A 64,565-nucleotide genomic window follows, 5' to 3' on the forward strand; every position below is an offset into this window, starting at 1 on the left:
ATAAGAGTCCCTTTCTAATCAGTATTACAGAATAATAATAAGCGAATCGTCTGTTAACGTCATCAGACTCCGGAGGAAAACAATATTTTGATATGGTGTAGAATTGATTTTTCTAAGACAGAAACAACTGGAGAACGGTGAATGAGATACAAATGTTTGAATATTTAAAAACTGGGGAAAAGGGACTTTAAAGCGAGTGCCGTAGGTGGCGCTCGTAGAGACAGGGTTATAGGTTACTGAACCGAAAGGAAAGGGAAAATAATGTGCAGGAAGAAGAAAGCGAAAGAAGAGGACAAAGGCTGAATGTTCCGAAGAAGTAGAGACAAAGAAAAGCTAGGATAACATAATATATACCATCCGCATTCCTTTCAAGTAATCCTACATCTATGAAGTAATCAAGACACATATTTTGGTGAGTTTTTGTAATGTTATGTGTATTTTGGTGGGAATAATTTGTCATCTAAATCGGTGCCTCCTCCGTCTTCCACCAGCTGCTCAGTGTTTACTGTGTGTTGTTGTTTTGCGTTTTCTCCTCACGGAGAAGAGAACTGTTGCCGAGCCAGCAGCTCGTCTGTTGTTGTTGGCCTACTGTAGGCCTGTGCTAGAATAAACCGTTGTTACCAACATGCAGAGTCCTAGGTATAGGTTTGCCTACGTAATTACTGAATGGTAGCAGGGATAACAACTCCCTGATGGTAGTAATCCTGTTTTATGCTCCATTATTATTTGGCCTAGCTTGCCAACCAATAATAAAACCATTCCATCTGATCCAGATTAGGCTAGCCTAGGGCCTAGCCCTAGGCCCTATTCTTTCTAGGTAGGCCCTAGGCTTGGGTAGGCCTAGGTAGGCAATGTTTAGCCTCCTAGACTAGGGAGCTTAGGCCTTAGATTTGGCCCTATATTTATAGATTCTGCATTCTCAAGTCTAGGAGTATACACAGGGTATTGTCAATGGCCACCTACCGTAAATATTCAAATAAGTGCCACGGTGCTTATAAAATTTTTAGAGGCTTTGGGCAGCTCTTATTCGAGAGCGGTGCTTTAAAAAAAAATATTGGCGTGGCACTTTCCATGCCTGTTCCCATGTTAACTATAATTCGGTAGCCCTATTATACATCCTATGTCGTAAATAAACGTTTAAAGAAGCTTGTGTCTTAATTGTGTTATTTATTAATTTTAACACTGTATACATTGTATTTAAAACCCTTTTTACGCACATGGTAATTATAACTATCGATTAAGCACCGCGACGCTTATTCGAGAACGGCGCTTAACGAAAAAAAAATAATGCTTGATGCAATGCTTATTCAAATCGGCAGTTATTGGAGAGTGGCGCTTATTCAAGCATTTACGGTATAAGAACAATAAATAAGCCCCTAGCCTAGTTATACAACAAACAAGTTTAATAATTAATGTTTATATTTAATATTTATTTAGGCACACTGTTAACCAGGTATTGGCAATTATTATCGAGAGCCAGATTGTATAGTGAGTCCGCACATTTTGGAAAATAAGGGCCGATTTCCACATAGATTTTGCCAAAAATTAGGCTTTGACCAAATCTTAATATATAACCAATGCAATTATGCAACAATTACGATTCCGTGCATCTATTTTCCTACTAAATTTCCGCACAAATTTGAGCTGATCTCTCAGATATCCTCCGCACAAATTAAAAAGCTTTACAGTTTACGGATCGAGAGCATAATCCATTTCTGGATTAATGTTCGTAAAAGCGATAATATATTATTGTTGCAGGCACAGGTTGTTTTTACCCTGGGTTAGTTGTACCTGTATCACCCTCAAGTTTTGCGCTGGGCATAGAGTAGGCCTTTTTGCAGGCGTCGGTGATAATTGATCTATGGTAAAAATATTAATTTTTTAAATTATTGAAATTTTGAATTTTCATAGGAAAAAAAATTATTTACATGAAGTACATTTTGGTATATACTGTAACCTGTCATCACAGGCATAAATAAAGGCACTATCAATCTATTAAACATGCGGTATTTATATGTAAATTTGGATAATTTCTAAGTCGTTGTAGGCATGAAGGAAAGCAATTTATTTATAATCCGATGTATTGTACTTATGAAACATGATTTTCAAAGGAAACTTCCATTAAACTAAATTTAAATTTTCATCAGTTAAACATTTTTGTTTTTTGTATTTATTGAGAGGAAGTACATGGCATACTGTACATTTATGTAAACACACTTGAATTGAGCTTTTATTCATGTAGAAATATGATGGATTTCTAAAAGAGTAGAAATGAAAGAAGTATTCCTTGCCCACGCAACAATATGTTGTCTGAAATTACAGGATCCATATTAATGTAATTGATTTTTATCATGGTTGCATAAATCTTATTTAATTGCCTTTTCCTCTATAGTAGGGCTTGATACTATCAATAACAGTAAAAAAAAAAAGTCCCTTTAAAACCATTTTATTTTATGTTATGTTTATGATTTTTCTTTTTCATTCAAAGACCAATTAACATATGTAATGTTAAATTCTCTTGTTCATCCAACTAATTTCTGGCCTAATTAAAAATTTATTTATATTTGTCTATAATCTTGTTTTGCTTCTTTTTGTAATGTTTGTAATCCTTAGTCCATGTTAATATGCTTGAAGCCATGGTGCTACGAACACTATTGCTAATCCCAGCCAATTGTGTTGTATAAATTGTCTCCATAAAAAAATATTCTATCGTTTTGTATTGTGTTTTATTTTTATGAACTGTTGGATAATTAGATGAATGGATGGATGAATGATTGATGAAATGAGTGGTTGGGTGAATGAATGAATCAATCAATTGAAATAACAATATAATAACTCAAATAGCTCAGTCACCAAGCTCATAGAGGCTTTTTTGCATAATGCACTATACAAGTCCAACTATTATTATAAATGGATAGATAATAGATGAATGGATGGATGGATGGATGAATGAATGGATGGATGATTGAATGAATAGAAAGACACAAAAAACTGTCTTGACCAATGGCACGTGCAAACTGCACAGCAAGGGATTGAACCTCCAAAATCAATGTTGATAAGCAGAACAGTAGAGGCAATTTGGTGCAGCGGGAATGGTTTGGTTCCCCAACCTCGAGGTGTTGGTTTCAATCCCTTACTACATTTTGCTTGTGTCCTTGAGCAAGACACTTTAATATAATCTGCAATTGCTTCTCTCCATCCAGGGTATAAATGGGTACCTGGTGGGGTTGCCTGCTCCTGTGCTGTTTACCAGCAGCAACACTTACACATGAGGACCCAATGACCAGGGAAAAGAAAGTGCTTTCTTTGTATCTGCAAAGAAAATGCGGTATATACTGTAAATGTCAAATAATAATAATAACCATTAAACCACTACATCATTCTGTTTAACCATTGAATCAATCAAAATCTATTTTTCTTTTAAAATACTTTTTTTTTATGTTATTTTTTATTAAGTTTATTCATGCCATGCCTTATATTTTCATCCTCTTAATATAATTGGAATCCAATGTATTTAACTCCTGGGAAAGTTTCTGTAAACTTGGCATAATATACAGATTTGGATTAACATTGTCACTTTCGATTTTGTCCATCGAGAAAATATCTCTCAGAGCTTGTAAAGTTTTAAAGATTTTTTACAATCACTGCTTAGTTATGTACTATGTCGTACATTTTGGTTCATGCATTTTACAGCGGATGTAAAGCACTTTTTTTATTTTAACAATAAGTGCATGCCTGTTAGTGCAAGATGAAAGAAAATAATTATAGTATGTTTTAAAAATGAAGGAATTCTATATAAGTGAAAGGCCAACTGTTTACTGATACTTGAAACAAGGACACTACTATAGAAGCGAGCATTGAAACCATATTAAAGATTCTTTTATGTCCAGAACAAAGAAAATAACATTTTGATGAGGAACATAGAATCTTTATGACTGAAATTTACTTTGTTTATTGTCCAGGAAATATTCTTTTGTACGATGCAGCTGACTGTAATACAAATAATATAATATAATAAATGTTAAGACTGTATTTAGTACAGTATAATAATAATAATCATGTATGTCATTAACACAATTATTTTGATGATTAATTTGAGATGAGAATATACAAATAAAAAATAATGATTGTTAATGAATTTTATAATTTACTTTGGAATTTAATATTTGAAGTTAAATAATGTGCCACTTCAAAACCATACTTATAATTTCTTGCAAATAAATAAATAAATAAATAAGTAAATAAATTGCATTCAAATGTCTGAGAGTAAAATAGCCATAAACATTTGTACAATCTCCCTCAACTATGGTGGGGATAAGGTGGTATTGACTCCCAATCAGTAAAAGTCCTCCCTATATACTGTATACCCTCTATTTAAAATTCTGCCACTAAATTAACTTTAAATGAGTCATAAACAGTGACTGTTTTTACATAATTAAAGTGTTTTGCTTTTAATATTATATAAAATTAATTTTTGTTTCTAAATTGAATACAACAATTTTTGGATTCTAAATTTATTTTCTTATGTTGAATTCTATGATTATAATGTGTGATCGAACCACCAAGCATAAGAAGATTTTGATATTATAAAGCTCGTGCATCTGCAGGCACTCACATGGAGCTCTTCTATTCAAGATATTAATTCTTTCATTTAAGATAATGTACGATATTGTATTCATTCAATGGTACCTTAATTACCAAAGTATTACCAATGAATGAATGCATACATTTCCCAGATCATGCAAGTAATTATGTATTGTACAGTTGGGCTGTTTGTTAGAATTCAGGACTCACTGAGCATAGTATTCACATTAGGTTTTTACTATATTTTTTCCAATTGAAAAAAAATTCATTGTAGCATTGTTCACATCATTAATTAGAAGGTATATTAATTATGATTGATGATTTCCAAAATATGTTTAAAAATGATCACATTTATTCAATAATTGTTGTTGCGCTTGTTAATTTAAAATTCAATATCCTTATTATCTTTGTCTTCATTTCAGACTTTAAGAAAAAAAAATTATGTGAAATGCCAGATCTTATCTGTGATAGTGAAAAGAAATAATCTCTAAAATGGAGAATGAAAATGTGGGATTTTCACCTTTGAAGGAAGATGGAAACCAGGAAACAGGCTCTGAAGCACCTGTCATAAAACAAGAAGCTGAGGGACACAAGTATGATGAAAATAGTGATGCAATTTTGCCAACAGATTCTAACAAATGGACTCGTAGTGAACAAGAATTGGCTGGAACATCACTTGTTCAAAAGAAGCTAAGAAAGAAGGTATTAAATGACGTGAAGGCTAGCGTATCTTTAACAAGACCGAGTAACTTCACTCCAACGTTTCTAGATGAAAGTTTTACAATTGAACATGAAGGGAAGCGACACTGGCAATGTAATCAATGTCCTAAAATGTACCAATCAAAACACAGCTTACAGAGTCATCTGCTCTCGCACAGTGGTGTGCGACCATACTCTTGCGACATTTGTGGTAAATCATTCCGACAGCAAGGACATCTTGCCACGCATAAGTTGACTCACGAAAAGGTGAAACCACATTCTTGTAACGTATGTAGTCGCTCTTTCACGCAAACAAGTCATCTGAAACGCCATATGCTTACACATTCTGAAATAGCTCCATACGTATGTAGTGAGTGTGGACGCAAATTTGCATATGCTAGTGAGTTACAAGCACATCTGGCGAAACCACATCCCACCAAAGATAACTGCTGCGGGGTCTGTGGACGAACATTTTCGTCAATAGGCCATCTGCAGCGGCACATGGCATACCATGAAAGCCACGGACCACTGCAGTGTGAAGAATGCAACAAAACATTCCTTTTTCCTCATCAATTATCTGCACATATAAAACGGCACAAAGACATTCGTCCACACATTTGCGGAGAATGTGGTATGCAATTTTTACAACCTACGCATCTTAAACAACACCAAAAAACGCATTCAGGAGAGAAGGAGCATGAATGCCCTGAGTGCAAGAAATCTTTCAGTCTTGAAGGGAACCTTAAGCGTCACATGTTTATTCACACTGGCTTGCGGCCTTATAAATGTGAAATTTGTGGAAAATCCTTTGCACAGAAACAGACACTTAAAGCTCATCTGATTGTACATAGCCAAAATAAACCATTTGCTTGTAAACACTGCGGAAAAGGTTTTAGTCGTAAATTTAATTTGGAAAGTCATGAACGATTGCACAACGGGATCAAACCGTTCCGGTGTAACTTCTGTGGCACACGTTTTAATTTGAAGAGTAACTTAAAAACTCACATTAAACTAAAGCATAGCGAGAAGAAGGAGGGCGGTATTGATGACACCAAAGGCCTTGTTATTGAAGCAGATAATGTCAGTACTATACCCGGCACTGGTGGGATTTCACGAAAAGGACTTTACCGTACAATTCGGATGGGAGGAAAGAACTTATATGCTTGTCAGGTGTGTAACAAAACTTTTAAACAGAGTGGACACCTTAAAAAGCACATGATACGTCATAGTGATGATGCGCCATTTAAATGTGATCAGTGCGGGAGAAAATTTGTTTATCCAAGCGAATACCGTGCCCATATGGCTAAACCACACCCAGCTAAGAATAACATATGTGTCATGTGTGGGAAAGACTTTGCGACACCTGGACATCTTCAACGGCATCTTCTGCTACAAGGTGACCATGGTCGGTACGATTGCGATCAGTGTGAACGCAAATTTTCCTACCCTAGCCAGTTACAGTTGCACAAGATGAGACACAGTGGAGTACGCCCTCATATTTGTAAAGAGTGTGGAATGGAATTCATGCTTGTTGCTCATTTGAAAAAGCATATGTTTACTCATATGGGAGTGAAGCCTTATAAATGTCCTAAATGTGGGCGCGGATTTGGCCAGGATGCAAACCTTAAACGACACTTGCGCACACACAGCGAGCTCCGCCCTTTCAAATGTGAACTGTGCCCTAAAGCTTTTAAAGAAAAGCACACATTACAAGCACATATGATTGTGCATCGGGAAGACAAACCATACACGTGTAGCGTCTGCCAAAGATCGTTCAGCCGAGAACGAAACTTGACAAACCATATGATACTCCACAGCGGCTCAAAACCCTTCAAGTGCCGTGTTTGTTCGAGTCGGTTCAACCTGAAGGGGAACTGGAAACGGCACATGAAGGTTAAACATGGGATTGAAGACCCTAAGCCAAATGGAAATATCTCCCTTACATTAGCCGATACAAATATTGATGCAATTGATTTATCAGCACGAAAACCAACCAATGATGATGCAAGTTTACTTAAGAATACCAAGAGTATTCAGGAAGACAGTAGTCAATCCAAAGCAACACCAGTTATCGTATCATCCAAGGATTTAAATACAAAGAATGACGAACATTTTGATAATCAACTTGGGAACTTAGATCAGTCTCAACCTCAGTGGTTTGGTGACGGTAAGGATCAGAGTGACAGCACTAGAGATGAACAAAGCTCAAACTCTGATTCTACTCGTCGTATCGTACAAATGATCGCCCAGTTGAATAATAGCGCAAGGATGATAAAACGCAGACGCCATATTCGTTTGGAAGCACCAAAACGTACCCTGACCTTTAGCAACGAAGCAACAGAAAGTCAAGGATTTCCTCCAGTGCCATTGCCAGAACAAACAAATTTAAATGATCAGGATGAGAAAATGAAGAAAATTGAGGATATGGAAGTAAACACAGCAGGTGGTAGAAATCAAATGGAGGAGGCTATGATGGAGATAAACCAACAAGAGTTAGCTGAAGAAATGCTTCCACTGCTAAACCCATACAATATGGATGAATGCTAAATGCAATGGCATCCATCAATTTTTTCAGAGGAAGTTTATATATTTTTTAATCTTCCAGAGTTTTTAATAATTCCATGAAAATAATAATTGAAAATATTACAAAACCAAAGTACCAACAAATTGAAGGAGTTTTCACAATTCCAGATTTTTAAACTTTTACAACTGTTTTTCAAAAAATTTACATTCAAATAAAAATTTGCAATTCATATTTGTACAAGGCATGCCATAATTTCTTGCAATGTACATTTTTTTTAAAAATAAAAATAATCGCTCTTTTCATATTGACTATAATGAAAATGTCTATCTTGATAATTATGTAAGTTTGACTAAAATTTCTTTACTGCATGTTTTTATGATACATACAATTTTTCTATGTATTTAATATATTTATTGGACATTTTTGATATCATATTTTATCTGTAGTTATTAAGTAATTTAAGTACACATCATACAAATATCATAGGGCAGTATGTAAAGCTGTTCTCATTCCACTGGTTATTAATCCAATTTGTATGAGAATTGTAACCATGGTGATTCAACTCTGTGTTTATATTGATAATGTTATTTGTATGCCTTGGGATATTTAGTTTTCTACATACTGATTGATTTATCCCATGACCAATTATAGGGTTGATGAAATTCATTTAGGATTGGCATTTGTCCATTATTACCATGACAATTTGCCTGTCTACTACTGCTAAATGGCATTTTCACACGAATACATGATACAGTGTAAATGAGGTAAACTGTAATGTGCTGTATGACCGACTATAGAAATTCAGGATGTAGGATTTTAGAAGGATGAGGATGAATACAAGGTCAACATAGTTTTGACTACAATCTGTACTGTAACATTGTAAACTAAAATTTTATGATTTTGAAACAAAAAGTGAAATAAATTGTTTTCATTTCCCCTTTTTATCAATCCCATAAGCTCTTTAGACTTAAAAAAATCCGAGAGTAAGAGAAAATTAACTTTCACCCAGTTATACAGTATCACAATTTAATTGCAATAGATTCCACTTAACTAAAAGTGCAGTTGGTATATCATTATAAAATTAAATTTACGAAGTTGTAAGAATTTTCTTTAAAAAAAAAAAAAGTACTTCTTAACACTCTGAACATTTAGAAAATTAATACTAATCCATGTCTTTCATATGATGACCATAGGCAGTTCCATGGCATCACTCATCTCAGAAATGTCTTTTGATACAGTAAAAATATGTTACTACTGTATATGCATTTGTGTATAGTAGAATGGTATATTCAGCAATAGTTGATGAAGTTTAAGTATGAGAGTCACTGATCTGTTTCCATCTTGATTTTTGAAGGGGTTAATTTTTATATTTTTTAATTATACGTTAAGCGCATTGAAGCTCTGGCATTTTGTGCTATAGAAGTCTAAAGCATTATTATTGTTAAATTTGTTTCTCGTCTCATGTTTTTATAAAATACGGTACTTGGATGTGAAATTATTTTGTTAACTTTTCCAAGTATTTTAAATGCAAATCTGATACCATTGCTAAAATGTCATTTCTTGCACAATTATGTTTTAGAATTTGAATTGGTATTTATCAGTGTTTGCAAGTATACTAAAAGTTTGTTTTTATTACAACTTTAAAAGCTCCTAAACATTCTGTGGCGTATCAATCTTAAAATGGGGGTGGGGGCCTTGGTGATTAAATGAGGGGAACTAGCTCGCATAGTGATTTTTTTGCTTCATACATTTTTGTGCGCCCCTCCCACATACCCTAGATACGATACTGTAAACAGTACTGTATACTTTTGAAGCAATTAGTTGTGATGATAGTTTAAGATTATTCCCCTGTATTAGTTCTATGCTTAATATTCATAGGTTGTTTTAGACATTTAATTTTTCTGTTATTGTTTTTATAAATAATTTATATAGCATTCCTAATTGTCATGAAATAAAATAAGAACCTTATTCTTTCATATTAATAGGATTTTACAAAAAAGAGTTATAAATATGATTATGAATTATAATTACGACTTTGATGCACATTTACATGTGTTTATACTATAGATGCACTTTTGTGTTCGGTCCATGATCGTACTGGCTATGTATTAGGTCTTTGACCAATCATACTTAACTATGTGATAGGTCCACGATCGCATTAGCCATGTGTTAGACCAGTGAATGCTTTAGCCATTTGTTACATAATTTATTACATTAGTCAAGTGTTAGGTCAGTGATCGCAGTATAAAATGTTGATCACATGAATAATCTTGTGCAGTTTTCGACAAACTGTACATTTATTTCTTCATTTATTTCTTCATTTAATTCAAAAACATCCACAAATTACAGTAAAAACTGAATGCATGGGATTTACATAAAAGCATAATTACAAAAAGACAATCATAGAAAAAGACAAATTCACAGATACATGCATTGATGTGGTCTCATGCCAAAGCGGCTATATGAGACCAAAGTACTTAAATTGAATACAACTTTGACTGTGAATGTACAAAAGACAGTTTTTAAATTTAATTGTTTCAGTAATGTAATTGTAAGTAATGATAATGGATTGGCTTTTTTTCCCATTTTAACCTGTGTTTATTGTGTTATAATTTTATAGAATAACATTTCAGTTACATTAAAAAATATATAGTATACTTTTTAAGATTTGAAAGTTTTGTGGCAATGTGATAGGCATAGATTTTTATTAATATTTAATTTTTAGTAGGGCATACAGCGTAACACGGAAAAGGTACGTGTAACGCACAGAATGTCCGGGCATATCCACACTAGTAATTTGCATATTGTATACTTTCCCTTTTGATGTAATATAGTCTCCGATAGCCATTTGGAATGATAATTAGTTTCTCAATGTTTCCTTATGGTTTCATGTAACATTATATTCTAATTGGTGACCTTTTAAAAGGTTTCTTTTTTTATTGGAGAATATATATATATACTTGAACACATTTATAATTGATCAATTGCGAATCTTAACGATACCAAAAATAATGAAAAATTTATAAATATGTATAAGGCTGATATATTATACAATTTTATAGGAAGTATTTTCATTTTAATGTTTTGGATAATAACATTATTATTATGATCCATTTGTTTTAATAAAAATAGATTAATCAAATTAATAGAGAATTACATGAACTTAAATACATTATATTTAAATAATTTAGATTTATTAATAGATTCTAGTCTAGTGTAATTGAAGAACAATATGAAAATAATTTAGTTAATAAATTAAACTTGCTTGAAGCATCTCCCAACCCAAAACTATGCCAGGAAGAATTATGGTACAGTATAATGTATAAAATAAATTTTAAAATGATTGGCAACCTATAATTTCCAATAATTTAATTGGTTGATATAGACCTACAATATTTTGATACTTTATTACTTTATTTTAAAATGTAAATTGCAGAGTTATTTTCAGTATTTTCATGACTATGATTAATATGGTATGTCTACAGTATTGAATATTTAAATTTATATCCTAAGCATATAATATTTGTACAGTATATCCATATTTACGTTAATATTATTCGCATATCTGCATTAATCAGTATGTATTGTCCAGAAAGACAAATGTTTACATAATAACAAAATGGATAAATTTAGTGATGTAAATCCTACAGAAATCCCACCAAATTACTGGAAATTAGTTTTGACAATCTTTATCATCATATCCCAATCTGCTTTTCATTCCGTTGATGTAAAGCGCATAGACGCAGTCTATTCGATATGCGCTGTATAAATGGCAATGTATTATTATTATCTAACTCTTCAATTCAATTTTTCATTTTTATTTTGCTATCTTTTCCCAATTATGACTTTCTTCACAAACTCCAGTGTGGTTCATTCCAAGACACATTCCCCTTTCCCACAATTAATAATAAATAATTTTTTTAATGTATTGTACATTTTATTTCACCCAAGTTGCAGAAATGTAACAATGAAAACTGGTCTGAGATGATCAAAAATTGTTGTTTCATCAAGCCGGGCACACACTGCTGGCCGATGCAATTCTATGGAGAACGCCACGACACGCACGCAACTGATTGATTCGTTCGCACTACACTGACAATCAGCAGGCAGTATATTGCATCGTCTAGTGCTTTCAGGGAGCACAGTTGGATTGGTCGGCCAGCGGTCCTACAATGCAATGAGTGCCAGGCCTTATCTTTCTCATTAGTTGTTGGGATTAGTGATGAGGTGATTTTTGTTGCTGTTTTGATATTGTCTTTGATTATGCGCTATAAATAAATTAATATATTTTTAATCCAGTAAATGTTTACCATCTATTATGTATAAACCTAAACGTTTTAACACATAGGTATTGGTTGTTTTCTTTTGAAATCATACAAAAGACTGCCACTTTTTAAAACAATATAATTTTTGTTGAAGTTAAAAGCATTCCTATCCTATTTATATAAGCTTTTGTTCTTGGTCTGTAAAAATAATTGATTTGTGTTATTTTGTGCGGCTTGTCACTCTTGAGATTAGAAAATAAAATTATGCATATTATGAAATTTTGAAATGTTTGTTTTCTTTAGTACCATATAGTATACAATTTTGATTCGTAGAGCACAAGCCTGGCTATAGGAAGACTTCTATGAAGAGTACAATAATAAAATAAAAAAATTAAATCAGAAGATGTAGTGGATTACCAATTGAGATTGAGGGATGATTTTAGTTGTAATTTAAATAGAGTTCAGGAGATCATAAAAATTTGTTGAATTTTTAGATGTATATCCAGTCTGTATGATTGTTGAAAATGACATAGATATGAATTAGCAGGGAACAGTGAAATTACAGTGTAATTTCACTGTTCCCTGGAATTAGGAACTAGGTTGTGAGTGGTGCCGAAAAAAAAAAAAACACATTACACTCTAGTACTGTAGTTCCCCTTGACTTTTCCATTGTTCTCCATCAGCCAATCAATGTCAGTGCTCTCAAATTAAAACCAGAATAAAAACTTATTGTACAGTACAACAATCGCCACACTGTTTGGGAAGGGGTTTAACTTACAGGCGGTGTCATTAACTTGTAATAGATTCCTTAATTATCACTCCTTAATTAGTGATATACACTGCCACCAAATAAAACTTTTCATTGCTCATAATTATATAGGACCACAAAAGTCACAAAAATGTATCAGTTTGCAATGATTTACAGATCTTTTTATTACTGAAAAGTTCCACACATTATTGGTTAAAAAAAAATTTAAAACTTTCCCTACCGACCTACCAATTTTTTGGATTTTCCCAAAATGTGGCCAACACAAAAAGGTTTTTTTTTTGGACTTAAATTGCAGGCATGACTAGAAGTACTCCTCAGGGAGTGGAGAAGGTTTCACTTGTGAGTTGTGCTGGTTTGCTAAGTATGGATCCAATAACCAGGGATAATAATAATAACAGCATCGCCAGCGTGGTATAAATCCCTATATTATTATTATTATAATTATTACCATATATGGGCAAATCCCACACTTGGTAAAATATAGCTTGGTAGTATGAACACAGTTGAAGACAGGAATTAAAAATTGCAACAGATCCAGCTAATCCCACAAGGGAATGATCAACAATTGTATTTTATATTCTGCCTTTCAACAGTAATTCAGGATTTAAATAAACTAAAGTGTATTTATTTTCTTTGTGGAAAGAAGCAGTTGGAATTACAGTAAATGCACATTCTCTAATCTTGCACGCTATATATGTGATCAACTTGTGAGAGCCAATATACGTTGAATAACTTTAAATATCTTACCTAAAGAGATGCCGTAGCCTTTCTGGAGACCGTGGGGATTAGAGGGCGTCTTGCAGTCCATTGTGACCTCTTTCCTTAAAACTGTGTCAATGTCGACTGCACTGAAGAATGCTACGGACTATAAAAAAGATTAAAATTAATTGGTTTTCAATTATAAATACTTAGAAATATGACAATTACATACAGAAGAAGTCTGTTTCGATGGTGTTGATGATGAATAGGATAACGATGTTCACGGTGAATGATGTTTATGATGGTATGGTGACAATAATGACTATAATGATGAAAGCAACAATGAGAATGATATATTATGACTGGATTGAGTTGATGAGAAAAAAAATTATGAAGCAGTGAAATGCAGATATATTATCCATGGAAGCATATATTCACTAAAGGCTTGCAACATGTGAAACTTACCTGAGGTAAATCATGCATACCAACGTTATACGCAAACACAGACCGAGTGAGAATGTTGGTAATCTGAAGGGCCAGAGCAGCACGGAAACGATCCTCACTGTTCACAAGATATCGCACCTCATCGTGAATACTGATACAAAATCGGCCATCAATCTCATACTCCTCAAACAACCACCGCATGCTGACAAGCATCAGGTGGAGGTAGTCGACGGCTGAACTTTGAACTACCCAGTTCACTCTACTCGTCAGAAACTGATAATTAAAAGAATGTTGTTATGACTTTATAATTATATCCTTTTTTACTCATGTATGCATAAGATTTATACATCCTGTTTTTCCATCCCACTATATTGTGTAAACTTCCTTCCACTCTCCTTTAAAATTTATAATAATAACAACATATGGTAAGCCATACCAGTTTATTACAATAAACAGTAAAGTAAAGCAATAGTATAGCACTTAAAGACTAGTTTGCACAGTAGGTTTGATTGTTTATGTAGGCACATGATGGGCTAATGATTGTCAATAGGAAATATATCACATCTTATATAAAGCAGAAATCCCTTTTATTAGCACAAACATTTCACATACCACAGGAATGACAGCAAAGCAAGCAAGTTTGCCAGTACTCTAGGACACACACAATTCTACTGTTTTCCAAATACGTAAATGAGTTCTTGTTTAAGCAGAGATTCATTATGCATACACAGGAAAAACAGCTTATAGGTAAACTATTTACAGTATAGGATTTTACACCAAGGTAAATAGTGAAGATGGCAACTTTCAAACCAGGATACATGCGCTCCAAGGCCACATCTTATAACCACTATGCAAGACAATCTCCACTTAATCTATCAAACTACACATTTACATACAATATTTCTCTTACCTCATTATTCACACTATCTGGTTCTAAAGCTCGAGTGATGCGACACTGCAGGACGGGCGTCTTGGGTTGGGCAGAGTCAGCGATGCTCTCAAGCTTGTTGAACATGGCTGACTCACTACGGAACAAAAACATAGGACTTTCTGTATAGAAACGCCAATGCGTTTTAATAAAGTGGATAAAACACCATACCAGCTGTATGGAGCTGAAAGTTCCAGTCCTGGTTACAGTAAATCCAGGATAATTTTTATTACTTAAAACATTACAGCAATGTATACAATATCACAGTTCCTTCCTATCTATATAGTTAGTAACTAACTATTGAAGTAGGTGGAAAGTGCCCCACAGCTGTCTTGGCCACTAGAGAGATACAGATGTCATTCATTTTGGAGGGCTACTCCAATAATTTAGATTAGATATCTAAATACCTAAAAGCCTTTTTTCCAAAACCCTCACAAAAGCTCTGCCACTTTTGCCATTGGGACCACGGGAGATAAGAGGCACAGGGCCCAAGTCAACTCTTGGTGACCCTGCCTGTGAGACACGGGTTAATTGACTTAGAAAGAACTATAATGTCTTAAATTAAGGTTCTGATCTTTCAAACTATATTTGATAAAATGTTTACCTGCCACCTGTCCACTGCATTCCCTCTGTTAGATCCTCAGTCACAAGTTCTTGGCTATGAAAAAAAAAACTATTTGTAGCCTTTGTAGTGTAAATATTCCTATTTTTCAAACATCTTTTGTAATGACTTTGCATAAAGCTTTGAATTGACTTTATTAATTAATTTAAGATCTTGTAAAACAATTTTTTTCTTCATAAAACAAGTTTTCCCGCATATGAAAAAAAAAACTGAACACCATAAACCTACATGTCAAACAGCTAAGTACATTTTCTGATTTATTGAATGTAAACAAAATATTAATTAACATAAATGATTACTTGGTGTTGAGGCGCCTGGCCAAAGTTCTGAGTGTTTTGTAGCCAATGAGGTTGTCTCGGTCTGGTTGCAAGTCAACAGATTCCATGGCTTCAATTCCTGCCTCGGTCAGTTTAAACCTAAAAGGTGCAAGAAAAAAATCATTAATAGTCTGGAAAAGCATTACCAAGAACTAATTACCCAAAGTAATAAATTACCTTAAATGCCAAAATTTTGAGGAATATAAATGAAAATATTTTTTTTAAATAGTGGAGGCAACAATTTTCCCTTTTTTCTATATATGCAAGTAACAGCACTTAGTTCTTAACACTGTATGTACACTGTAACAAAGATTATACACCTTTATCTTAAACATTTTAAACAAAACATGATCTTTGAACATGATCTATTTACAATATTACAGTACAATTACATGAATTCATAATAATTATCAAAAGAGCATTTAGTACAATTTTTGATTATTTTCTTTCATATAGGATTCTAATCCATACCATAACATGCAGCCTTAATTCTAAGTCATTACTCTATTAACTCTACATCTATCCAATAGAAAAATCCAATATATAAAAAAAGAAAAGAATAATATTTGGTCATTAACATTGTGTCATGAAATAATATTGGAAAATATAAAACTACTGTTGTTTTAATTACATTTCTGCTAATTTCATATTATAAATGAATTGTATTTGCATTGCAAATAATTGCTATAAATTAGTTCAAATTTTACTGTAACTGATTTTTATGTCAACAAAAATAAAATTATAAAGAACGTATGTCATCCTTGTATGAAAACATGCCAAAAAACGCTATTAAGGGGAAAATTTCATGTTTTTGTTCAGTGTCCCCTCTATAAGGGAACCCTATTCAGGGGACACCCCTATTAAGGGGACACTTTTTTTAGTCCAAATAGGGGTTTTACTGTATACATACTAGAGATCTTGCTAATCACATTATTCCTTCTAAAAATTGTAATATCCAGTGCACTCCATTTTGAGTGGATTTAAGGCAGAAGCATAGAAGCTAAACTGATGGTTATGTGTGCACTGAATCACAAAGACTTACATCCTGGTTCCTTTCGTTGCCTCATACATTGTTTTTGCTTTTTCCTTTGCTTCCATCAAACCCAACCGATGATTAAACTGCATCAACAGACGCACCGCAAATGTCTGACCAGCTCCATAAATTCTCCCATAATTAAATACCTAATATAAATATAAAGCACTTGATTGTAAATTAAATGAATTCAGATTCAATTTGTTCTCAAATGAGCTGACATTCTAATATTTTTGAAGCTGGGATCATCTGTATATTCCAGATTGAAATGTGAGAAATCAAAATTCTCAACTGCTGCCTGGTATATGAATATCTAATATCGACTTCTTAGAAGTAGAAACAGTTGGTGTATTGGTTGTGGCCTGGACGCCCAACCCAACCTTGGGGTCAGGGTTCAAAACTCTCACTGTGCAAAGCACACTTTATCAATGTTTGTCACTCTCTACCCAGGAGTATGAATAGGTAGTTGGTAGGATGTTATGAAATTGAATGTAATAGTTTTATGCACTGAGTATACGCGCACGACTAAGTATCTCCTCAGTGGGTAGATAAGGTTGCACTTTGTGCTGGTTTGCCGTTGTATGTTACCCAATGACCTGGAGTAATAATAAGCAATGATTTGGAACTGCCACTTTGGAATTATTATTATTATTTCTTCATGTTCGTTCTAGATCAAGTATACAACTAGTAAAATATAACATATTGCTCAAGACTATAGGTGTATACACTTGTTTACACCTAGCCCGACATGGTCTCTGACTGAGAAAATTTGGCAAATCTCTCTACCATACATTATTTATTGGCTTTTGAAAGGCATGAAGAAGCCATTTGATAAATACACAATCAGGGGGTTTGTTTGGAATATACCTTAGCCTGATCTCTGCTGATGGATACAGTACTAGCTGTCTTACTATGGAGGTCTGTTTCATTGGATTTTTTCCCTTGCAAGTTCATCCAACCAAATGCTGTACAGCCTAGCATTTGAAATAAAAATAAAAGCAAATATGGTATTTAATTATACAATATAACTATCATAGGAATACCACAACAAGTTTTGTTGGAATTATCAAAATATATCTGTAAAATTTTAAGAAAAATGGCAAACATGTGTGCATATGATACCAAGTAATAAATGTAATAATTTACCATGGAAACCACAAAAGTTGGCATCGCCTAGCAGAGCAGCGATCCATAGTTCTTGCGAATCAACATCAGCACCCACAAAATGATACCCAGGGGGCGCCTGTACCATCGACTTCAGCTCACTACCAACTCTATCTTCCTACGTTAAACAAATAATGATCATGTGGTGAGAAGCGAAGAGCAAACACATGAAGACTGTCCAGACTATCAAATTTGATTTGACAAAAACATGTGACATGCCTAAATATGGTCATCATGACATCACATCATGACCATATATAGGCACATTATGACTATATATGGGCATACAAGTTTTTTTCAAAGAAAATTTTATAATCAGGACAAAGCTTTAGCGAATGACAGCTAAGAAGAAGACAGGATGATATACTTACCCGCGCATTACTCGCTGTTAACCAGGTCGGTTCGACAGCTCGTCTTGTAACTGTTCCACTTGTTATAACACGTGGTAGGATAGCGCCATAGAAATTATCTTCATCGTAAAGCTCGCTTTCAGTTGTGGCCTGAGAAAGATGATTTTTCTCAAGACCAACAACAAACTGAGAACTACAGATAAAAAACCCAGAAAATAAATAAGTACATAATTCAAGGACTTCTATGTGTATTTATAATTGATTATCGAAACAAACTAAAATAAATGAAGTACAAACAACTAACAAAGAATCTTCAACTGCTATACATCCCACTTTCACTTTCGAGCAGTCATCATCCTTATCAGGTCATCATATTTTTTTTTCTGGTTGGAATCTTTCCTCGTATTTGTATACAAACAGATGTTAATTGTCCGTTCCTATTTATCATTTATCAAATTCCATTTTTCTAATGGTTTCTGCAATTTTGCTTGAGCTCATCAGGAACCCTCCATGACTCTGGAAGGAATAGGGGCAGAAGCAGTGACCACGTAGGTTATTCTTTCAAATTGAAATGACCATTATGACAATAAATATTCAGTTTAAGTTCCACTGCTTATTTTGTTCTTAAACTCACTTTATTCTTTTCTGTGCATTGCGCCAGAATGAAATGAATTTGTTGATTTCTAGAATGCGGTCTGCTTGGGCCCCACCAGAAGCTTTTAATGTGCCGTCTTCCATCTTGCTCAAGAAATCTTTTGCTAAGGGATTGCCAACGTTAAACCGGAAACCATCCTACAAAAATCAATTGTTCATTAAAAGATACATACTTAACAATTCAATCTACTAGATCAATATAATATAATAGATTTAAGTTCTTTTATATACACCAGAGTTTTAATAAATCACAATAAATGCAGTCTATCAATAATCAATATCACAGTCAGTAGATTGTTCCCATAAGTAACCTATATGAGGCTCGCCATCCCAAAACCAGCATATTGTCGCTAGTTGTTAAACAGAGAAATTCGCATAAAAATGTAGCAGTATTGAATACTTTAGTACAGAGCTGTAATACTTTTACTCATAACTTTGGCAATAATTAGTCGATTCCAGTAAATGACCCATCATTTTTTTAAGCTTAAAATGTGGAGAATAAAAATATATTAAAAAGTAAATTTTCATTTTTTGGTCACTAATACTGGTTTTGGGATGGCAATAAGCCCCATACATGGAACTATACGTACGGTAATCAAAAGATACCAACCGACCTTGTGAGGAAGCTTGTAAAAATGGCAGCCATCAACAAGTACATCCTTGTAGAGTTTGGATTGATGTTGAGCGCCCTCACTCTCCGACTCATCCTCACTAGTCTTAATGCGGAAAAAACAGAACGATTTATATTATTATTATCATCATCCTTATTCTTGCTATCATAATGCTAAAAAAAATTGACTATGCCCGCTGGCATTTTAAAACCAGAGTTGGTCTACACTCTTTTAAAAATTATATAGGTGCCTAATTCTATCATGGTTAGGCGAGGCTTTTTTTAATATCTTGTTTAGCAAACCCGCTGAATGCAGATATTGATGATTTCGAATAAAATTTTATTTTTGGCCATTTAGCACACCCGCTGCCACGAAAAAATGGAAATTTCAGAAAAAAAATAATTTTTTTTTTACTTTTTATTACGCCCTATAAGCTATATGATGAATATTTAAATTAGTGCAATTACAGTAAAGGTGTACAGCATTTTTATATTTATTAACTTCACTTTTTCTGTAACTTATTGGGATTTGAGAGCTCTGTGGGCTAATCTGGTGGTAGCCACTGTGTGTGCGCTGAACCGTGGAGATCTCTATATCCCGGATCAATTCCAATCGCTGCCTCTCCTTGTGTTTCAGCTGGAGGGCTGAAATACACAGTACACTCTTTGGAAAAAAGAAGGTGATTCTTTCCCGGTGTACTGCCCAATCACCACTAGGAGGACCACACTTGAAATAAGTCTTCTTCTAGACATTCGTTTACACTGAATAAATCCAACCCAATATTTTAAATTCATCTTTACATATGTGATGCTAAAAACCAAATCCCCATATTTCTATTTTCAAAATATTTCCATTTCAACACCAATACATTGCATGTATTTTGTTTGTCAGCTATAAGAGTAAAACATGCCTGTAAGTTAAGCCAGAACATGTCAAAAATTGGCAGGTGTACATCTGATACAATAAAAGGCATTAGAAAAGTGAATGATTATATTTTGGTGTCGATTATGGACCATTTAAAGCAAAACATTGCATATCGGATATCTTGAAAATTTAAAAAATTTAATAGAAAGATATTGGCGATGGGCAGAGATATGCTCTCTACCGGGTGCTCTTATTATAATTATTATCATTTTATTTTTCGTACTTACCTGGTCATCTGTGTCTTGTGAATTTATTTTTGATTGATCTTTATGAATGCATTCTTTTTTTCTTAGAGTTGAGTTCTCAGAATTACTTAACATCCTCAGCAAAGCCCTAAAAAACACAAGCCAAATATGGTAAGCCAACATTATCTATATCAATTATTTAGAAAAAACGAAAGCATGCTCCCCTCTCCTGGTGACTGGCTACCATACAGACCGAAGAATGATGCCACTGACAACCCTTGAAGATGATAATTAGCATTATTTCAATTTTCTGAACTATGAAATGTTTTATTTAAAAGATTAATTATGATATTGCTCTTACTTTACTGGAAATTTTGGATTTGGTTTTTCCTTCTTTCCATTTGTATCTTTATTTTTTGGTTCTTCTTCTAATTCCATTTCAGATCTCTCTTCCTGGTCTCCTTGACTTTTTGGAACTAGAAATCCCCAGCCGTGCTTTAAATCATGGTACAAGGGGTAACCATCCCAAGTGAGCCTAAGCAGCTTGGGTGTGACTCGTACTTGTGAGCTGATCTGGACAGGGCCTGGCGCCCAATCAGGACTTCTAGCTTTTGGGCAGAGTTCACGATACCAGCTAAAATGTAAAAGCATCATAGTTATAAGAAATCATTGTAAGAAAGCTGAAAGTTTGACTGGTGGATTACTGGGATCAGTGAAGAATCCAGAAAGGGAGGGACTTTGACAGGTGAAGTGTCTACAATACCTTTAGTCCCACCATTGTTGGGGTTGAGATAAGAATATGTATGATTATTGTACCTCTAGATGGCCGGAAATGACCTAAGATGTTCCAAAAAAACACCTCAATTACACAAGAATACTCTGAGAATTGACAGTGTAAACACCACCCCACCCTCTCCTAAAACTAGTAGGGCCACATCTCCACAATTAATTTTCCAAGGTCTATCTAAATATTATAAGAAGCATTATTTAAATAATAAATTCATACTTTGGGTATCCTGTCATATGCTGTTTAACTTTTGGAAGACGTTTTGACGTTTCAAGGACCGATTGGATACGCTGACGCATTGCAACTTCGTCCCCATCATCTTCACTAGTAGACTGTATGTCTTTCTGTTCCACCGATTCATTTACTATGGTACACTTCTCTCCAAGTTCCTTCTCCGAGTTACACTCTTTTTTGTTTTTTTTCCCTTTCTCATTTGAATTTGTCTCCTTTTTTAATCTCATTTGTGTACATCCCCAATCTAAATCCCATAGCCAAGGATCTGATTTATAACTAACAATAAAAAAAATTATTATTATTAATAGAATTTAAACACAGATACCAATATAGTACAGTTTAACTGTATTTGTAATATTCATTTCATTATTAGGAATGTAATTATAATTATGAGGAAGATAATAATAATGAAAATAATGATGATGATGATGATGATATAAATAATTAGCAAACACAAACAAATATATCAATCAATTTTAAAACAAACACAACTTACATAAGCTTACATCACGCTAGCAAAATAAATTCATCAGGCTCTTTGGAAAAACAGGATGATGAACGCAGACAATGAAGCATACAAACCTTCTTACTGACTCCTAACAGCTGTAAGGCTGGGTACACCAAGGCCCAGCCCTGACAGGACCCAGAAATTCCAATGCCCCAACAAAATGTTCAAGTTCCCTTGACAGGGGTCCAAATTTACCTCAGCCTAACCATGTTCGGTGAAGATGTTTAAGATGCCCAGAAATGGCACTCTCAGACTGTAAAAATGCTTGAGGTAGGGGTTTAGGGTTCCAGACAAGATCAAGTCCTGTAACCCTGGCCCACCTTGTGGCATCGCTACTGCACTGTCAACAGCAGTCAACAAAGATAGTTGTATATGCAATGGTCATATCGATCAACACTATTATCATTTCATCATCACTATCTTATGGTTATTATACTTCATTATCAGAATCATATCACCCAAGAGTGGAGTGGGAAGATTTAAGGTGGAGATTGAGTGACATGAAGAAACCAGTTGCGGAAGAGTAGGGAGAAACAGGTTGGAAATTCTACTTCATTATCAGAATCATATCCCCTAATTACTTTTCATGGTTTAACAAGGAGCAGGCGTCATTTGCAAGGTGCATCAGCGACAGCTTCATCTCCTGTTGGAGGTTCTGGTAAGATTCTTGTGACTCTTGAAGGTACCGGTCCCAATTCTGATTGACTGGCAAGTACGCTTGTCCCATCTCAAGCATCCCAGCGAATGTAACAGGATGAGGAAACCTAGAAAAGGAAACTATATTTATTAAAATCTCCCTGTTTGAGGATAAAAATCTAATTTTTGTATTGCATAGAAGCACATTTCACTGATATGTACTTGTAAGAAGAAGACAACATTGGTCTTGAAGGGGATGATTTGAAAACGGCAATGATGGATCGAGGGAGTTGGAGAAAGAACTTTGTCCATGTCACTGATAAAGTCGGATGAGTTTAAGTAAAGTAAGTATTTATAAATACCAGTACTTTATGTACAGTAATGTTTAGGTTTGCCATTTTCTTTTTATATTTCGTACACTTAATCAATTTTCTTTTTCTTTATTCTTAACCTCTGTCTTTGCTGTTTGTAACTTTTTGGTCTAAAATAAATTCAAATCAATAAATTGAAATCAAATCATTGATATATAAAAATTATATATATATATATTTTTTTTATAGAAAAAAACATATCTCATCATGATTCTCAAGGCCATACTGGCAATACCATATTATTTATCCATTACAGTATTATTAAAATTGATTAACATTTTATATATATTAAACATACCTCACACAAAATTCTTCTAGAAGTTTCACAAATATTTCATGAGTTGCAGCAACATCTTTAGCACAGTATAACATAAGATCCTTAATATAAAGAAAACCACAATTCCAACACATGTTAAAAAACTATACTAAAACTAAATCAACAAAAGAAATCACTTATATTTTTCATGTTATCCCTTACTCTTTTCCAAAAAGTACCAATTTCTTTAATTTGCACGCAGAACAAATAGCTTAAAAGTCTTATCAGAAATATGGTGCACTACTAAAACTTGATATTTCAGTGCTGTGGGTAAAACACAAGGAGTGCAGTGGATGGAATTGATCCAAGGACAAAGGTAATGTAAATATCTCCATACAGTGTCTACTGAGCTAAGTTGCTCTCTCAATAATGCATGATGTCAGTCTAAATGTTGAATAATGGAATGAATCCTTAAAGATGAAAGTGATGATAGCTGCATTTCCTAGGGATTTCCTGAGCATCACTTGTATAAAATTACGTATTAACTTATCCCTCAGGTAGTTTCATCCCTCTTACCTTCCCTATGTCCAATAGAATAGATCCGTTTTACATGCCCCTACCTGAAATTGCACTCTGACATCTTGAATGGTACCAGTTACAAACACATCTCTCTTGCTCTTGTCCAGTTTCTTTCCTGCATCATTATAGAGGGCGTACACATCAGCTAAGCTGTTAGGACTGCCCTCATCTAACCAGGGATGATGGGTCTTTACAAAGATAATAATAATAATAATAATAATGTTTTAAGATGAAAAACATGATAAAACAGCAAAAGGCTTGTAACTAAGCCTTTTGTGGGAGGGGAGAATGTAATTTTTAACAAATTAGCAATATTGGCGCTTCCCTCTCTATTGGGTAAATTCTGGTTTCACCACTGTGGGTGGATAACTACAAACAAAATAAAATTGTCAAATGTATGCTACTGGGCCAGCAAAAGTTTCAAGATTTACCGCAAAGCCGGTTTTCCGTTTCACTTTCTCATTGTGTTCACGAACTTCTTTGCTGTTGCTACCTTTTGAAGATCTTGAGGCTTTCCAAAGAGATCGTTGGAATGTTGTCAGCCCAGAAACGCACATGTGTAAGCTTAGGGTATCAAGAAATCGCAACTTGGTTCCCTGATAAGAAAAAGAATCACACATAATTAATGCTTGCACATATGACTTAATTAAGAATATTGTTTCAGATTTTCAATCTAATGAAGGGACGGATTGGGGAAAAAAAACAGTTATTGTACAGTTAGCATTTCATTAGACGACTGTGGTCAAAAGGATGATTATGATAAGTGATGATTAACATGATTTAACCAATTACCTACTTATTTAATTTGTATATTTTGTAGTGAACAAGATACAAGATATCTTTATTGTTATCAGCAAAACAAGACATTGTCCTTGAACATGCAGCAGTAATAAAAAATAAATAATTAAAGTATATATAATTAATTGTATATAGGTACATAATAGTAATATTTTTGAAATGTACATATAATATATTCAATGTACTGCAATTTTGTATAAATCTTGTAGTGAACAAGATACAAGATATCTTTATTGTTATCAGCAAAACAAGACATTGTCCTTGAACATGCAGCAGTAATAAAAAAAATAATCGAAGTATATATAATTAATTGTATATAGGTATAATAGTAATATTTTGAAATGTACTGTACATATAATAATATATTCAATGTACTGCAATTTTGTATGAGTCTTCTAAAATTTATTACCTTTACATGAAATGTAATGAAACAGAGATGTGTATTTACTATGGCAATTAAAGTTGCAAAGTTGATGGTGAAGATTCCTTCTTGTTGTTTTAGGTTCACATTGGAATATACCCTAGCAGGACCACTATAAACAAGTTGACAACAATTTGCTTGATGACAATGATGACGATAACAATATCTAATGATGATCAAATCCATCGAGTTATTGATATATTTTTTACCTTAATGAAGTATTGCTCTTTGACATATGATCGATCATAACTGACATTGTGGCCGATAACTAGACGAGGCTGACCTCCTTTTGTCGGGTTCTCAAGAGATATCAAATCTTTCAACGATGCCTTTGGTGTTCCCGTACTTGATGAAATCACTAGATGGTCTTCTGTCAGGTTTGGACTACACCACGAGTACCTACATTAGTAAAAAATTACTACATAATCACTGTCAATTATGAGTTCATGATGCAACTAATGGGTTTTTTTTAACACAAAGAAGATGACTTTGTTTTTATTGATTATTTGGCTTTTAACTAATGCAGCTTCTATTATTGTTCTCATTCATCTTATAATATTTCATTATTTTTTTCTTGAACATTTACTGAAGAGAAAAATAGCAAGACATAATATTACCAAGCTTTTGGGGAAACTGCAACTGCCAATGTTGGCAAACTGCCTTCACTCATACAAACTTCCACATCAAACACAACAGCATCTTCCCGAGGATAATTTACTTTGTCAATTCCACCTTTTGCATCATAACGAGTCCATCCACTGCGCATAACCCATTCTTGCGGCATTGGAGGCAATGGATTTTTAGTAAGCGAGCCTGCCAATCGTACATATGGTTTTACTTGTCTCTTGGAAATTTCCCTAAAGTGTTCATCAATATTATCACCCAGTAATGTAGGAAGATTAAGTTGTACATCAGGAAGTATTGATCCTTTTTTGCCCCAAAGACCATGTGCTTTTAATTCCTCTATGCTTTTGTTAATTATTTCTTTTCTTGGTTCTTGTTCTGTATTTGTACTGTTTTTGAATATTTGCTTGTGAAGGGACTCTGATATCATCTGTATTTTGATAGGATTGAACCTTGATGGTCGATTAGAAGGGGATGTGCAGTAGTTGGAACAGCACTGGATACCAACTGATGGCTGTTGTATCAAGTGGTTGCAGATCCATTGGTGAGTGGCAATTTTTGACCATCTTGCTGACCTTTTCAACATAATGTATCTGTTTAAAAGAAAATAATATGACTTAATTACAGTAATGGCCTTGTCTATTGTCTAGGCCATAAGAAGATCCAGCAAGTTGTAGGCCCCCTGTCTAGGCCTACTACTATCGAATTAGCCCCGAAGCAGGCCGCGAGCCAAAGTGGCCACCAGCCAATACGGCTGCCAATATGTGTATGTGTATGGAACGCCGGTGATGCATGCACAATACAGTACAGTCGCTTGCAGTTCCTGGAAGTGAAAAGTCAAGTACAGTACATATATAGTTATAATTATTAATTTTTCTGAATTATTAATAATAAAAGGCATGCGTGAAAATTGATAATGGGGAAAATAACAGCATAGAATGATGTGTGGGATATAAAGGGTAGTTTCTTAGTGCAATAAAATGGATTTTTAAAAATTTGACATTCCAACATGTTTTGGCCATTTTCTCTGAAACACGATTTGCGACGAGTGACTGGTTTGGCTTGTCTTTGCCACATATGTCTACATGTTGCGTGCGTGTGTTTGGATTAGCGAGCATACTGTACTGTTTTATTACTTGAGCATGCAATACACCGGCATTACATACACTTTTTAGCTGGCGGCCGCTTCGGTCTTACTCCCTACTATCTAGCCTAGGCCCAGGGCCTAGCCTTTCTAGTACTAGCAGGTTCTGTCTATAATATAGGTTCAATTATTTCCTCATCAACACTATGCAAAATATATGAAGTACTGTATACGAGACAAAATGATAATAACGAACCAACAAACCATTGCAAAACAAACCCTCCTTCGCAGCTGTGCTGTGTGCAGAGTTCATTTATGTTTGTCTGGCTTGTGTGTGTCGCACGTGTGTCTATTTCTGTTTTGTAAACAGGAGTCAAAACGCGTCAACATACGATTTTGTCAACTCTTTGTATCGGGAACGGTAACAATTTCGTTTCGCAATTTTTGATACTACCGTAATTAAATTATTTTGCTACATAATATGCCTACTCTACTTAACTCTTCACCAAGTAGTGAAACCACAAAACATAACAACATCTAATAATATTTAATAAAGTTTTAGCAAATCAAAACATTGAAGTTATTACTAATTTTAAATGAATTTACCAAATTCAAAAATTGATTGCTTACGTTGAGTTTAAGTTTCTTTAGTAAACAAAGTCGTCACATTTTACAAAAACATACAATTGATTAAAAATGCATCCTAAGCAATTGCAACAGACCTTGATTACAAGGAATACCCAGAAAAGTTTTTTTTTCCACTTGTGAACAGTAAAACAATTAACTGCACAATTGCGCAAAAGAAAAACAACAAAAACAAAAATCTAGAAAGATACTAGAAAATCGTTAAAAGGGTAAATCATTAAAATCATTGTTACAATTGTTACAATATACATCAAAACAAATTTATAAATATTATCATTATTATTAATTCGGTTGTCAATACCTGGTGACAAGCACATTTCTCCTGGTGCCAGTACATGAGGAACGGCATATTTGTGTGTTGTTTAATTAACAATTAATTGTTCTAATATAAATATGACGCTTCAAATTAAACGTTACTAAATAATGTTAAAACATGTACGTCACTGGTTGTGTAAGATAATAAAGTATACAGTATTTTAATTTTTATCTGCTCTCTGGTGTTATATTATGATACCAACTTCATCAATCAACAAAATATCCCAAATAGCATATCATCACAAGTGATGTACAGTACCACAAGAACACTTTTTTTGAAATGTTAAATTTATTCAAATGAGCAATGAATTATCTTGAAAAACAAGTCCATCTTGGAACGAAGCCCATCTTCAAAATCCCCATAAGCTTCTAATCAAGATAGTGTGGGCTTCTTTTCGAGATACAGTATAGAACAGTCACCGGTGCTTGTATTGTAAAATAAATGTCAAAGAAACGAGAACTATTAAAATTATCAGTTAATTGATTTCATGATCATGAAAGCGTATTATTAAGGCCCTATTAACATTATGTTTTTATTGTACAGTATGAGTAAATGCTTTCATCGAAACGTTCCTCTAAATGAATGTGAACAAATCGAATGGAAGCAACATCATTCTCAACACCAGTACTGTTCACTCCAGTAGTACTGGTTTTGATATTTTTTTTCGAATACTTTTTCCAACACGGTGAGGATCAATACGTCTTTAAGATCACGCATTAATACATTTAGAGTATGATTTTGACGGATGTGTAGTTCAACGTTTACAGTGAATTTAAGAGACGTTTATTTCAGCTATATCCCTGGTTCATCCTTTAACCTCAAGATTTCCAAAAATCTCATATCACGTATCCATTTTACACACAACAAACGCCTCCCTCGAATAAACGCCCCTAAAAAGCACCCCTTGCCAAAAATAAACGCCCCATGGTGTTTATTCGAATAAATACGGTATTATAGTTTTCCAAACCAAACGTTGTCAAATCGACATACTTTGATGATCATTAACCACCTCTATAAAAGAAATAAGAGAAGTTTTTACACTAGAACGATTCGATAACGATTTATTAGTTATGCAATAACAACACATTTTCACAAATCAAATTAGATGACGTCATAATCATGGAAAACATTAAAATCGTAGTGTTAGCAAAGATTTTATCGTTTTTACATGATTATGAAGTCATCTGAATTGATTTGTTAAGATATTTTGTTATCGTATACACGATAAATAATTATCGAATCGTCCTAGTGTAAAAAATTCTCTTATTTCTTTTATTTTCTATATAAACAATCGCTTTTTAGTTTTTATCGTTATCGTTGTCGTTGAAGTATAAACAGGCCTTTAATGGTACATTTTTTCGGGCACTAAATATAACAGGGAATAGGGCCTATCCCTAACTATTAGGAGATACTTATTCTTCATTAGTGCTATACGACGGTATATCTCAACGACTTCTTGGTATTATATTAGCAATTCTAAATATTTTCATGATTCATTTTGAAAATAAACCCTTCTTTCGAAAAGTAATCTGGAAAAGAAGCCAATCTATAAGCCCCAAGAGTCCAAAAAATTGCCTAAATATTGCATAAAATACATCAAATATGATTTGGGATCTCTATGGAAAAAAAAGCCTCTGGCTTATAGAGCAATTCCCTGCTTTTTATTTTGAATTTTTTTTTTTTTTTTTTTTTTTTTTTTTGAGAGGGGGTGGGGTTGCGCTTTTGTATGCTGTTTAATTATTTTTAGAAACAATCTCATGTAAGCAAACAATTGCTGTCTCTTTGTGGCAGTGGAAGGAGATTGCGCTAGACCTCCTCAAGACAACTCATGAACCAAAACATTTTCCTGATATATTCCGTTATTATTGTAGGCCTAATACGGTAAATTTAAAAAAAATAGCCTAAATTTTTTGGGTAAGTTAGACCTTGTTCAATGACACATTGAGACTGCGGCTGACGCGTCATACACAAAGTTGACATTTTTTGCAGTAGCTCTGGTACGTATGCGATGTTTATTATCAATTTCAATTTTGTAAAAATACTGTGTGTGTAGAAAGTGAAGCGCGATGGGTCGATACCAGTATTCTTCTTTTGTGATGTCAGGCTTCATGCGTTTGTTTTAATAGCAATGGTGTTGCCGATTTAGCTAGACAACCATCAGGACTGGTAATTAACTTCACCAGGTTTGATAAGTGGGTGAAAATGAATCGTTTTCAATGCACCGTCCGTCGCTTGGAGGAGCAAGCTGAGCCTCTTGTTTGCAGTTTCGAGGTAAGGTCTCCATCAAAGGAAGAGCGCCGGAGTACTCAGTATTCTGTAAATACTTTAGGTTACCGGCGTATTCCTCTTTTTGATGTACTACCAGTGATGGCGCCAGGACCTGCCCGACGGAGTGGCTGAAGGCCCCGACGGTGGGGATGGGGGGGGCTAGTGGATCGAATTGAGTCTCACTTGGCTGGGGGCCAGTGTGGGGGGGGGGATAGGGACCTGGGGGATTCGCCCTCCCCTGGAACCGACGGATATTTGATATTTGAATTTTTATTACTTATTTGATAGGCACCGAGCTACTATAATATGACTTCATGTAGGCTATGTTTTCTAATGTCGAAATCAGCTTCCAAAACCAAAACAGTTTGAATAATAAAACAAGAAACAAAGAGTATGTAATATGTAACCATCTAATTTATTTTCAAATCCTCATTCTTTAAAAGTGCAATTCTAACATTTTAAAAATTTTACATGAAATCTGTCAACCACGCCGTCAGGTCGAGGTTGCTTCCCCTATCACGCATCATGAGGCTATCCAAACGAGCATTAATTGTCAGTAACAGAACGCAAATTATTTTTAATGAGTTTAATTGAACTGTTATTATTTATTATTATTATTATTATTATCATTATTGTTATTATTCTTATTATTATTATAGTTTAATGAAAGTAAATATTTTTTTTTAATTTGTTTATTCCCCGACAAAATTTACTCGTCTTCCCTGGCGCCACCACTGGATTCAATAATCTGCTGTATCCCTTGATGTGCCATTTTCGATAGGTAAATAGATACAAATTGTAACTTTAGATCACTCCTCTGAAAAAGCATTTTCGATCATGTACTTGCTCTACCACTTGCAGTATGAGACTTGAGACTGTCTAGGCCAAGGGCCTATGTCTTTCTAGGCCAAGTCTACCAACGGAAGGGGCCATTAAGCTTCCCCATCTGACAGGTCAAGCCCCCCCCTTACCGGCCAGAGCTCGTCGGGTAGTCGGACCAAAAAAAAATATATGCCTACACCAAGCAAACATGTACATGTCTGTCATATCACACTGACTTTCTTCTGGAAAGAACGAGAGAATATACCAGATTGCACCTTCACAGAACAGAAAGTGAATTGTGGACAAGACCAAGGTTTTTGATATACAATCCAACAACGGAGCCCCCTTTCTTTGAACCTTAATCTTGTGTCCTACACAAAATCAAATTACATTAAGAAAACAGTTAAAAACAATGAAGTATGTTAAGACTTTTGCAAATTTTACAAGTGGTTGCTCAAAACTATGTTGAGCATTCCCGTAAATATCATTCTGTGTTAATATTTAATAAATTAAAACAATGAATTGCTCATGATTTATCAACTTATCGACTTTGAATTCAACATCCCAACTTGTCAATAAAAAATGTCAGTAAATCAGTGGTTCAAAAGTTTTGTGCTGCGATGACATATTTGTAACATTTTGTTCCCTCCAGCATGGCGTCAGTGGCTTCTCTATAAAACTGACTATATGAGCAGTTTTTATTTGAATACATCCACCTAATGTACCTTTACCTTTTGAGAAATTGCCATTTCAATACCAGTTTACTGTCACTGCATGTAAAAATGAGTAATTAGAAAAATAATGTGGCAGTATTGTTGATTCCTATAAAATGACCCATCATTTTCAAGCTTTGTGACGAGTATGAATACCGTATGTATTAAAATGTCAATATTTTAGTTTTGGCCATTGATACTGGTTTGGGATGGCATGCCCCATTTTTTCAGTCTGATTACCTTTTTTTACCTTTATGAGTATCAATATAACTACTGATGCTATTACGCAATATGTTCTGGGTTTACATTACCTGTATACATTAAAGCATCACAAGGTATACTGTAGATAAAAGCACTATAAACAAAAACATACAGATTTACTAACAAACAAGAAATATGCAGCTGCTGTTTTGTTATGTACTGTAGTAATATGGACATAACAGTGAGTTAATTTAAGGATTTACGTAGTAGAAAGTCTCAACCAGCAAAACCTGTTAAATACGATGTTGAATACCATTATTTCATCCCTTAAATAATTAATTATTTTGTTAATTGATATTCCATGTACTCTTATTAATAATTTTAGTTTGCTGTCATTTATTGTTTTAATATAATTGTTAGTATTGTAAATTATAATGTATTTTATAAATTTATATTACTTCAATATCTCTGATTTAATTTACAATATATTTTGATTTCAAATTTTGCTATTGTTTAAAATATTTACTTTGAATTCTTTAATAGGTTTTGTTTCGTCCTTCTTTATATGCATTGAGTCTCCCAAAAAACCAGCTTCAGTTGGATGAACCATCCTCACAAACCATTGTTGAAATATATTTAATTGTACAGTAGCCATAAAAGACGACCATTAACCATTCCCAGAATAAAAAGCAACAAATGTGTTGATGGAGAATCCATGTCTTACCTCCAGGGAGAAACATATCAGCTTGTTTATAAAAATTCACTTAAAAAAAAATCAATGTCTTTTTTTCAAAGAAGATGAAGTCACTCAAAATTTTCTGCCTGTTTCTGATAAATTAAAAAGCGATTATTGATGATAATTTTCAACGAATTATGTGAATTTCACTTTTTATTTTTCAGAAAGATGTAAGGGGTCAGGTGTTGCTAGATTATGTCATCGAAAAGCTGAACATTGTGGAGAGAGATTATTTCAGCCTTAGATTCATGGATGGAGAAAAACAAAGGGTATATTTTAATTTTTTTTTTTAATTGTTGAATTCACCATAGAATGTACACCAAAATACCTACAGACACAACATGTGATTCCCCTTTCCTCCACATACACCTGATCACATAGTGTATATATATTTGTTATAATATGTGTCATGTTTGTCTGTTTTTCTGTCTTTGTTACTAATAATAATATTGCTTATTTTCTATATTACTTAGAGTGGCCATCTCATAGATCTTTGCACTTGTCATTTCCTATCATTTTCGTTTATTCATAATAAAAAATGTACTGTATCTTGATGCTTTTATTTTAAACGGAAAATACAATTGAACGTGAACTTGAACATGCATAGATACGGGTACTGAAACTAAAGGCAGGATACACACAATACCGATGATGGAGTGATTCCTTGGAGAATGCAATGCAATGAGGCACACACAATGGATCATTCTTTAGCGACAATCCAATCAGTCTACCATCACCAATCTGCAGACAGCGTCATGTTGTCAAACACTCAAAGAGAGCAGAGATGAATTTGTTGGCTGATGGTGGCAGTGGTTGTACGACAGTTGCATGATGCAGTGTCTGTAAATAAATATAAATTATAATATTGCATTTCCATAGAAATTAATTTGACTTTTTAAAACAATATACTATTTTAAAATTAATACAGTATATAGTAGTTTATTACTAAACTGTTTGTTGACAGGTACACCAATATGAGGCATGTTGTGGCAAAATGGCTAAGTTGTAGCAAAAATTGAAATTCAAGTTATTAGTATTTTTAGATACATGAGTATGTGATCTTTAAAATAAGAGGTCATTCATTGAAATTGGACATTTCAAGCCTAAGTTATTGGAAAGTGAAAGTACAGTACACTTAGAATCAAGATAAACATGTTTTTGAGTATTAATTGCCTTTCAAAGTTATATGTGCATACATTGATTAATAGAATCATAATGAACTATCAAAATAACATTAAATAAACAATTTTTTGACCACTTCCAGAAATAATACTTTGGTACATGTAAAACATTAAACTGTTGATCTATAATGAAAAACAGATTTGGATTTTTAGGCAATTTTTTTAGCTCCCATATTTTATAGCTCATTTACTCAATACTGGCCTGTGCAACAACTTAACCATTTTGCCACGACATGCCTCATATACCAGTTGTGCTTTCACAATTTTATTAGTTTGTTTTGCATCTAAAGGAATAACTCATGCCCCCCCCACTGAAAATTAGCTGAGCAAGACAATCACCTCATTCCCCAGCTAGTGCCCCTAACTTTTCCATCCTGCACCCTTAAGTTCCTCCCAAGCCAATATTTGAAGATACGCCAATGTCTATGGTTGCTGCAGTCCCCCTATCAAGCTGCTCTAGTCATCCTGGTCATAGAGTAGACACTATTGAATGTAATAAGTAATAATATTCATATACTGTACGTCTGTTACATAGAGTACTCAAATATTTACAATACAAGGAATTAATTTATTCTTTTGATGAGTGACTCTAAAATGCATTAAATTCTCTACAGGTAGTGAAACCCACACTCTGTAGATATCTCTTCATTTTATGGACGATTATTATAAATACATGAAATTAATTGAAAATAGAACTCAATTTCCTGGTTAAGGACTCCATAGAACAATGATATAAGACCTTGCTTTCATTTACATTCTTTAGGTGAGGTTTTTTTCATACCTTGTTTAACGAACCTGCCACTCGTCAATAATGGTGATTTCAAATAAAAATAATATTTTATTTTCCGATAATTGGCACACTGGCCTCCACAAAAAAAGGAAATTTTAGAAAAAAATGAAGTTTTAAAAAAATTGTTACGCTACCTTGAAATCAACAAAAATAATATATGTATATTTCTTCCTAATTATATAAATTTAAGGCATTTAACCATCCCATTCCTACAGTATACTGCTTACATTCACCTATTAAATTTTATTTTTATATTCTCCTCCATCTAGATGTTTTTGGCAAAAATATTTGCTAAATAAGACACCAAAATTAGTATGTTGATTTTTTTCCCACCCTCCTCTGACGGTCTTTAAAAAAATAGCAAGACATAAAAAAAGTCATGCCTTACCATGTCTGTTACTGCAAGGCCTGCTGTTCACATTTTTTTGTAAAAAGTTTTTCTGTAAGTGAATATCTAAATTCATGACATTAATAAGAGAATGCCCACACATTTATGTTATTCAGATCAAAGTCAGATCTACTTTAGACATGGCTGCCAACCGTTATTTACTGTTCTTATAATTGCTACTGTAATGCATGGAATGCAATAGGAATTGTAAGTGATGATTTAATCATGTGAGCTCACTGTTGCCAGAGATACGACTGTCATTCATTTCAGGACAGATACGTGATCTGTCTCTATTGTATTATTGTATCTTTTTGGATGGAAACTCAAACTACACGTAACGCTTGAGAATTCAAATTTAATTAACTTGGTATCATAATATTGATTGAAATTTCGAACTACAATATTAATAATAATGTTTAGTTGACTTTGTACAACTGTGAATAAATGAAGTCTTTTGCACTTGAAAATTAAAAAAAACTGTTGAAGAAATTAGCTTAAAAGACAAATTAGGCAAGCAAGTGTAAAAGCTGCTTAATAGGAAACAAATAAAATTAGAGGGAGGCAGAAAGATACCTACTGTATTGAACACATTTCCAGAACAATCAGTGGCAGTGCCGGGGTGGGGGAGGAGAGGGGATTAAGCAACTGTCGGACAGCCCAAGATTTAAAATTGAGCAAAATGATCTAAAATTATTAGAAGCACATGGATGCCAAAACATAAAACTTTTTTATAAGTTTTTTAAAGCTATGGTGGTGCTGTCATTAGAGACTAATAATGCCACAAATAGAAGCAGTTTGTCAATATTCACCCATTCCGTTGTAAAGACTTGATCTACATAATTTTATGTATTTCATTAAACAGTCATATTTCTCATCTACAAAAAAGTGCATCTTATCAGTTTGAAGAATATCATTCATTGGAAAATGTCAAGGCTTGAAATATGAATCAATTTTGTATTTCATGGTTTACGTCAGTTATTTTAATATAAAATATTCATATGAATGTGATGTGCTTTCAGACTCTGGTTAAAAGGCAACAGATTATAAAACCATGTGCAGAGCTGTACAGATCTTGACAAATCAGCCCATTGCTTTGATAGGCTTTTTAAAGTGGCATTTAAAGTTGTTCGCATTAAAATATATTCTGAGTCCTCATTACCATAATCCATTCATTTCTGTTATAAATACAAACATTCTGCATTGTTAAGTCATTAGTGGGCAGTAATTTTTAACATTGTGTGAGCATGTCTAAAGCTGGACACTTGACTGCGTCATACGACCGTCAAACGACTGTCAGCCAACAATCGAACTCCGCTGTCGTTGAGCACTAGATGACCCGATGCTGTCTACTGATTGTCGGTAGCAATCTCAATGGATCGTCATTAAAAAACGATTTACTGCACGCTTGTTGTGGCGTTACATTCTCTATTGAATTACTGTAGTTAGGTGTAGGCTACCCATTCAGGTATATCACAGCAATTTGAGAATGTTTCTATTTTAGCAGGTAATGGAGGACGAATGGGAGATTTCCAAAACTATTTAGCTAAATAAATAGGATTGACGCTTTAATGTATATGCTATTTCAATTGAATCAATTGTTTGTTAATGTATCATGTTTCAATAGATGTTAGAAATCTGATAATAATACTCTATGTATTAAGCAGTAAGATAGCAGTCTATCATTCTTTCCTGTAGGCATTCTGTCACTTGTAAATTTGAAGCTGTAATGTTTATCTCGTGAGAAAAAGATATATTTCAGTATTTGACGTGCCTAATTTATGTCTAAGTAGGTTACCAATTGCTTTCACATGAACATTTGATTGTGAAAAATCCTATCAAAAGTAATTGATACAAAAATAATACCCATCCTATATTCAATTATAGATAATCTCCTATATTCTTTGCATACCTTTAAATTGGTTTATAATGTATAAAGATTTGTATTACAAGTTGTAACTAGAGTAGTCACACCATAGAGCGTATACCTCTGCCATGTGCCTGAATACAGTACTGACAATATGCAGGCTGTGATCATGTGCAAAACTGCAGCATACCCTGTCGTATTCAGGGACCTTATTTTCTTGAGTGCTGCAGCCTACCCATAAGAAATTAATGCAATGGCCCACTGTATTCAGACACATGTGCTGCCTGTATACAGTACAAGGGGTGACTTCATTATTTTCTTTTATGCTCGAGAGAAAAAAAAAATTTCTGTGATCTTGACCTTATTCATTGACCTTTTCTTCCGAAAATTGAAGTATTACAGTGTATGTCCCATTTCACTAAATTTTATGATGGTCCATTCATTAGTTTTTGCGTAATCTTGCTAACAGAAAGACAGACAGCAGTGAATACATATCCTCCTTGGTAGAGGTATTAAGATAATAATTATATAAATATATTTTTACTTGCAAATATATTATTTTATATTTTTACAGCATTGGATTGACCCCACAAAGAATATAGTGAAGCAGATGAAAGGTATTGTATCATATAAACTATTTTTAAACTTAGTGAGTGGAGTTGTGAGAATAATTCCGGGCATATTACAGGATTTGAACAAAGAACCCTGGAATTGTACTTTAAATGTGACAGACCATAACAACCATGATTGACTCCTCCATCAGGACATAGCTACTGAAAATCAAGGCAATTTAAGTTCCTGGGCCAGTCACATATGATATTTAAAATTAATGTGTACTTTCCATGACAAATTTTTAAATAATAATATATAGGTTATTAAATATAGCGCCCTATAATCACCTCTCTGAACGCTGTTACACACACAAAATAGAAAAGACAAATTAAATAGTACAATGATGGACAATATCTTCAATGTATTAAATAAGATGCAATGAAAATTGAGGAAATAGAAATGATAATGTTATGAGATTAATAAAAAGTAAAAAGCAATGATAATCATAATTACATTATAAACAAAATGAAATACAAACATTGCTTTGATTACAATTGCATGTTCTTATAGTGATGTAAGTCCAAGTTCAAAATAAACATTTGTTCTTTGCTTAGAATTTGCTTAAAGTCTGCACTCTATCAACATAACTCAATTGAATCTCAAGATAGAAACTAGTACTCAACCAAGTGATGTAATTCTCATGTTAGTTGTCATAGTGATCAGGTCTATGTCTATTTATTGCCCAGTTATTGACGTGCATCATCATCAGCTATCAGTTTTAATGTACAGTGTCTGCTAGATGTCTGCTGTCGTTTCGTTGTTTGCTTACATTTTCTTGTAGTTGCGTACGGGGTTGACTTAAGGTCACCTCATTTATTAGTATTATATCACAATATAAGTGTTTTGTACGGTTTCAACTAGCTATGACCTTTACAACAATATTTTTATTTAAGTATGTGGAGTAGATTTTTCGTAATTATTAAAAAATTAAAGCATTCATAAATTGTAATAATGTAAATATGTGGCAAAGACAAGCCAAACCAGTCACTCGTTGCAAAAATTGATTTTTAGTTATTAATACTGTGTTAAACAGTAAAATGAGAGCTATAAATAAAATGTTAAAAGAATCATTTAAATCCGATATTTCATTATGAAGTTACAGGAGTTTAAACATACATCTGTTTAAAGAGCAATATTTGAGAAATCAGCCTTTTAAGTTTATGATTTCAGGCATTTCCCAGGCAGAAACCATCACCAAATCGTTCAAAAATTGTTGCTTTAACATTCGGGGAAAATAACAGCATAGCATCATCATAGATATATAATGGTTAGTTTAGTGCATTAAAATAAATTTCGAAAATGTTGACATCCCAGGATGTTTTGGTCTCCCAGGATATTTTTATCTCTGAAACAGGATTTACGACGAGTGACTGGTTTGGCTTGTCTTTGCCACATATATTTTATTGTGATTCAATTTTCTCATTCATTACATAGATACATGTTGTTGGGCATTTAATTTTTAAGTCCTGTTTACACTTTTCAAATTTTATTTTACAAAAACATGTGACATGCATTATAAATATAGCCATGATGACATCACATCATGACCATATATAGCCACATCATGACCGTATATAGGCACATCATGACTATATATCGGCATACAACAAATTTCATAATCTGGACAGGGCGTTAAAGTTTAACCACTAACCATTTTTAATTTTCAGAGAAAATTCTCAATTATATGGTTAATTCACAGTTTTGTTAGTAACTTATAGTTATCATAAAAATATTGGATTTTTGCACCACAATGCAACTGGCATAAAAGGCATCGTTCATCTATTGGGAGAAATAAAAAAAAAATTTATGTGACATATTTTTTTCTTTGCTGTTCCAGACGAACACTTTTAGCTATATTGTGTACAGATAACATTTGGTACTGGACGTGTTTTATAAGTGTATTTTAATTGTTGGAGAGGTACAACAATTCTTTTCCAGGATTGTTAGCCACCAAACTATAGATATGTAATAGAAAAACAAAATAATTTTGGATATTCTCATACAATATTACCGTACTGTAACAGATCAGTAGTCAAACATAAAGTCTTATATAATAACACTTTAGTGTTTGGTGTGTGTTTGTAATAGATGGTAGATTATGATTAATAATAGGCTAAGAGGAATCAGTATAATAAAGCTATTGTATAGATAGATATCCGGGTTAAGAGTTGTAGTAAATTTGTATACTTGTACTATTTTAAGAAGCTTTTAAAAATCATGAAAATGATTTGTTAGTCTATTCATGGAGGAATAAACTAATTCCTCCATGGTCTATATTTGTCGATGTATGACTTGATTTTATGTTTCAAATTTATCCAAGTACAAGTTAGCAGGACTTGTCTTAAAACTGTATGCATAAATTGTTATTGTATTTGATCAAATTCACAGGAGGACCACCTTACAACCTTGTCTTTAGGGTGAAGTTCTATCCATCAAACCCACAAGCAATCAAGGAGGGGATCACACGGTACCATCTATTCCTCCAACTGTGTCGGGACCTCCAACATGGCCGCCTTTTATGCAATAAGGAGGATTCTGTCATCTTAGCAGGTTATATTATCCAGGGTAAGTTGTAAAAGGAGTAATGGAAATGGTGATTGAGATTATAATGTTGATGGTATTTTTATGGTGATAATTGTGTGATGGGAATTGTATTAATGATGACAAACGATACTTAATATAATAAAGATAATAAGGAAAGTTTAATGTATGCAAGTCATTGATTTTGTTTTGCTAAAATGTAAATTTAGTGGGTGAATCTTACAACAAGGTTGTTACACACATCTCAAATACAACATTAATAATGAGAGTAATGCAATTACAGTAGATTGAAAGAGATATCAGAAGATAGAAAAATGTTTGTATCTAATGTTTGGTTTTGTCCATTTGTTATTGATATAATATAATTATTTATTGTAGCAGAAAGTAAACTGATATTTTTCTATATTTTTTCATCCAGCAAACATTGGCGATTATGATTTGGCTGCCGAAGATGGATATGTGTCAAAGTTCAAGCTGGTTTCTCGACAATCCTCCAGATTTGAAAAGAAAGTTGAAAATCAGCACAGGTGCTTAAGGTATGGAACAACAAATCATTTGGCAATGTTTTAGTTATTTATTGAAAAAAAGATGCTAATAAACACAGATGCCTACATGTATATGCAATGCAGTAACTGGTGGTGATGTGAGGTGGCTTTGGTTAAAATTGGGATAAGAATTATTAGTCATTGGTTTAAATTGTAGTAAATGAAATCATTTTGTAATTTATTTCTGCTTTTCATGAATAGTTTAAAATGTTGATTTCAAACCTTGAAATCTAGACTGCATTTTCGATGAAGAAAATGTAATTTATTCAGTGACTTTAATGCCATGCTTTACATTACAGTACATGTTCATTGCTTGGAAATAGATGCTTGTTTTGGTCAAAGGGTTTGGTGGGTTTCTTAGCTACAAACTTATTACATATTTTAAGTTTTCCCTCCTTTAATATTCCTTCTCTGATGCTTTGCCCCTTTTCATATCCTCTATCCTAATCTCTGTCCACTATTACCACCATCGTCTGCTATCCATCCGTCTATCATTATTTCATTTCTTAATTGACTTTTCTTCAGCTCCTAAATTTACCCATCCTTTTCATTCTGTTTCTTCTTCCAATTCACCTTTGTTTTTCTCTTGTATTTTATGCCTCAACTTTCCCTCCTCTCTCATTTATCATGCTCTACTAAAGTTTCCCTCATAGTTTCTTATGTATTTTCTCCACTGCCCCATTTCTTGCAGCTATATATTTCTGGCTGTTATTTGTTTTATTGCTTGACTACTGGTCAACGTGCATAAAATGATATTTCTGTTTGCAGGGTCAAAGTTTAATCATATTCAATCATTGGTTGTGTGCATGATTATTCAACAGTTAAGTGTCATATTATATTTTGCTGCTTTTTCATACAGCACTCATAACATAGTTTTAGTATTTATCAATTTTTATTTTATTCAGATAATTTGTGCCTTTTTTTTGCTAAAGCATTGGTTTTCATATTTATCATACTGAAACATTTAACTGCCAATAATAATTAATAAACAAAATGTTTATAGTAATAACGTTACAAACTAATGTACTGTAATCTATTTAATGCTTGATTTGCACTACTAATATTTTTTTGTTCCCACAAATTCAAATGGATTCTTTTAAAATTTGAAAATACCAGAAATGTACACTAATTATGACTTATTCTGTTATGTATTCTTTTATTATTAATTAATGTTATAGCATTGATGATGTGTTTATATCATATATTGCATGATTTGTTTGATTGACAATTTTTTACATTAGGTTTTAGATTTGCAAACAATTTTATTCTTTTAATTTTAATACTTCCTTTTTTTCAATTCATAAACCGTTCTATAGTTCCTCTATAATGGAGAATGCTTTGCTCTCCAATTATTTGTTATGTAATTATTTCACTGGTAGAACCTTTATTTTAAAAGCATTGACTGTGTTTGGAATATCAAAGATTTATCATAAATTATAAATATGTAAATAAGGCATAATACAATACAGTTTAATAGCCATGACAACTGAACCCATATATGGTAATTCTTAGAATGGTATTACCACTCCACAAAAGGCTGTATTTCCCTCTCAAAATATTTGTTCTCATGCATTTTCTATGGTAGAATCTATAAGCTTAGTAGTAGTTTGAAGGTAATGACAGATTTAGTATCACATTGTTTGCTGTGCAAATTCTCACATTTCATCAGAATTCTAATAATAAATTCTATTAAATGTCATTAAAATCTATCACTAAATTTCATTTCATAATTGCATATCCATTCAAGAATGCAGAAAAGAAAAGAAACGCACATGGATGTACTGGATATCTAAACAGCCTCATTTAAAAAAGTATGATGGCCCATTCAGTCGAGGAAAAATGTTACCTGTGTATTTTCAAATATAGAAATACTACTAATGCTAACGTCATACAACTTCATCTAATAGGAGAGTTTGTCACTGTAATGAAAATATTTAATATTGAATGAGAATAAATTTGCATTTCATATTACATTGTATTATTAAAATTATTATTAAATGATATCTTAGTTATTGCTATTAATACTGTATATAGCATAAATATTTTTTACAATATATTCAATAAAAAAATTAATGCATATCCTTAGTTCAGTTTTATTTCATAATAATCCTAATAATATGTGAGTCTTACTGTATATAATGCTTCTTACCAAGGTCTTTATGCAGTGCCGCCATTGGATCAAGCACTTAAGGAACACATACTAAGCCTGTCTCTTATACACATCTAGATGTGTATAAGAGACAGACTTAATATAATAAAGATAATAAGGAAAGTTTAATGTATGCAAGTCATTGATTTTGTTTTGCTAAAATGTAAATTTAGTGGGTGAATCTTACAGCAAGGTTGTTACACAGAGGCCCACACATCTCAAATACAACATTAATCAGAGGGTTGAGCGCTGCTGATGCTGAGGAACACTTCATAAATAAAGCCCACACTCTTCTCACCTATGGAGTAGACCCACATCCTGTGAGGGTGAGTATGGGTTGAAAATGGTTTTCTAAATGATCCTATGACATGGTGCTATAGAGGGCTAATAGAGGGCAGAATAGATGAACAATATCTGCAATGATCATAGCAACAAATATTTTATATTAAGTTCTAAAGATAAACAACATTATGTCTTTTTTTTTCAATATGATTTGAGTATGTTGGGCATCACTAGATTAGATTGACTATTGGGGTCCCAACTTCGGAAAAGCCACATTTGGAAGATCTGATTAAATGAGCTTCTTAACTCATCTTTTTTTACTTTACTGCATGGCGATACCCATGGCCAGGTGACGTCACGGAGACAGTTGATAACACAGTAATAGAAATGTGCAAATATCTTTGAATTGTGGGACATACATTAATTTCGAGGAGAATTTTGCTTGCTCGCTGGATTAAAGGAGGCCATCTTAATTTCTAGCTGGCCTTCACAGCTCACAAAAAGCTTGGGACCTCTGATTCATTTGATGGTAATATATTTGATGAATTTATTTCTACCATAGGATATATATGGAACATTAGTGTATATAGGTATGACATACCGAGGCCTTAGCTTGTTGAAAGGTCGTGTGGAATTGCAACACTTCCCGTGGAAAGTGATTTCCAGACTCTCATTCGATGGTAGAACATTCTACATAAGTGCTGTAATAAATGAGGTAAGTATAATTTACCTATTTGTACTTCTTTTATTTGATTTTTGCGGTATCATGAAAAAAAAACAAGCTCATCACCAACAACCTCTAAGTTTCTGCCGTTATAAATACTATGCACTTTCAATTTTGTCTTTCATTTCTCCTATGCACTTTCTAGAATTCAGACTACAATGATAACTGTATAATAAATAGTCAAATCTGCACATGTGTTACCATTTCAAAACCTTGGGGATTAATTCTAGTTGTGCATGAAATTTAGTGCATGTATCAGAACATTCGCAATTATACTTATGTATCTGTGTATGCTGAAACACTGCTCAGCCAAGGAAATTGTCTAATAGATTGATTCCGCGATGTTTGTTTACAGCTGGTCATGTGACATATAGTGTGCATAATTATGGCGAAGTTAAGTGCGATCAGTGTAAAAGTACAGGAAAGATTAATGTTATGGTTGCAAAAACAACTGCCCACTATTAACGTGAGAAATAACTGGCAAGGAAAGGCACTATGATTGTTCAAAATAGTGTGTATTTACTTTTCTGTGCTTTGTATGCTTTGAAATTTATGGGATTCTTGGTAAGTCGTAGCTAGTCTAAAAATCCTAGGGAGTCAAATCGCAGTTCGCGGATCAAAGACTTGTGCATACCCAAGTAGGCTGTAGATATGCAGGGGCGTATGCCTAGCATTTCTTAAAAATCTCAATTTTTGGGGCCAGTATTTTATGGAGCATTTTTAGCAAACCAAAAACCTTATGTCAAAATTCTCAAGTTCCAACCAAAATTATTCAACATCAAATACGTTCTTTACAGCAGAAACACTCTGAAGATGCCACACATTTTCCTATTACCGATCGTCACTCGCACTGCGTATTTTCAATTTATACCCACTATACCCCACATGACCAACTTAGGGGAATCAGTCTATTGAACTTATGAGCACAGATCCTATATAGGATCTCTGCTATGATCTTCAGATTGTATGTCTAAACAGTGTGAGATGCTTAATGTCTGCTTATATCTGTTGGCAAGATGTTTTATCTATAATTGTCTCCTTTCACCCAGGAGTATAAACAAGTACATAGTAGTATTAATTCACTGATTTGGAATGTAATGGTTTTGGATGAATTTGAAGCGATCGTATGTATCCAATGAACTGGTAATAAGAGTGTTCTTCATGAAATAGTGCTACATAATAACTAATTATTATTGTAATTTTTTTGTCCTTCAGCGCAAAGTTGTACATCGGTTCCGCTCAGAGACATCAGCTGCTAGTAAGCATCTTTGGAAATGCGCAGTAGATCATCAGGCTTTTTTTAAGTGAGTAAATACAGTATATATGGTGAAGAGGACAAAAGAATTTATTTAAAACTGTCCCGCTAAAACTCTTCTTTCCTTATTGTTATTTTTACATCATATTTTTTTTCTTGTAATATATTGATAATGACAAAGGTAAAGGTAATTGTCATATGATTATAATTTTCTTCGGGCAGATTTGAAAGATCAAAAGATGTGTCAATGAAAACATCTGGAAGTTTATTTCGAGGGACACGCTTCAAGTTCTCGTAAGTTGTACTTGATTGCATTTCATTTGTGAATTGGGTAGGGTTGGTACACTACTCCACACGTTTGGTCACTAAAAAGAACTACAAATATAATAATTATTAGGTGAACCGACAAAGGTGTGCCATCTTAGTTTATAGAAAATATTTCCATTTAGTAATTGTTACATGTAAAAATAAATGAAATGAACTTTACCACCTTAGCCATCATTTTAATTTTGTTATTTTTATAGTGGCAGAACACAACATGAAGTATTGGAACAGAGCGCCAATATCACTAGAGAAGAACCCATCTTTGCGAGGTCAGTTAGCTATAAGTCATAACAAAAAATCTCTTCGCATATGCTCAGCTTAGGCCAGTTGGAAAGAGCTTTCTGTAAAGCCGGGCTTCCATAAAATCGCTACACTGTGTCTACTGTGTTTTCAGTGCAATTGTTGTACTGTGTAGTTTTCTCCAAATCGACCAACCTATCAGCATCACCGAAAGCTGTCGGCTATAGCGTGTTGAAATTGTAAACAAACTTACACTTTTTGAATATTAAAAAATCTGTATCTCATTCACCGTTCCCCAGTTTTTCATCAAACAACTTTTTTCTGTCTTAGAAAAATTAGTTCTACAACATATCAAAAATTTTTTTCCTCCAGAGCCTGACTTTAAAAGGATAGTGTGGTCTGAAAATGTTAGTATGACTTTCGCTCTGTTTTTTTTTTTATTTGTGCAGGAGTCCGCCCATGGTTAAGCCAAGAAGAACAAAGTCTTTTATGGATCATCTCTACACTTCAGATGTACACACGTATGATGGTAATTAATAAAATATGCAATTTGCATTTATTAATAATTAATTCAATCAATTTTTAAATAATATTGTTATGCTACCTCAATTTCTCTACCCATTTCTCAAAGTATACCACAAAATATTTGTATGAATTTTTAAAAATAATTTATTCTGACTGGTTTTATTTCAAAGGTTTTTCACAAATGTCCGACTCAAATCACTCAACCCCAAAAAGGTTTGACAATCAGCTGATGTCCTATCCTCCTGTCACTCATGAATGCATTGAAGAATCTACAACACTCTCAGATGACCTTTCACCTCCTTCCACTCAGGATGCCTGTGATGGCGCCGTTCCTAATAACTACCTTCCAGCAAAACGTGAAGCACGCATATGTAACACAGACTCCATAGTTCAGCCAAGTAGGATGTCTATATTAGTTAAAATCGTTCTTTGTTTCCTTGTGTCTATTTTCGTTTTGTCTTTGTGTTTAATTGTTCTGTTTGAAGCCGATTCTACAAATCTGAGCGCAGTACGAGATTTCAGGAGTTTACACTGTATAGAGGATTTCCATATTCACTTCTACATGCCATCGAAACAGAGTATTGTCAGGATTGCTCTTTGGTTCCAGGATATTGTAGAACCAGTGCGAATGTTACTCTCCAATGGGTCAATATCAATAGCAAGGAAATTGCATTCTGTTTTGTTTTCTGGTTTTACAGAGTCTAGTTCATAAAAACCCAAAATAATGCAAGGAATTATGGTATGATTGGTTGAGAAAACTTTCAGAAATGTATGTGTACGTGAAATTCAAGAAATTAAGGGGTGTATGACATTATTTCAATTTGGAAGAAATTATTGTGACATCTTTTCCTGTTAATAATATAGTTTTTCATAATTTAGATATAGTAATATTCTTATGCTTCGTCACCTTAATTAATAGTGGTGCAATATTACAAGTGACTAATATTTCAAAATCTATTTTTATAGATTATTTTATTATTATATTGTATGTATTATATCTATAGTTTATCCATTTACTGCCTTCAGACGATGACTTTAATTATTATTTATGTGATTGGTGGTTTGTTAATAGAGTAATATTGTTTTCCAGATATAGCTGTAATATATATAATCTCTATATTTGAAGAGTATCATAGTATGCAAATTATGTATTTAAATATTACTATAAAAAACACATGCAATATACTGTATATTCAATTCACTTTGTACCATACTATATTTTTTACCACTAGCATGGCATGTGTGAAGCCATATCTGCTTACAGAATATATTGACTATGTTAATGTTAATCCCACATAGTACTGTATAAATAATGAATATTCATGAGTGCAATGGGGTAGAATATTTCATGAGGTGAAAGATTGGATGTTCTATTCAATATGGCATAGTTTGAGTTGAATAGAATATCCAATCTTTCACCTCATTAAATATTCTGCCCCATTGTATGAATGAGAAGCATTCATAATTTGTTTTATACAACACCTCCTTTATACATCGCCTGCATGCTTTTCTTTGAATACATTACAAGGACCCATCATCCTTTCAATGGTGAGCATATAAAACCGGCGTAGCCCTAGGAATCGATCAAGTTCAGCTGATAAAATAGACTCATCCTACCACTAAAGCTGGCAAAATACTTCATACGGTTAACTGCATATTTTATTGCCTTTTTTGTTGATTCACCATCATTTTCTTTCACTAATTCCTCCAGACCTTCTTAGCTCAAAAGTACAAATGGCGCAGTACCAAATGAACCTGCCATTTTATTGCAGAGCAAAGATACTGAATGACCAACTCCTTGTTGACGCGTGAGTTGTAATAACATAGTCACGGGTGGCCTAGGTGCGCTAGGATAATTTTGTCTTGGTGATGAAAAAGTACTATTCAACCATCGTTGACTAGTACTCAAATAACCATGGAATAGTCATTTTAAATCTCACATGACCTGTTTTCAATCAATCAAATTAATAGAATATATACAGGTGTTGTATAATTATGTATAGTCGATCTGATGTACCTTTAAAATTACTGATCTAGAAAGTGATGTTATGGAGTACTTAGTATCAATGCAAGTTGAGTTTTATGAGCTCGAATAAAAAGAAGTATAAAGTATATGTGCCTGTATTTTTATGTCTACATTACCTTCTCTGAAGCCGCATAATATCTTGCCTATCGACTATGGGCGTCCTGGGACCATGCCCTGGTAGAAATCCATTGTCATATCAGCATCATCTGCAGATCGTAATTTGTTCTATCATACAGTAGAACCCTTATTAAGGGGACATCTTCGAGACTAAAGATGTCTGTGTTGCACTAATCTTTTCATATTTTCCTTGTGCTCTGGACCTCTCACTCTCTTCATGTCAATCTCTCATCAAACAAGTATTACTCAAGAACTAAATCAACATAAAAATTACCACAATTTAATAATATACAGCAAATGACATGATAACCATTACCAGTACATTTACCAGTAGAAATTAGCTTTGTACTTGTCATTGCAGCATTTATATTTCCAACATATGGTATAATAATTTTAGAATTATTATTATTTGTTTTTATTTTATGTTGTAACTGTTAATTGTTCAATATTTTTTGTATAACACATTATCTGGTTGGATGTCCATTGTGTGAAGCAATGATTGTTATGCAGTAATACAATACAATCTTACTAGGTACATTGAATAGATGTTTAGTAATAGAAATATAGTGCCCATTCCTCTCATTTAAGAAGGTAAACTACTTTTGTAACCCAAATTATACTTCCTCTACACCTTTAACAGAGACCTATGTATCAAGCTATTATTAAACCTGACTTCTACAACCTAACTATAGGCCAACCAGAGATGAGAGAGGGTGGACTAGGTTATGGTTAAATGAAATGATGAAGGCGTATATTATAATGTAAAAAACAAACACCAGCTACAAGAATGTCAAATTTTACAAAATGAAAAAAGAAGCAATATTGTATTGATGAATACTGTATTTGTAATGCTTGTTTATCATAATGATTGTAATGAAGGGTAATATTTTTAAATATTATTAAATATGTATAATTCATGTTTAATATTTAGAAAACGTTGAAGTTAAGTTACCAACGACAATGACAAGGTATACCGTATGTATCTTAATTTTATGTTACCAATACCAAGTAATTGATTAATTCAAGTGCAATTCAGAGCTATTCGACGTCTCTAAATTATATTGACCAGATAAGAATGGCTTATCTGATCTCAATGCTACTATTATCCTGATGAACCAGACAAAATTCGCTTACTGTGCTAGTATGGTTCCGAATTACTTCGAAAATATTATAGTAAGAAATTCATCGTTTTAGAAAAGAAGGATTTATGGTATAAAACATGATTTTAACAGAATGCATAATCAAACGAGCAATTAAGGAGAATATATTTACTTCACACACAGTTTCAGTCAAGTTTGAGTCTGCGACAATTCACAGCGAATCCGAGTCGGCGAATTATTCAATGCTTGTGAATTGTAGACCTTGCATATCAACAACATCTGTAGGGCTGGTATTAACAATTGGGCTAATAACAAATTGAGCACAATGACGTTAGCGAAAGGGATTCCCGCCTCCCTCACCCTCTGGAAATTTCACAATCCCACCAAACCGTTTTGAAAAAAAAGCTCGAATTTTAGGCATTCAATCATCATCTTAAAAGTCACATTTGCAAGTTCAGGTACACCACTTCATTATCGTTAATTGTCACTGAAGTCATCACCATCATCTGACATTTTATTTGTAATAGCAAATTCCTTAATAAACTCAAATCACAACTCGCTAAAGCTCACACAAACTTTACAGTCCATATTTTTAGCCATGATAGGAGCCCATGTATGAGGGGCTCATAAATTATAGTAGTTATTCGTTTAATGTTCATTTTATGTCTGCATCATGATGATCATCATCACCATCAGCGTCGTCGTCATCATTCATTTTTCTTTTCATTCAAGTCGATAATTTAATCCATCGGCGAAAGCATCACCAGTCAGTATGTACACAGGATATTTGCAAGCATCATTATCGAAATTGCCAGGTTGATTCGGAAATGAAATAAAATTCAATGTTACAAAATAACCCCCTATGTATTAAAGGGAGTGCCAAAAATGAGATGGAATATAGGCCTACTTATAGGCCTATATCCCGCAGACATGCACACACCCAAGTACAAGATACCCAGAAAAATATTTCATGAGACTCGGATAAAGAAAACAAAATTGGTATTACCTGTACAGTAACTATGAACAATGAATGAAATAGAAAATTAATAAATTTCGATAACAGTAACAGTCTACCAATAGGCTGTGTCAAACTATCAAATCCTGTGTGACAAATTCATGGATATATTTGCAAATTATATAATCAACATAATTTAACAACTTTTGTATCGACAGTATTCAACTTGCATATAAATACATATAATATTCATAAATATTCTAATTGATGCTGTATATTATGATAAAATGTAAAAATGTTGCTGGATGCTCTAATATTGTCAGAACACCAGCATCTACATTGGCCTAGCATGGTGATGAGATGACTACTGGAACCAATGGAATTCATGGTTCATCTATTATTACAATTCTGTATGATACGATAATCATTAAACCTTTTTTTCAATATAAATTTTAGCTATACAGGCCTACTAACATTGCATATCAACTATTAAAGGATCTATCATTATTAGTGAAAAGGAAAGCGTCAGGAAGGATAAAGGCTCAAACGTCGAAAGGATCCAGTTAACAAATATTAACATTTCAATATATATATATTTTTAAAAATTTCTATTCAAATTTTAAATTTGACTAATGGAGTCTAATAAATTTATGTGATTCGTAACGTAATAACTAGTAACGTAATAACAATAATAAAATAGTATATTAATAGGCCTACAATATTAAAATATAGTAGCAAAAATAATGATAAAAAATAATATTCTAAATAAAATAACTATGGTAATAAAAGAAAACCTACGAAATAATTATATTCTATCGATGTGCTGATTATGTGTATTTTTAGAGAATATGTATGTTGTTGTATTCGAATAAATAAAATGAAAATGTAATGCAATGAAATATGATAGACTAGGATGATTTCATATAGGCCTAGTTGCCAAAAGTCAAATAATGTGTAATCAAGCTCCAAAACAATAGGCCGATAAAAATTATTTGCAGTGTTGGCGCCAGAAATTGCCTTAGTCCTACAACATTTCTTTTTTGCCATTGAACGAGAAACAATAACGACTAGTTAAGTAGTAACTTTTGAAAAAATTGGATTGGGTGTGACGATTGTATATAGGCCTATCAAGCCTACCTCTTCCCAATCCCATTGGATAGAAACTAATAAGTCACGGTAGGCCAGCAGAACTCGTATGCGTCTCGTTTCAGATAAAAATTAATGCTTATGATATAGCCTACGTGTCACTATTTTAAAGATAGGTCTAGAGATAGTAATAAATAAATAATAATAATAATAAATTAAACAGACAAATTAAACAAGATAGTAACAACTTGGCAATATTAAAAGTATTCATGACTATTATTTAAAGAACAAAACATTATTATTATTATTACATTATGTTCCGTTCGTAAGACTCAAAAAAAGCAAATTTTTTTATTACAGTCTGCGGACCTGAATTATGGAATAATATTGATAATAAAATAAAAATATGTACAAATGTTAAATTATTATTAAAAAGGCCTATTTACTAGTAGAAATATATCAACCATAACTTTTAAGTAATTTATTACATTGTTATTTTGTTCTTAATTTAAATTTAAATTATTTTTAGTTTATCTCTTTATTTCGAGAATATGATTTGTGTCTTATCTAGGTCAAGATGAGACACGCTCAGCTTCTAAGCTTGATTCAAATTAATGGAATCTTTTATTTTTCTCCATCGATTGAATGAACGTGTATTTGAAATTGTCAGAAACTTAAGTTGAAATGGTTCTTTTATGTAAAGAATTTTTTGTCACAATGCTTATATTTTTACAATAAATTTCTCAAGTTTGGAGAGAAAAATAAAAATATCAATCTTACTATTCAAACAAAGTTAGTGTGGTCTGTTTGGGCTACTTAAGCCAAAAGTCATTTTCCATGAGAGTACAGTATGGTGACGCGTTAAAATGCAACGCGTTCGTTAGTTAGTCACTCAGTTGCTGCACAGCAGCGCACACTATATTATTATTTGTTGTTATTTTTGTGTGTCCGTCGTGTCTCAGTCTTAATAAATATGTGGTCGCAATTTCGTTATTTATGCATGCTTTTAAGTACTCTGTATTTCCCGGTCAGTTTGGGTGTTCGGGAAATGGTTGAAGACGAGTTCTTCGTTAAGCCTGGTGGGGAAGTCCATGTAACTGAGAAGAAACTGGTACGTTACCAAACGTAGGCCCTATTTATGAGACACCAGTGAGGTCACCGCCCACCATCCTAGCCCACTCACTAACTACAGTACTAGCTACAACTAGGCTAATAGGCCTGGGCCTAGTATAGCAACTTCTATAGGGCCTAGGATAGGCCAAGCTAGTTAGGCTTTTGTTTAATATACCTTAAAAGGCTTGAATGAAAAGCAATCTCTCCATAAGTCAAAGATAGTTAATAAAGTTTGATTGAAATTATATTATAAATGTTGTAAAATCATAGAAAAAGAAAAAAAAGGCCTAGGCTAGGGGTAAAATAAAAATCAAGGGTAGGCCCTATACTGTCTGAATTGAGCTGAATAACACACCTGTACATACAATTAAATATTTTATTTGCTTTGTATATCGTCAAAGTAAAAATTAGAATAATAAAATATTTATCTTTCTGTAACAATTTGATTTTGCTAAGACATTTACAAGCGATTATTCAAGGCGCTGGTGTCATTATTTCCCTGGTCACTGGATACTGAGCTGGCAAATCCGCACATTGTGCAACTTCCTCTGCTCCCTGGGGAGTATCCCTGGTCATTGCAGCTTGAATGTGCACGATCCATACATTCAATGCCATACCATCCTAGGTGCCCATTTATACTCATGGGTGGAGAGAGGCCAACGTAAGTAATTTGCCTTGCCCAAGGACACAAGCAATTTGATGGGCGTCGGTCTCGAAACTCCCGATCTCACAATCTAAAGTCTAACACCTTACACGCTGCGCCACGCACTCCTATATGCAGGATTAAAATTTTGCCTTGTAGTTGAACTTTACTGGTTGATCCTTCCACAATTTTTCTAATACACTTTCTAATAAATAGAGAGAGGTTGCTATGATGACTTCATAAAAAAATGATAATTTTTTATTTGTATTTGTTGTGCTGTTAAGAGAGCCTCATGACCCTGGCAGTGACATTGTGTTGCTTTGGGGCAATCGCATCAGTCAGTCATAGTTTTGTTTGTATGTTTTACTGATGAAAAAAAATGATATACCTTATTACATTATTGTTATGTGAATATTTATTAGAAACGTAGTAGCCTACTCTGACGCATTTGGTTTTTGTTTTTCAGGGAACCTTCGGGTGCATTTTCACATATGCAGCGCAAGGTGGCACACATGAGGTAAGTTCTATCTTAATAATAAATGTAGAGTACATAGTCCTTTGTTGATCATCGATATCACCACCGTAAACATCATCACCATTACAATCATTACTATCAACATCATTGTTATCGCACCACTATACCCATCACTAACTTTACTATAATTGCAATCATTGCCATTGCCATCATCAGCATTGCCATCATCACCATAATCATCACCACTTAATTGCCACCATTGCCATATATAACATCATAACCATCACTGCCATCACTATTATCACCACCATTGTCATCAACATCATCACCATCATTGTCATCACCAGCATACGATCACTGCCATCATGGGCATCGCCATCATCACCATAACCATCACTGCCTAATTGCCACTATTGCCATACAGATATTATAACATCATAACCATCACTGCCATCAGTTTTACCATCATTGTCAACATTACCATTATTGTCATCACCATCATACGACCACTGCCATTATCATCATCGTTATCACCGCAATAACCACTGAGGTATCACCTTCATCATCATTACTTTCTGTGTATAACTATTATAATGAGTACAGTACCCAAGAGATAGAAAGCAATTTTTTCCCTCATCTTTTTTTATTTAGAATTGGCTGTTCCAAATTTCTAAAGAAGAAAACGGCTATATTTGTTCTGTAGAGAGGCCTGATGGACGGTCATACCTGTTCTTTCAGCAGTTCAAACTGGCAGTTGTTGGGGCATCTATAGCAGAGGCGGAAGTTACAGTACGACCAATTTTTCTATGAATAAATTTCATTATGTAATATATTTATAGAGAATAATAATTATAATATGAATAATAGAACTCTATTTTTTATTCTAAAAATAGAATATGGTAGATTATAGTACACCACAAAGAACAATGTCATTCATTCATTTATTCATTCATTTATTTGACCAAAAGATAGGAAATTACAGTAACAAAACATGCAAATATTAAAAATGACACAAATAACATAAAAAGTATTGGAAAACATATAAACATACATTGGCCACTAGGATAGCCTAAGAAAATCAATAGCAGGTTATTTCCATTAGGGTCCTGTAAAGTGACATATATTACATCAGTTTACATAAAAAAGATGCTATGCTAAATAGGATCTAAAATTAGATACAAATTAATATTTTAAAGAATTCAGTTAAATTTACTAATCTACAGGTAATTTTCCCTTGGTAGAGAGATGGCTTTTAACTAGTTTACGAAATATTGACTTGCTGGTTGTCTCAAGGTGCTATACAAAGAAAATCATTAGAAGCCAAAGCAATTAAGAAAAATGCCCCTAAAACCAGCAGAAATGTAGAAGAGCACACTACTGTGTGTTTCACCAACCTGACAGAAAAGGTGATGGTGGTGTTCATGGTAATGGGGACAATTGTGATGGTGGTGGTGTTGCTGGTGATAGTAATAGTGGTGGCGGTGATGATGATGGTGCTGATAATAATAATAATTATGATGATTATAATGATGATGGTGTTGATAATGATTCATTCATTCATTCTTTCTTTATTCAGCCAATAACATAAACAAGTGAATACATTACAATACAATTAAAGGTAATTTAACAAATACTTTAGACAATACTGTATAATATAACCTAAGTTGGTTAGGATTAACTATAGTGTGAAAAATAATTATGTTGGTTATGATGATGATTTTTGTGATGATTAGGATAGTAATAATGATGATGGTGATGATGATTATAATAATGATAATTAGGGTGATTATGATAGTGGTAATGAGAATGATGATAGTAGTTTTGATGATAATAATATTGAGATACCAATCTTAGGAATAATAACATTTACAGTAGCAGAAACAGTTTATGAAATCTAGTCAGAAAAAGAGTCCAGACTATTTTAATATGGTATTACTAGATAATGATCTTGGTAATGTAGCTGTTGCAGAATATGTGGTTCAAGTGTTCAAACTCACACACTTTTTATTTCTCTTGTTATATGTATCACTGAACAAGCCTGTTCATGTACGTTAACACTTTAGCTCCAGGTGTATTAGTGACTACCATGCTAATGTATTGATGGCTAGCTGCAGCGTGCAGAATCATTTCCCAGGGGCCTGAGTGTGCGTTAGAAGCAAACATTCTAAGCTGTATAATATTGTATAAATAGTGTGGCATACATTTTATGTAGGTTGCTCAAACCAGTTTGTATCTGTCTTCTCAATAAATATGTTCACTGACGTTTTATTGTACGGTATTTACAAAGACAATACATGTACATGGATTTTCTGTTATCTAGTATTTTTTTTATTGGAGCTCATATTATAACATTGATGTTCATGTAAACCACATAGAAGCTTTGACAATAAAAATGCAGATTATTAGTATTAATTATTACAATTTTAGAAAGGGCATGATATTCATTATATCTGTCTCTTATATCTAATATATATATATATATATATATATATATATACATACATACATATATAAATATATATATTTATATAACAAATATGAAGATAACTTTTTCAAAACATTATTTATATATTGTGGTATTATCTATTATTATTGTCATTTTTATTAATAATAATAATAATGATAATGATAATAACAAGTATTATATTATAACAGTTATTGTATAAAAATGGCTTATAAATCTACATATTTGATTAATAGAAAATGATAAGTATGCATTATATTTAACAACATACTCTATAATATTTTTGTTTCCAGGGGGATGCTGGAACAGAATTACGTAGTGAAGAATATATTATTGATGAAACCAAAAATCAAGGTAATCTAAACCACTAGGTCTCAACCATCATATTGTTATCATAACTTTTAATTATCATTTTAAATTAATTAATAATACAGTAATAGGTTGCCCAATCACAGTTGCATTTAGAAACACTTTATTTTATTTATTATTATATTTATTTTGCTTTTGTTTTACAATTATTATACTAAATTTTTGTCATGATATTTGTGCAGATGGGTTTGAATTACCTTTACATTTTCTATTACTACTGAGGCTGAGTAATAAGTATATTACATTTTATATTTTGCAAGAGGTTGTAAATTGATTGATGATACTGTAAGCGCAAGACTTTTTCCCGTAATACACCACGATTTTTCTAATCTTCATTCTTCTGTCTCACTATGAAATGACCTACAGTTACAATATGTCTTCACTCATTAATCATTTTTCTACATGTATCTAACCTTAGGATAATTTCAGATGCATGTTTACCCGTTCACTTACCTCAATGCAGATCTCTATAACAATAATGACTTATTTTCTTAGGGAACGTTTTTCGTCAACATAAACATGGCATGTAAAGTATGGATGCCGATGGGAATAAGACATTTTTCTCATAAATTTATCTAACAATAATAATGTGCATTTATATACCGTTGGTATCACCAACAAACAATGCTTATGGCACTTTGTTTAACAACCAGATTTTAAAATTTATAGAATTTCATTTATGGGCTACTTTATACATAAATTGCAGCTTTAAAGTTCTTGTAAAATGATGAATGCATAAAGAATGCAAAGAATACTGGTAGTGGTAGTAGAGGGCAGCTGTACATTTTTGGTTGAAGTACCAATTTTCCTATGTAAAATGCCTGGGTTCAAATCCAGTGCATGTCAAAATTTTTGTTCCAGTGAATAAAAACAGGTGCACTCCCTATAAAGCACAGTTAGTTAGTACAGTACATATACGCTCTGATCCACCAGATGGCACTGGGGTAAAAGTTCCACTATTCGAGCAAGGCGATGTAAAACAATTAACTGCAGAAGGATAGTACTTGCTTGTTGGATATTATAGAATATAAAATATAAAGAATAAAAAAAAATTTTTTTTTAAATCTCAAATAACATTTCTTGGAATTATACTTGATTATGTTCCTGAGAAATAGCAACGGATTTCTTTGAATTAATGTTTATATTAGCAGTTCACTATTTCATTACAGAATTACTATGCTTATGTAATTTATTATCTGATGAAAGAAAAACTAATGAGTTTGAAGTAGAACTTTAAGTAGTATAAGATTGCTTATAAAATTTTGAATTACTGATATGTATTTTTTTTTTTCAATGATGATATATTTTTTTAGTGCAGTATGATATTAAATTTTTACTAGATTGAAAGCTGGATGTTTTATGAATTAGATTAAATTAATGTTGCATGCAATCTAGTGTTTTTGTGACAGTGGACAAGCTTTTGTTTGTGCTCATATTTGTTTTTCTTCTCTCTATCTGATTTTCCTATGTTTCTGTGATCATCTTCTTTGAGATGTGCCTTTTAAAAAATGATATATTAGTACTTATTTTTATTATTGTTAGACTGATAATTAAATTGTTATGGTAATGCAATTTACATTTTCTAAAGCCTTTGAAACTAGTTACAGCTACGTTCAACAAAAAATTATTGTAAATTGCATAAAATATTCTTGACCGATATAAAATAATGCAGGGTACGTAGTCTGAAAATTCACTGGCCTTTTCTTCATTCTTCATTTTTTTTTACTAAATCTGTGTTTGTTTTTTTTTTCAACACTAGCTCTGATTTATCATTATTTTTTACACTGGTTTAGTTTAGTTACTTTGACATCCGATTTATATTTTAACACAGGATATCTTGTTATTTTAAAATGTTCTGAGAACTGAAAACAAAAGATTGCTTTTGCACTGATTACTCTCCAGGATAACAATGAACATAAAAAAAAAATAACCAATTTGCATTCAATTGCTTACATGAACCACATCCTAATAACATCTTTGAATTATCTTTCAGTTTACCATGCTGAAGGCAAATTCCGTTCACAACTAACGCGAATTACAATTCTGGCTCACAATCCTCATGTAGAACTATGAAGACGTCGTCATTGAAAACACACAGTACTGCTTATTATATGCCGTTGGTTTTTCATTATTCAATGCTTACATATCTAATATTTACACATTCTGTTTTTATAGATAAAAAATATGCTGCTGAAAGTGCAATGACCAATAATATCATGCATCCTCTTGTTGCAGAAAATAACACACACTTGAATAATTATGACTACCTAATATTTGAGAGGTTTATAATCTATATAGGAGCCAACCATATTGAAAAAACCAAATTCACAAGAGTAAAAACATACACTAGAGAATGGGGTTAACAGTGTGTGTATTATTTTATGAAAAATACAAACTAATTAACACAAAATATCAAAAATCATAATTGTATTATTTACTCTTTACAGAACAGAGTTGTTTTGTACTGTTTAAAAAATTATGAAACAAATAGTTGATTCTCCCAAAATTTTCAAAATTATTTAGATGAGGATAATGATTGCTTCATATATAGTTTTATAGATAGTTTATCCTGCTTATTATGAAACAATAAATCTAATTTGTATTATGAATTAGATATTTTAATTATATGATAAATAAGATGATAGGTCGCTTAATTGATATTTGTCCTAGTTTATTGTAAAACATATTTTGTTTTTATAAAAGTTTAGTTAGTACATAATTATTACTTTAGTAATAATTAATTTATAGATTAATTTAAACAATTATTTAGATGAGGATAATGATTGCTTAATATATAGTCTTATAAATAGTTCATCCTGCTTATTATGAAACAAAAAATCTGTTTAATGAATTAGATATTTTAATTAAATGATAAATAAGGTGATAGGTCGCTTTATATATGTATTTATTTGTTCAATACAAGTTTAGTTAGTACATAATTATTACTTTAGTAATAATTAATTTATAGATTAATTAAAAAAATTATTTAGATGAGGATAATGATTGCTTAATATGTAGTTTCATAAATAGTTCATCCTGCTTATTATGAAACAATAAATCTGTTTAATGAATTAAACAGATTTATTGTTTAATTCATTAAACAGATTTATTGTTTCATAATAAATCTGTTTAATGAATTAGATATTTTAATTAAATGATAAATAAGGTGATAGGTTGCTTTATATATGTATTTATTTGTTCAATACAAGTTTAGTTAGTACATAATTATTACTTAAGTAATAATTAATTTATAGATTAATTACTTTTTGACTTATTTCAATGATATGATTGATAGTTTATCCTGTTATTATGAAACAATACATTTAAATAAATTGTATTATGAATTATTGTATTATGAGTATTTTCTTATACAGAATACTTTTCAAAATCCAGATCATGTATACTTTGCAACCTTTTTCGTTATAAAATGAATTCTGAATAAATCGGTATGTAAATATACACCATTTCATTCAGTCCATTTAGAGCGCGAACAAACATTCTAATAAAACATTGATGTATTAATTAACAATTGTGTTGTTGCTTAGAAGGCCAATAAACATGCTGGATACCTTTCAGTGCATGTTTATTGGTTTAGGAATACGATGTCGACGACTGACTAGTGTAGCGCGCGACATATTCACAGGTAAACCCGCACACGCGTCAAGGCCACGCGCTGCATAACAGCCAATCACAAGATGGACAACTAAAGTATGTTTACATTTCAATATCATGGCGATTGCGGTTCACCAATTGGTCTTTCACATCACGGTACGGTTTTACAACAAATGTTTGCAAGGGGGAAAAAGAGCCGGATTACGATCCCAATTACCGATTTCACGAGAATTTTAGTTATTACAGATAGCTAATTCAAGAAACCTTTACATAATAAGTTCACACTGGAGAAACGTTCTCATCTTACACAGAATGCCCCCAGGCTGATGTTATACAATGAAATCTAATTATAATGTTTTGGCAAGTTTGGCAGAATCGTATCCATGCCCGAGGGGGTGGGGGAATAATTAATGTCATTTTGAATGGTTTGACCAATATTGCGCATCGTATATTAAATGCAGTCTAGTATTCTAAACAAGTCCTGTAATTAGTTGCTTATTTTTTTTTTAAAGATAGTAAAAATTGAGGCATTACATGTGTTTGAACGTTAATGGCAGTAATAATGATATGAGCAGTAGCTATGGAAATATTAGTAGCAGCGAATGACCGTTAAATTCGACGGACATCGATCTTGACATTCTAATGTCTTTTGGTCGTGACTGTGTTGTGTTGGTTTTTGAAAAATAACAATAACAACGTATTAATGATTGTAAATGGTTGCACTGTGAGAACACGGAGTGGTTCGAGCAAAAAACAGACACATAGAAAAAAATGAAAAAGTAACCATAAAAGTAAATAAATAAATCATTTTTCTACACCATTTTCATAGTTATAGTTCATTATAAAATTACATAATTGTGAAGGCTTACAGGCCATGCAAGCCCACCCCTTGATATTAATCGCTACACAAATAGTCTTGGGACGATTATAGCCGCTTAGTTGAAATGCAACTTACTGGATTAAACGATCCGCTATTAATTGTCCAAACATCTGCTCAGTTTTATCACTATACCGGATACAAATATAATACTACATTCGGCCTATATAATCCTATTAATTGGGCTACTATAGTTATAGGTTACAGTTGTTTGATTTTATTAGGTTATAGTTGTTTGATATTATTATTATTATTATTATTATTATTATTATTATTATTTATTATTATTATTAATATTTTTATTATATCATATAATATCATACCTGTATTATTATTAATTATATTAGTCTATTATTATTGTTATTATTATTATTATTATTATTATTATTATTATTATTATTATTATTATTATTATTATTAGGCTCTATTATTATTATGCAGTGGCTATTTTAACACCAGTCCTAAACGAATTCCTAATTCTGGTTTCATGATTGTACAATAACATCCAATCAAAATTAGGAATTCTTTTAAAACTGGTGTAACAATAGCGGTTGTTTTTTGTAAAACTGCTCGAGGTTGTTAATATTAGGCGCGATAGAATTACAGATTTGTTATTTTTACTACTAATAAGCTTCCATACTCAACTGCTTCATCGAGGTTAATCTAGTACGCTATTTCGAAATTTAAAAGGTAGCATATCCAGGAACGACTTTGCTGTGGGGGGGGGGGGGGGCGGGGGGGGCGGTCGACATTTCGTTAAGTTAAAAAAAAAAAGAAAGAGAGAAAGAAAGATAAATTATTGATCCACCCCTCCCCCTTTTCGGACAACTTTTGATCCGCCCCTGATACCCCATACATTACGTGCTAATCAAAAGAGTGGATTAAAGCATGTGTAAATTCTGATCTACTCAGTCTGAATGGATGTTATGAAGTACATTAATTTTATACATAGGCCTAATGTATGTATATATTGTGAACTTTAAAGAAAATGAAACTGCCAGTAAGAAAAAGTTTCTTGAACCGCTGTTTATACAATATCGACGTCTTAACCAACTATGCCACTGGGGCTCTTTTGGGAATTCGAATCTGAATGGAAGCAAATTAATTTCACGCTCTTTTTGACATACCTATTGGAACAGCGCTAGTTCTCGGAGCACTGCAAATAGGAGACCAATATAATACGCCCGCATCTAAAGCCGGGCACTCACTGCGTCATACGACGGTCCGTACGACCGTCGCACGACGAATCCACCTCTGCTTCCGGAGAGCGATAGACGGCGTAGCGAGAGATTGCGGAGAATGTTCCCATCAGATATATATTCTATCTCGAATGCGTATTCCTGATCCTAAATAAGACGTTCTCATTGGGCATTTGTTAATTTGATTGATACTCCATTATAGGCCAGCATTATTTTTAAGTATCCAATTACATTAAAGTTAAATTTTACTAAACAAATTCAGGTTCAAATCTATTATCTGGATCTGAAGTGGTTTTTGATGTGTCTGGCGTGGTGAAATAAGATGGAGAGGAGGAAATGACCGAGGGGCGTGATGTAGTAGAAAGCTAAGAGAATGAGTAAATTTTGAGGGTTTGATTAATTTTCAGTTGCTCCTTCCGTCACTGACTGATTAAATAAAAACGGATAATTCTGTGAAGGCCTTCCTTTGGTTGTTGAATATTCTACAACTGTCTGGTGGTGATTGAGCAGTGCGTCTGGGAGACAATCCCCTACTTCTTCCGAAGAGAGTACTGCGTTTTTTAACGAGCACATGGGCCATATAGCACATGGGACCACGGTGGTAAACCTCCATGATGGGACCAACGGCTTAAACTTCTCAATCGAAAGACGGTGGGCTATTATGAAAGGATAGGAGCGATGGTAATTGAACCAGGGGACCCCCAAAGAGATCTCCGCGGTTCAGCGCACATACAGTAGTAACCACCAGTTTAGCCGACTGAGCTAAGTTGTTCTCACCCGACTAAGCTAAGCTGCTCTCCCATCATGCCTGCTTTGCTTCGTTTGGAACCTTGAAATATAGAGCTATTTAGAGCTCCATTATTTGGACAATGTTCTTCTAAACAGGTACAATAGAAAAGGTCAACCAGGTCTGCTGCGCCCCTACGATTTAAACGTACACCTACTACGCCTTCATGCTTTATGATTTATTGGGTAAATGTATGTCAATTTCCTCCGTAATGCAACAACGGCTGTGTTATTTTTAGATTTGTTTTTGTTAAATCCTGTTGTTTTCTGTCTGAGTACTATGACGTCAATGCTTTTATTTGTATTTATTTAAAAAATCCTATAAGGCTATGTTGTATATAGGCCTATATGTTTATATACATATTTATTGACCTATTTTACATGTTTTTTTTCCACTGAAATGCATCTATACTTATTCTTGTCATAACAAGATATATAGGTAACAAAATGTTAAAAATTATCAAAAGAAATTAGAACTATCAATAGATGACGAAGAATTTTACTTTTTTTATATTATATTTTAAAATATTATATGGCCAATGGGATATTCAAAATATTGAGCCCCTATGGTATATAAAGCTCTAAATTTGCTCAAAATACAATCTCAGGTTTTCGTGTATAGGTCCAGGACCTACATCTGTGCTTGTATTCATGCCCCTTAAAATTTAAACACCCTGAGTAATGAGTTATAATGAATTGGTGTCTGTGCGCACAAACTAAAACTCAACTGTTGGAAATACTGTGTGCCCGAATCTTTCGAGAACGCCTCTTTAAGCAGCGCTTGTTGTGGAGTGAGTATACTATATCATGTTTTATGGCACCGCAAGTCATCTGAATTGACATTCAAAAGAGTCTGATGAAAACATTTTAATTGGATTTGTATAATAAGGGGAAAGCCAATCTATATGGCGAGCATTTACGGAACTGAAACTCGTTACACTGAATTCACTTTCGTAAATAGGATATATTGTAAACTGAAGAGTAAAGAATCGATGTGCTTTGAGTTTATGATTCACCGAAATATGTGAACAACAATGGAATCATGCAATTATGCGATGTAGGCCTACGTGATTTCGAAGTTATTTTCACTGCCTTTTATTGATGGAACTATGTGATGTCTGTATGGCGATATTAATAAAAACAACAATTAATATGTTTAATCATAACATCGATTATTATATGAGATTGCCCCGATTTATAAATGTGCAATAAGTCTGCATTTTTATAGGACTGCAACTTGATCATTGGCTGGAAATCAAATTCGGCAAAATTTATTGCTGGCAATATCAATTAAAAATATAATGTAATTTTTCGACAATTAATAGAAATAATTAACTTTAAATAATATGTGCTATGTTTCTACACTATTGGGTATGTGTCAAGTGGCATGCTTAATATTCTTACAACTTATATTTGACACGATAACATAATTGGTTTGTTTAAAGCAATATATATTTTTCTATATAAGTTACCTTTGTATATGTGCCAATATATATATATATATATATATATATATATATATATATAATATATATATGAATAGGATCTATTC

At 33.0% G+C, this 64,565-nt stretch overlaps 4 protein-coding genes across 5 annotated transcripts; 3 read left to right on the top strand and 1 right to left on the bottom strand.

Moving 5' to 3' along the window:
• The first annotated feature begins 231 nt into the window (after window positions 1-231).
• LOC117101210 (zinc finger protein 665-like) lies at window positions 232-10,123 on the top strand. Its single transcript, XM_033241124.1, has 2 exons — window positions 232-412; window positions 5,007-10,123. Exon 2 carries the CDS (start codon window positions 5,077-5,079, stop codon window positions 7,828-7,830), a length of 2,754 nt encoding a protein of 917 aa, XP_033097015.1. The 5' UTR covers window positions 232-412; window positions 5,007-5,076; the 3' UTR covers window positions 7,831-10,123.
• Window positions 10,124-13,526: 3,403 nt separating this feature from the next.
• On the bottom strand, window positions 13,527-27,422 carry LOC117101211 (DNA polymerase subunit gamma-1-like). 2 transcript variants are annotated; one of them, XM_033241126.1, is made up of 21 exons: window positions 27,327-27,422; window positions 25,980-26,579; window positions 25,572-25,761; window positions 24,575-24,739; window positions 24,185-24,331; window positions 23,607-23,686; window positions 22,883-23,065; window positions 21,779-22,069; window positions 21,134-21,406; window positions 20,815-20,920; window positions 19,667-19,768; window positions 19,033-19,190; window positions 18,420-18,591; window positions 18,031-18,166; window positions 17,752-17,858; window positions 16,894-17,033; window positions 15,834-15,950; window positions 15,517-15,570; window positions 14,895-15,009; window positions 14,006-14,257; window positions 13,527-13,706 (listed from the first exon to the last, which is right to left on the bottom strand). In XM_033241126.1, exons 2-21 carry the CDS (start codon window positions 26,570-26,572, stop codon window positions 13,542-13,544), a joined length of 3,546 nt encoding a protein of 1,181 aa, XP_033097017.1. In that variant the 5' UTR covers window positions 26,573-26,579; window positions 27,327-27,422; the 3' UTR covers window positions 13,527-13,541. The 2 variants fall into 2 exon arrangements, with proteins under 2 accessions (XP_033097017.1, XP_033097016.1); XM_033241125.1 differs by having other exon boundaries at window positions 27,335-27,418.
• Window positions 27,423-30,071: 2,649 nt separating this feature from the next.
• Window positions 30,072-48,303, top strand: LOC117101212 (FERM domain-containing protein 5-like). Its single transcript, XM_033241127.1, has 12 exons — window positions 30,072-30,302; window positions 32,936-33,040; window positions 37,569-37,611; window positions 39,995-40,171; window positions 40,566-40,683; window positions 43,080-43,167; window positions 43,686-43,838; window positions 45,063-45,151; window positions 45,325-45,396; window positions 45,627-45,695; window positions 46,116-46,195; window positions 46,362-48,303. Exons 1-12 carry the CDS (start codon window positions 30,234-30,236, stop codon window positions 46,901-46,903), a joined length of 1,605 nt encoding a protein of 534 aa, XP_033097018.1. The 5' UTR covers window positions 30,072-30,233; the 3' UTR covers window positions 46,904-48,303.
• Window positions 48,304-52,407: 4,104 nt separating this feature from the next.
• On the top strand, window positions 52,408-59,591 carry LOC117101213 (myeloid-derived growth factor-like). The gene is made up of 5 exons (XM_033241128.1): window positions 52,408-52,586; window positions 53,698-53,748; window positions 54,358-54,495; window positions 56,464-56,524; window positions 58,533-59,591. The coding sequence occupies exons 1-5, from the start codon at window positions 52,449-52,451 to the stop codon at window positions 58,610-58,612; spliced, it is 468 nt and encodes a 155-aa protein (XP_033097019.1). The 5' UTR covers window positions 52,408-52,448; the 3' UTR covers window positions 58,613-59,591.
• The last annotated feature ends 4,974 nt before the right edge of the window (window positions 59,592-64,565 follow it).

This window comes from Anneissia japonica, unplaced genomic scaffold (genome assembly GCF_011630105.1).
Source record: "Anneissia japonica isolate Jap-2015-1 unplaced genomic scaffold, ASM1163010v1 scaffold1946_len758022_cov188, whole genome shotgun sequence".
NCBI classification, from domain to species: Eukaryota; Metazoa; Echinodermata; class Crinoidea; order Comatulida; family Comatulidae; genus Anneissia; species Anneissia japonica.

What these genes read in the sequence shown, in the direction of transcription:
- LOC117101210 (XM_033241124.1), top strand. Translation starts at nt 5,077, where the DNA reads ATGGAGAATGAAAATGTGGGATTTTCACCTTTGAAGGAAGATGGAAAC.
- LOC117101211 (XM_033241126.1), bottom strand. Translation starts at nt 26,572, where the DNA reads ATGTTGAAAAGGTCAGCAAGATGGTCAAAAATTGCCACTCACCAATGG. An exon ending in AACGGAAAACCGGCTTTGCG is followed by an intron (nt 24,332 to 24,574) that starts GTAAATCTTGAA and finishes ATCTTTGTAAAG; the next exon opens with ACCCATCATCCCTGGTTAGA. An exon ending in AATCCAAAATTTCCAGTAAA is followed by an intron (nt 20,921 to 21,133) that starts GTAAGAGCAATA and finishes TGTGTTTTTTAG; the next exon opens with GGCTTTGCTGAGGATGTTAA.
- LOC117101212 (XM_033241127.1), top strand. Translation starts at nt 30,234, where the DNA reads ATGAATCGTTTTCAATGCACCGTCCGTCGCTTGGAGGAGCAAGCTGAG. An exon ending in TATAGTGAAGCAGATGAAAG is followed by an intron (nt 37,612 to 39,994) that starts GTATTGTATCAT and finishes TCAAATTCACAG; the next exon opens with GAGGACCACCTTACAACCTT. An exon ending in GAAGAACCCATCTTTGCGAG is followed by an intron (nt 45,696 to 46,115) that starts GTCAGTTAGCTA and finishes TTATTTGTGCAG; the next exon opens with GAGTCCGCCCATGGTTAAGC.
- LOC117101213 (XM_033241128.1), top strand. Translation starts at nt 52,449, where the DNA reads ATGTGGTCGCAATTTCGTTATTTATGCATGCTTTTAAGTACTCTGTAT. An exon ending in ATGTAACTGAGAAGAAACTG is followed by an intron (nt 52,587 to 53,697) that starts GTACGTTACCAA and finishes TTTGTTTTTCAG; the next exon opens with GGAACCTTCGGGTGCATTTT. An exon ending in TGATGAAACCAAAAATCAAG is followed by an intron (nt 56,525 to 58,532) that starts GTAATCTAAACC and finishes ATTATCTTTCAG; the next exon opens with TTTACCATGCTGAAGGCAAA.